This window comes from Benincasa hispida, chromosome 2, assembly GCF_009727055.1.
Source record: "Benincasa hispida cultivar B227 chromosome 2, ASM972705v1, whole genome shotgun sequence".
In the NCBI taxonomy this organism is placed as follows: Eukaryota; Viridiplantae; Streptophyta; class Magnoliopsida; order Cucurbitales; family Cucurbitaceae; genus Benincasa; species Benincasa hispida.
Window position 1 is genome coordinate 53,593,640 of NC_052350.1, and position 72,089 is coordinate 53,665,728.

At 32.2% G+C, this 72,089-nt stretch overlaps 2 protein-coding genes, 1 long non-coding RNA gene and 2 other non-coding genes across 9 annotated transcripts in view; all 5 read right to left on the minus strand.

The window, feature by feature from the left end:
* Positions 1-12,209: 12,209 nt before the first annotated feature.
* On the minus strand, positions 12,210-12,373 carry LOC120072400. The gene has a single exon (XR_005480460.1). It is a non-coding gene; the product is annotated as a U1 spliceosomal RNA (small nuclear RNA).
* Positions 12,374-23,422: 11,049 nt separating this feature from the next.
* Positions 23,423-24,489, minus strand: LOC120070622. The gene is made up of 2 exons (XR_005479998.1): positions 24,300-24,489; positions 23,423-23,735 (listed from the first exon to the last, which is right to left on the minus strand). It is a non-coding gene; the product is annotated as an uncharacterized LOC120070622 (long non-coding RNA).
* Positions 24,340-24,503, minus strand: LOC120072388. The gene has a single exon (XR_005480450.1). It is a non-coding gene; the product is annotated as a U1 spliceosomal RNA (small nuclear RNA).
* A 5,110-nt stretch (positions 24,504-29,613) lies between these two features.
* Positions 29,614-48,073, minus strand: LOC120070915 (cysteine synthase-like). Of its 3 annotated transcripts, none has more exons than XM_039022821.1 (10): positions 47,904-48,069; positions 47,682-47,791; positions 46,797-46,854; positions 45,754-46,017; positions 45,525-45,662; positions 43,687-43,738; positions 36,594-36,673; positions 31,280-31,373; positions 31,129-31,209; positions 29,614-29,954 (listed from the first exon to the last, which is right to left on the minus strand). In XM_039022821.1, the coding sequence occupies exons 1-9, from the start codon at positions 47,943-47,945 to the stop codon at positions 31,169-31,171; spliced, it is 879 nt and encodes a 292-aa protein (XP_038878749.1). In that variant the 5' UTR covers positions 47,946-48,069; the 3' UTR covers positions 29,614-29,954; positions 31,129-31,168. The 3 variants fall into 3 exon arrangements, with proteins under 3 accessions (XP_038878749.1, XP_038878748.1, XP_038878750.1); XM_039022820.1 differs by having other exon boundaries at positions 31,314-31,373; positions 47,904-48,068; XM_039022822.1 differs by lacking the exon at positions 45,525-45,662 and having other exon boundaries at positions 31,314-31,373; positions 47,904-48,073.
* A 17,120-nt stretch (positions 48,074-65,193) lies between these two features.
* The window catches only part of LOC120070916 (cysteine synthase-like), a 7,053-nt gene continuing 157 nt past the window's right edge, over positions 65,194-72,089 (minus strand). Inside the window, exons 1-12 of one of the 3 annotated variants that reach the window (XM_039022824.1) lie at positions 72,009-72,089; positions 71,328-71,504; positions 71,152-71,226; positions 70,930-71,039; positions 70,635-70,692; positions 70,186-70,449; positions 69,968-70,105; positions 69,417-69,468; positions 67,069-67,148; positions 66,144-66,203; positions 65,959-66,039; positions 65,194-65,417 (exon numbers count right to left, since the gene is read on the minus strand). The exon at positions 72,009-72,089 is cut by the window's right edge and continues 150 nt beyond it. In XM_039022824.1, coding sequence (XP_038878752.1) covers positions 65,328-65,417; positions 65,959-66,039; positions 66,144-66,203; positions 67,069-67,148; positions 69,417-69,468; positions 69,968-70,105; positions 70,186-70,449; positions 70,635-70,692; positions 70,930-71,039; positions 71,152-71,190 — 972 coding nt within the window. In that variant the 5' untranslated portion in view covers positions 71,191-71,226; positions 71,328-71,504; positions 72,009-72,089 and the 3' untranslated portion in view covers positions 65,194-65,327. The remainder of the gene's footprint in view (positions 65,418-65,958; positions 66,040-66,143; positions 66,204-67,068; positions 67,149-69,416; positions 69,469-69,967; positions 70,106-70,185; positions 70,450-70,634; positions 70,693-70,929; positions 71,040-71,151; positions 71,227-71,327; positions 71,505-72,008) is intronic. The other 2 variants (XM_039022825.1, XM_039022823.1) reach the window with 2 other exon arrangements.

Genomic DNA, 72,089 nt, shown 5'->3' on the forward strand with positions numbered 1-72,089 from the left:
TTGCCTAACCACTTTTAAACAAATTATACAACTTACTTAAAAATAACTTATTTTATTACAACACAACTCAAAATTATACAACTTAAAGTTCATACAATTTGTTTTACATACTCCAACACCAACTTCAAACTCCTCGAACTCCTAGAGATGAAACTTATGAAAAGAGAACTAATCCTATGGTGTGGTGTGGCAGACCTTGTCTTCTTGCGCAACCCGGAACTCAACTCTTTTCACTACCTGGGGGAAAACAAAATATTTGAAAAACTTAAGTAGGGAAGCCCACTGAGTTGTGATTTTAATATGAACATAGGTTTTCTTTGGAAACCTTTTATAAAATCATTTTAAACTTAAAACAGCAACCATGTATGGAAATAGCCATGTAAATTCCAAAACACGAGCATCAACATATAAGACATTACAAGTAGTGAAATTTCATTATCGTAACTTTACTCAAACATATTCGAGAATAAAATCCACATAAACCCCATATAGGTTATGGAATACCATAACAAACCTTGTACCCAAACCTTAGTTGGAGTAGAATGGATCTACTACACCAATGTCAACATCTTGATCTACATGCACAAAGTCCTGCCCTCAAAGGGTTATACACCCCTGCACCCAGCCCAAAACCTACGTGTGTGTCAAGGTGGGTCCCAAAGACTTGTACTATACTTCCCGGATACCTTCATCTCCAAGAATATCAGGAGTTCGGATTTCTCGTATACCTTCTATTTGTCCTTGAGTATAGGAAACCCTTATTTCAAGGTACACAGTTTGAAAACCATTTTTATATTTTAGTGGTTTAAAATCTATTTCCATCAAAACCACCATAAATATGAGTTTTCAAACTAAGTCCAGATATTTTAATTCAAATCATTATTTTCAAGAAATCAAGTGGAAACAATAGATAAATTCCGTTGTAAAACATGTTTTCTTGCATATTCAAGGATAGAACATATTTTCCAGCCAAAACATGTAAAATAGATCATGTCAAAGGTTTCCCTCAAACATACATACTATAATAGCGTATATATTGATTATAGGTTAAAACAATTTAAAATAAAACCACTTATTGTTCACTGGCAAGGATTCCTCTTTCTCTAAGCCTCCCCAGCTTCCTAATCTCTTATTGGATTCCCAGTTTCCTCCAAACATCAACTTTCCCTGAATTTGTCTAAGTTTAGCTTAGAATCCAAAATTAGGACTAAAAATAACCTTATTAACCTTCTTCGCCCTAAATTTAGCTTACAAACTCCAACTAGAGATGTCCACGAGGCGGGGCTGGGGATGTCATTCCCCATCCCCGTCCCGGCTCCCCATTTCATTCCTCATCCCTTTAAAATTCCCCGCAGGGATCGCCGCGGGGATTCCCTACAGGGAATTTGTGGGGATCGGGTTTCCTATAGAGAATTTTTTCCCGTTATCTTCTCTTTTTTTTTTTTTTTTTGTAAAAGTCAATTAATTTAAATCACTAATGTGAGCAAATTTTTAATTAAATAATTAACTTTATCACTAAATTATTGATTATGTTAGTTTTATATGAAAATTTGAATTTAAAGATAAATTACTCAAATTTTGGCCTAAAAAGATTAATTAATTTTTTTTAGTAGAAAGAAATAAATATAAATCAGATTATTCACAATATATAATCTAAATCTTAACATTCAATTTAAACATATTCATTATCTTTCCCAATAAATAATCAAATTTGAAATTTAAATGTAATATTTATATAATAATAATAATAATATAACATTAGATAACTATACTAAATAAATATGTAGAAGCTAATCGGGGCGAGGACGGAGAACGAGGTGGGATCAGGGCCGGGGGCGGGAACGGGAAATGCATTCCCCATCCCCGTCCCCGTTTAACTCACGGAGAATTTTTTTCCCCCACTCCCTTCCTCATTCCCTGCCTAATCGGGGAATCGGGACCCCGTGGAAAAATTGGACATCTCTAACTCCAACGATGTAAAACTAGGCTTTTGTCAACCAAGGACAATAGTGGGCGTAAAGATGAGCCTTTCTAGATCTATTGGGCACACAGTCAGCTTCCCCAGCTAGGTTCGACACATAGCTCTTTAAGTTGGACGTCCAAATGAACTTGATACTCAGCTTGTTGGACGCATACTAGACACCAATTGGGCACATAGCATGTCGGCGACGATCGATCTCCTCTTTCTCAACTAAACTTCTTAAGTTCTTCCTTCCCCTCCCCTCCTCCCCTCCTCCCCTCCCTTCTTTTGAGTTTTCTTTGAGAGTTTCACGAAATTATGAGTTGAAATGAACTCTCCTCATGGTATTTATAGGCTCCTTACTTCACCAATTTGTTTGACAGCTTTTCTTTCAAATTTTATCTAAGTGTCAGCTTCTAAAGTTGTCTTCACCTTAGAGTTGGCCACCTCTCATGCATGCACCAACTCACACTTTCACATGTCAATTCTAAGGTTTCCTCACCTTAGAATCAGTCACCTTCTCCTATACTTAGCCAACTTTTCTTCTCCTTTCTCCACATCCTGCTTCCTACTTACGTTTCTTCACCTTCACCACATATCCAACCTACTTGTTTTGGACACATGGTCCATACCATGTGCCTAACTTGTTCTTTTTCTTCCTTTCTTTGGTTTTTGTCTTCTTTTTATAGCATGATTTCTCCCCTTGCTTATTTTCCTAAGTGTTCAAGCTCATTCATCCTCCTTACTTTCTAAGTATGTGTCCAAGCATGGTTCTCCTATGCTTCCAAGATGTTCTCTTTGCATCCAAGGTGTATCATAGTTAACTCTTTAAAGTCATGCATCCAAGATGACCTTCCCTTCTCTTATTTAGTGTTGATATCTAGTGTCATGCTTCGAAGTATGCATCCAAGCTTCCATTCTTCTCCTAGAATGCGCCCAAATGTTCTCATTTTCCTCAAAGAAAGCATCCAAGAAGTCTTCCTAGAGTTGCTTAGTGCAACTCTTCTCAATGTAGTTGTTTCATGCTTTGTTTATGCTTCTCATGTGCCCAAGATAGTGTTCAAATAACCTTCTAGGCGTCCACATTTTCGTCCATGCATCCAACATAGTCCTTTTATGGATTTACTCATTTTGATGAGTTGAACCTACTTATGTGTTGTTCAACACTTAACCAAATTGCCACCTCTTATCGACCATGCGCCCAAAAGTACTCCTACTATGTGTCCAAATTGATGTCCAACACATCCTTCCTTCATTTATGTATCCAAGACCAATCTCTTAAGGTCATGTTCCCAAAGTGATCCACCATGTAGTCCAATATAGTGACCTATTGTAAACCTTAAACCCTATTTTACTATATATGTATGTTTAAGTAATGTATTTATGTATGGTTAATTCTATATTATGAATGTTTTTTGTAAAAAGGAGCTAAGAGTTTCGAAGGAAAATCATACTAAGTGTCGAAAGGAATTATGAAGCGTGAAGATTGACTACCATGTCATGCATTCAAAGTTACAAAGGAAAAAAATGGTTAAGTGTGAAACTTGCGTTGAGGAATATGAAGAGCTTAGTAAAGGCTAAAGCATGCATGAGGTGAGTAGCCAAACTTGTCTGAGAGAGCATAGGAGGGGTGTTGAGGCAAGGGTTAGGCCGGCGGCAAGGTGCAACCTATATATATGTTTCTTCACTTTAGGTCAGAGTTATTCACCCACCTTCAGCCCCAGCCAAATTTCCCCTCTCTTCTCTCTTCCACTTTGTGTTTTGAGTGTTTCTTTAGTAATTTATCGAGTAGATGTTAGATTGTAGCTTTTCCATCTCCATGGGAAAGGAAGATTTTGGTTTCTTAGCTTAGGGATTCGGAGGAACTCGATGCAATTTTGTGAGATTTTGATTTATTAATGTATAAGAATTTTCTATGGGTTTTAATCTAAATTTACATTTATGAATTGTATGATTTTAATTGTTGATTGACACCCAATGATTTGTTGTGTAATTCTAATGCTTTGTGATTAACTTGTAATATGTGACATATAATTATAAGTTAATCCCAATGGAAGCAATAGGTTAATTAGGCAAAAAGGACTAATCCCAATGGAAGCAATAGGTTAATTAGGCAAAAAGGACTACTCCTATCACCTAGAGAAAAATCATATTGATTGTTTAATTGGACGTTGGAAGTTAAACACTCATCTTAGCGTAATCCCTAGAACTTAATGCGATTTATTAATTTGTATGGAGCAGATTCATTTTCTATGCATTTTGATTAATTAGATAATTAAGACCATTGGTTTGTTGGGATTGGTGTCCTAATTCTCCCAGAGTCTCATTGTTTGTAATGATACACATTGTTTGATGAATAAAATAACTATTATTTCATTTTGGCATTTACTCCTATCCAATAAATAAAGTTCCATGGTTATCTTATGTGAACTTAAGCATGTATATGTGATATACAAGTAGATCATGCCTTAAGTGATAACCTAAATAGGTTTGTAGTATAAGGATTAAAATTGGATACATGATCTTGGTGACACTACAGATATAGCCTGCTTTGTAGAGGTTTGCAAGTATTGTAAACTACTCAGATGGTAGATCCTGACCATTCATTGAGGGGGGGGTGTCCTATACAAAAAAGTTTGTATAAGACCGGACCACTAGATGATTAGACTCTGTATATAACGTCGTTGATACTAGATACTTACATCTCACCTAAACGACCATAGGTGACACGACCTCAATCCTATGTGTTTTGAGAACTCTTGCCTTTGAGGGTGGTCATTTGATTAGTATAGGTGAGAGTGGCCAAATTTCCAACTCAACATGTCTACCTTTTTGGGGACTTGTCTGATCTGGGAGCTGGAAACTCAATCCACAAGATGGAATTCACTCCTTTCTCGAAGCAGGGATAAGTAGAGAGATTGCTCCTTTAAGGGCTGATTCTGGGGCTTGAACATAGTGGCCACAACTTCTCTTTGGAAGAGATGACTCAGTCATAGTAGAACTATGATTTATGTACATTAGAGAGATCAGTGGTACTTAAGGAGTTAGATGTAACTACAGAAGCATAATGATTATTGGTCGAGTTGTACTTACGAGCGATCTGTGAAGGGTTGTTCCACTGCTGATTGATTAAGATAGACACATAATATATCTGTGGTAAGGAGAATTCAGCTGTCGATCTTTAGTGTAGTGCCTGGCAATTAACGGATGGTGGATCCGGTGACTAAAGAGTTTAGTCAATTATTCATGTACCGTTGGAGCTTTGAGCTACAGGTCCATATGGTCCCCTTGGTAGCTCAATGGATTCAGTTGATGACCAGTTCTTGGTGTTGATTTGAAATTTTCAAATTGACAAGAGGCAATTCGATTATATATGATATGATCGGTATGATGTATGAGATACATCTAGTGGAGGATTAATGTAAATGAGATTTACATTTAGTACCATGGAATAGAAAAATAGCTATGGTTCATGAGATGAAATATTAAAACTATAGGTTATAAATATAGTATGATAAGTTGATTATCATTTATATTTATAATAATATTAATTATTAAATTATTAATTCTTTCTAATAACCAATTGAGTAGGAGGTTATTGGTGGTTTCATGGTAACCGTGAGATAAAAAGGAAATTTGTTTTCCTAATTTTGGTAATGTTTTGAAAGGTTGAAAATTGTTTTTGAGATTTTTCTCTCTTGGAAAATATCTCACGGAAGTTGTCAAGTAAATAGTATTACTAAGCGACAATTTGGAGCGAGCTAAACGATCGCTTAGATTTATTAGACGATCGCTTAGCTTTTGCTAAACGATTGGGCATCGACTTATACGATAGATTTAGTCTTCTCTCATTTGCTCAATCGTTTACACGATTTTTGTTTCCTCCGTTTTCTACCTCAAACCAAGTCCACACAAAATCCACTCTCTAGATTCTCACATCGAGAATACTAACTAGCCTTCTTGGTGGTGTCATACTCAACTCGACACCGTCGAGGTTCTGTGGAGGTTATTCGTGCTATTGGGGTATTCGTGACCGAGGCGATGGCTGAGTTCGAATGCGTGTTGTTTGTGTAGTGTAGCGTCGTGTTAGACGAGCGTTCGAGGTTGCTGTGTTTGAGTGTTCATGATCAAGGAGCTTGGCAATGAGTCTACAATGTTTGTAGAGTTTCTTCTTGATCATTTGTATTATCGTGTTGTAATTTCTGTATTGAATGCATAAGTGTATGTTTCCATTTATGACTGTAATTGTAAAGTTTATATATGAGTGTAATTTGGAATGATCTTTCCCCTACTCATGGAAATCCTCGTGCACGATTTCCTTCATGGTTGGGATTCCAATCATTTGGGCTAAGCATAAACAAGAAGTTTAACTCATAAATTGGTTCAATGATCTAAATTACATTGGGTGAATCCATTCCTCTAAGCTAAAACATCTCGATTAATTGTGTTTCTATCTTTTCTTTTCTTGCACTTTATTTTATACAATTTCATTTATTAATCCACACCAACCTCCCCTCCACCCCCCTCTATTTATCTCTTTAACTGAAAATGAGATTTGATGAACTAATCTTCCGTGCTTCCATGAGGTTCGACCCTGGACTTTTTGTTTGTACTACCAGTTAGTATAAGTAGTTAATTCGGTGATTTATAAATATTATTTGTGTAACAAGGGTTTACGGGCGACGGTAAACTCGACCTACCAATGCATTGGCCGAAAGAGGGGTTTATGCGATGCAAACCAACCTACGCAATGGTATCTCAACCTATGCATTGGTGTGAGATGGAGAAGTTCAGTTTAATCATCGAGCTTAGTGGGCCAGTGTCATTTTTAAATGCTTTAAGTACGCTTAGTGGCTGAGTTGTCACTGATTAGACCATCAGCTTAAGCTTGCCTTAATATAAAAAGAAAGTCAAGTAGGAGAACTTGGTTTGACATTCTCACTTGTGCTAAGAAAGGAAAGTTGTTGCAATTTGAAGATTTATCAATGTTGAGGATGATATGGGGCTGCCAAGAGAAATTTCTCACGAATTTGAACTGAAAGTTTGAAGATTTCTCTAAGTGTTCCAAGTTTTTGAATTGCTTGGGCAGGCGAAGAAGGCTGATTAATTTCAAGCTTTACAAAAGGAATCTGAGGCTCAAATTTTAAGGTAATGAAGCTAAGATATTTATGAACAAGTTCTTAGAAGGAAATTCTATGAAATAACATATGAAATTTAAGTTACTAAGGCTAGAAGTTGAATCTAGAAATTTGATGTTCAAATAAGTAGACAGCTGCATCTGAGGGATAAACACGCAACTGACATGTGAAACTGTGCATGATTGAGCACAAGCATTGGTTGAGAAGTGTTCGCGTAAGGTGAGCGCAAGGTTGGGAGGGAAGAGGACATCGACTAAGCACATTAAGGAGAGTGTTAACAAGCGCTTAACGCATAAGCATCGTGGGCGTGCCCTAGAGCATAAGGGAGCGTTGTGAGCGCATTACTACTCATGAGCTGAACACAATGTAAATTGTCTTTATATCGTGTGTGATAAAGTATGCTATGCGATAGAGCATGTTTTTGCAATGAAGTTTTGTATATGATGGAAATCATGAAGGTTTTGTAAGGGTGATGTTAAACTCAATAATGTAAGTTAAGCTCAAGAAGGAGCTAATAGTTTTAACCAAAGGTATTTACTGATGTTACAGGGGAAACGCAAATAGGTGAAGTCTATCATCCTTTGAGGAAGTAGCCTAAGACAGTGAGTGATAAGGTTTTTAATATCTTCTCTTAGGTGTTTTTAACACATGATTTACTACTGAGCTAATTTTCAAGATGTGTCCTTAATAATGTACCATACATGAGCTTTTAGCTTTGCTATGAGTTTTCTAAGTAAAGTATTAAATTTCTTTAGCATTTTTTCAATGCTTGCCTATTATGAAGGTCAATGAGTAGACGTATAGTTCAACTTTTTCTTGAAATTTTGAAGTTTGTGAAACATGTATTAATTAGCATTCCTTGACTTATGATAGTCTTTCATGATGAATGCGTTTAAGACTTATTGGAATGCTTGATGTTCAAAGATTAAGTTTTCTTTTCCAAAGAAGAGTTATGATGTTATATTGAGGAAACCCATACTAAATATATGAAGGTATCTGGGTCCCCTGATACTTAAGATATAACGGTATTCAGATTATTACCACGTGTATGTAGGAACAATTCTATCGATGCTAATTGTATTGAGATTACTCTACATCAACGAAGAATTGACGTTGAGGGATCGAGCAAAAGGGTTCTCTCTCAACTAAGATTGATTAAAGAGAATTTTAAATGAAATGTTGATGCTTGAGTTTCAAGGTTTAACTGTTTTACTTGTTTTCTTATACGTGAGTATAATTGTTTTAAACCCTGATGTTTAAAGGAAATTGATGTTTTAACGATGCTCAATAAGTATATTTTAAGTAGTCACTCACTAGGCTAGTAGCTCATTCTTTCCATTGTTTTCTCTTTTTTCAGGTAGCAATCAACATCCCAGAGGATAGTTGTTCTACGAGTCTACCACTCAGTATTCAAGATTTGAAGTGGAGTTAACTTAGGTTGTTAACATTTTTCCTTCATGTACATATTAGGTACCTAGACTAGTTTTGAGACGGGAACACAATCTGTAGGCGATCATGTTATGGTTTATATGTATTGAGTTTAGCATCTGTTTTATCTGCTTTGGTTGGTTTGTTTGAGAACTTAAATGTTATAACTTTTTATCAGGTGTTTAAGTTTTTGTTGTAAAGTTAGAGGGGTGAGGTTTGACAGTTGGTATAATAGGAGGGTTGCCATCAGTTGTCTTCACATCTTCTTCTAGGATAGAAAGGGTTTCTGGGAGGGGGTGTGACACCTATGCGTCCAGCTAGTCCCTACGCATCCAGATTAGTCCAACCATGCGTCCAAATGATCTTTTCCTTGAATCTCCTCAACTACGCTTCCAACCTTAGGATGAGAGTTGAACTTGTTCGATTATGCTATTAATGTTGAGTCATACTCCTTTCCTATTAATACTTAGTCAAATTCCTAACTTCCCACTACTCCATGCGTCTAACCCTTACTTCCAATGCTTAACAAATGGTGCTCCTCCTTTCCTTCTAGTCCAATGCATGCCCTTCTCCTATAAGCTTTCTTATGTTCAAAACATAGTTTGATCACTTAGCCAAACTTTTGACTTCAACCTATTACACTTCCAACTTTTTCATTACAACCTTTTTCTCCTAATACTTAACCAGATTTTCCTCCTTTTCTTATTCTAATCCAATGCATATTTTACTTCTAAGTTCAACCGCATGGTCCTAATATTTAGAAATTTTCCTAAGTATCACTGCTTCCTTCAAAGCATAGTTTGAACACTTAGTCAAATTCTTACCCTCCAAAATTCCAGCATGCATTCCAACTAATTATTCTTAACTTAATGATTGTTTAGTGATCTTTAAACCTAAGTGGAGGAAAAAGAAATCGAGGCTTACATAAACTATTATATTATATAAATTGAATTACAATATGTGAATCATTGTAAAAAATTCTTCGAAAGATTTCTTATCTTATTATGTTCTTCAATTTTATGAATGATTTTTTTTTAACATATATACACATTTTTCTTACTTTAAATTTTGATGAGACCGATGAAACAAATTATATATTAAGGTATGTTTGGATTGATTAGGGGAAAAAAAGTTTCTCAGAAAGCAATTTTTAGTGAATTTTAACATAAAAACACTCGTGTGCTTGATTACATTTCCTCAAAGTACTTTTATGCATAAGTTTTTTTGGTTTTCTATACACTCAAAATACTTCTATTAGTGTCAAATTATTATAAAAGAAGATTATTAAACACTATGAACTGATCACTGGAGGTGGTCGTTGAAACTATCACTGAAATTGAATGTTAAAGCCAATCTTCGTAGGAGTTGGTTGCAAAAGGTGGTTGTCAAAGTTTGTCATTGGCGGGTGGAGTCATCAGATAAAACGTTGGAAGGAGAGAGAGTTGGTTATTTTAAATATCGAGTGGTAGATAGTGTTGTTGTAGCGAGACAGGGGATTAAAATAACCTTTTTTCCTCATTTATTCTTAATGTACACCCAAATGTTGAGTGACTCTTATAACCCACTCAACTCATTTCAAGTTGAATCTCCAAACACTTATACGTTGGTGAAATAAGTGTTTATTAACTTACTTGTTTTAAAAAAAGAAAAAACAAACATAAAAAATAAGTTAGTTTTGATAACCATTTGGATTTGAAAATTATGCTCGTTTCTTGCAACTCCTTTAACTATATTTTTCATCTTGCTCTTATAAAAAGGATAAAAATAGAAATAAAAAAGTAGACAAAATTTTAAAACTTAGTTTTGGTTTTTAAAAACACTTCTAAAAAGTAGATAAAAAACTATTAAAAAAAGAGTGCTTATAAACTTATACTAGAAATAAAAATAAAATAAAATAATTGTAAAAAAAAAAAGCCTAAATAGTTATCATGCTCCGTTTGACATCCAAAAATGATTATATTTTTTTTAAAAGAAAAAAACCTTTTAAATTACCAAATGCAAGTGTATCTATGAAAAAAAATTGACAAGCTAGTAATGAGTAATAAATATATTGCAGAATGTTATTGACATTCTTAGTGTGTGTTTTCATTAAAGAGTAAGCTATTTCAGTTTGCCAATAAATATACAAGAAGTTCTCAATTCTCAAGAAGTTTTACTGCAAATCTTTCCCTGTATTCTTTTATTATTCTAAAGCTAGCCCCTCCCGAATGCAATTCCTTTGGAACTAAATCCGACCTTAAAAAAGCTTATACTAACTACTAAAACATACACCAATGAATCCATATTTGAAGGTTTGTTGCAGAAATCTTCTGGTAGACTATTTAATAATCATATTAAGAGGCAGATGTTGATATCTTGCATATTTCGTGAAAACTAAATGAGTTTGGAAATGCTTTTGATTTTTGCTTTTGTAACATTTCAACCTCCTTCCTAAAGAGAAGCGATTTTCTTTTTTTGTATCTATCATGTTTATGAACAAACTAGTGCATAATTTCTTTTGCAAACAACACTCTCAGAATAATCTCCCAAATGATTCAATAAAAAGGAAAATACATCAGTCAAAATGGAAGGCTGGAAGTGCCTTTTCCTCCCCTATTTGATCTTCTAGATTTAAGGAATTTGTTCTTAATGATCTTTTCACTAAAAATACGTCCAACCAATCTGCAAATCTAGCATGAACAGCTTCAATTATCAGTCCAAATTCTCAGGAACGAATGTATCAAGAAAGACCAGAATATAAAGTTTGCACCACTACTAATATAACTTCTACATTCTAACATGTTTTAACCTGGAATAAGATTTGGTGTCACAAAAGAAGTGTCTGGCATTAGTATCACCCAACTGGTTAAGCACCTCATAAGGTAAAAGGGGAAATGAAAATGAACTTGATAAACATTATTGAAGATATAAGAACTTGCTTGCCATTTGAGAATTGTGGATAACTTCTAGTGTCATCCATCACAATATGAAGAAACAATACAATAGACAGATATCCTGCAAATTACGAGAATTCTGAAGAGAACATTCAGAACCATCAATTATCTCAGCTTCCCATAAGGGATGCATGTTATGAAGATTTTGGCAGCTTACTCACGAGAGTATATATATGAAAAGGAGAACCGATTTCATTCTTGAAATTTTTGTTAGATGAACCAATTAGTGCAGAATGAGTCCAAAATGACAATCCGCATTAGTTATATTTCGTGCGAGCATTAGTTATATCTCACCCATCGCGAAATAGTCAAGCTGGCCCATAATTATTTTAAAACCAAAAAAAGAAAAAATCATTGAAATGGCTATGACATTAGACTCCAATTATTTTGTGATTGGAGGGATATTCCTAATGCATCGACGGTAAGTTGGCAATTAGTTTTCATAGGTCGTACAAAAATCTCTCAACTGCCCATTGTTGGATTACCATACACATATCCTCTTCAGTTAAAACTAACAAATCCCACGTTGGAAAAGCTTCGAGTCTCGAACAGATTATGAACAAAAAGGCTTCCTTCCCTTCTCCCTCCATTTACATCAAATAAGGGGTCATTTAGCAATTGCACACCTCCATGTTGTAAACAAATCTTCAGAAACCATTTATTGTTATAAAAGTTAAAGATGAAATTCAAACGAACAGCAAAAGAAAGAGAAGGAAAGGAGAGGAGGACATTGATAAACTGAGGAATTTGGAAGGGGCCGCGCGAACGCAGGCCCCCACTACCACAAATTATGACGTAGGCTCTACCACTTTGGGCAGACCTTAGGAGGGCACCCCTCCGTTATGTGCAATGGAGGTCACCAACCTAGGCCATGGACCTCCTTGATCGCCCATTGACCTCATCCAGGTAAGTATTTTCAAATGTTCCCACCGTCCTTTATTTATAGCGCTTTGTGAAGTACCTGCGGCCAGTTTCGCCGATGTGGGACTTCTCAGTTATATCCTCATCTCTGGCTCTTACTCCGTTGTTATTGTATGCTGCCGTTGACGCAAAACAAGATGAAAATTACTTAAAGCGCGATTGGTTTTTAGGTTTTAGCTATTGTGATATTTCTTTAATAAATGTTTGAATTTTTAATCAAATTTAAAAAATGAATGTAAGTTTTTTAAAAGGTTGTTTATAAGTTTAGTAATAAATGTTTGAATTTTTAATCAGTCAGTTGATGTTGCTTCTCTGCTTTGTGTGGATGGGATAGAGTCTTGGAATCATTTGTTTTTTGACCGTGTGTTTGGGAAGGAGATTTGGGAGGGTGTGGTACATCTGCTGGGTTCGTCTTATCAGGTTATTGGGTGGGATGTGGAGTTGAGTTGGGTGTGTCGAATGAGGGCTGGTAAGGGTGTGCAAAGTAAGTTATTTCGAGTCTTCTGATGTGTGTCAATTTACTTTATTTAGCAAGAGAGGAATCGTCGGCTGCTTCTTGGTGGATTGATTTTCATGGCTTTCTCTAGTTCTTTCTCTTCGTTGCTTTTAGTTTTTTCTTGGTTACTTTGGTTTTTGTGTTCTCCCCGGCTTGTGGGATTTCTCTTTTGGTTGGGATTGTAATATGTTGTGGTGTCTTGATCTCAGGCTGTGAGATACTTTTTGTTGTTATATAATAATATTACCTATTAAAAAAAATTAGCAAAATATTCTTAGACATATATGTTTATCAATGTCTATCATATATTTTACTATATTTTAAAAGAAAAATTCCTATAGTTTTGTCGTTTAAAAAAATTAATCTTCTTAGAAAATCATTTCTTAGAACTTATTTGATAATCGTTTATTTTTTAATTTCCATTTTTAAAGAAAATTAAGCACAATTTAAATTAATTGAAATTTTTGCTTGGATTTTGAAAACATGGGTAAAATTATATAACAAAACAAATAAATTCCATGGCTATTTATAGCATTGAATTTGTTACCTTATAATAGTTCGTGGTTATTATGATATGTTGGGTTATAATAGCCGTTAGAATTTAATAGTCTATGTTTGATGTGCAAACTATGTTAAACATCGATTCAAAAAGTCTGTGTTTAGGATGCAAGTCTCAATTTAGGGTTTATATATTTGGATTGTTAATTTGTTTAACCTAAAATTCTTAAGTATGAGTTTAAGGTTTAGGGTCACTTTTGATTTTTTTTTTTTTTTTTTTTTTTTTGTATTATACAAGTATTGATGTCTTAAATATCATCTTTTTGTAAATGTAAACAAAAAGATCTCTTCTACAACTTTTCAAAAATGTGTTAGATTTGAAGTTGCTTTACTCTCTACCTATTTGATTATTTTAGGGTTGCACAAATATTGTTGAACATTCCAAAAGTACATGGAATTTAAGTTAAAAATCCATATCATTAACTAAGGGAGAAAACTCCATATTTAGAAGTGTACAAAAGTAACGAATTCTCTAAACTTATTATATTGCACAAAAATGTAAATCTTAGAATGATAATTGTCAAGTATAGATCAGCGCCACGACTACATACAAAAAAATATTGTCAACTTAGTTACATGATTTTTTTTAAAAAAAAGAATAAATTATAATTCAAAAGTAATTCAAGAAGAAAGATTGATCAAGAGTGTTTTTTTTAGAAGGAATTCACAATACTAAAATAAACTATTATATTATATGAAATTGAATTAAAATATATAAATCGTTGGAAAAGATTCTTTAGAAAATTTCTTATCTTATTCTCTTATTCAAATTTATGAATGGCTTTCTTTTAACATATATATACACATTTTTCTTACTTATAAGTTTTGATGAGAACCATGAAACAAGTAATATATTATGGTATATTTGGATAGATTAGGAAGAAAAAGTTTTTCAGAAAGTAATTTTCATATGAACACTTTTTATAAAAATTGTCTAAAAGATTATCACATTTCCTCAAAAGTACTTTTATGCATAAGTTTTTTTTCTATATACTCAAAATATTTCTATTAATTTCAAATTATTATAAAAGAAGATTATTAAACACTATAAACTGATCATCAGAGGTGGTCGTTAAAGCTAGTCGCAAAAATTGGACGTTGAGATGGCTTCATCGGAGTTGGTTAAAAGAGGTGGTTGTTAACGTTAGTCGTCAGCGAATGGAGTCATCGAAGGAAACGTTGGAAGAAAAGACAATTGGTTATTTTGAATATCAAGTTGTAGATAGTGTTAATACAACAAAACGAGAATTAAAATTACCATTACCTGCATTTTCTTAACAAACACTCCGAACACTAAGTGGGTTATTGATTCCAAATTGGATCCTCAAACACCCCTACATAGGTCAAATGAGTGTGTATCAATTTATTTTTAAAGACACCAAAGAACTAGGTTTGTTTTGATGTGCTTGTTCCTTACCGCTCCTTTTTGTTGGGTTTTATGTCCTAAAACTCGTAGTTTGTAAACATTAGAACTTATTCTGAGAATTCGATAAAGTTGTTGAATATATTGTTTTTCCTAAGTCTCTTGACTATTATATGAGTACTGAACTTTATGTAGAGACATACAAGTGGATCAGGTTCAAATAGTCAAAATGATCTATAGTATATGAATAAGATTAGTTACCTTATTCTAGTAACACTATTGGATGCGGCCTACTCTGTAGTTGTTACAAAGTGTTGTAAAGTGCAACATACAATGAGACATGAGGAGTAAGGATGTCCTATGCAAATGAGTTTTGTGCAAGATTGGACCACGAAACATGTCACTCTTACTTTATAACGCTGTTTACTGTTTAAGACTGACTATTTCAAAGTGATGACCTAGGTAACTTAATCTTAATCCTGAGCTAACTATGAACTTCTGTTTGTTCGGGATTATCCTTTGATCTGCAAACGGTGAGAGTAGACCAATTGCCTCTGCTCAATAAGCTTACCATTTTGGGGATAAGACCGGATGAATAGTTGGGAACATAGGGTGCAAGAGAGAATTCACTCCTAACCGATTAGGGTTAGTAGAGAGGTTTTTCCCTTCAAGTACTGATTCTGGGTCTTGAACAAGAGGCCTCACCCTCTCATTAGCCTAAGAGGGATTCGATTTGTTGATTGGATCACAAATCAATTGTTCATTAGGGGATCAGTGGAACTTAAGGAACAAGAGGTAATTACGGGGGTAAAACAAAGATTCGACCCAGCCGTTATTACGAGCAACCTGTGAAGGGTTAACCTACTAATCATGGTTATATCGAATGGACATAATATATCTACAGTGAGAGGAGTTCAGTTATGGGCTTTAACGGAATCACCCATTAGTTAACGAATGGGGGTTAGAGTTTAGCCGATTAATCTCGGATTGGAGCCCATGATCTATAGGTCCATGAGGTCCCCTACTAGCTCGCAAATGGGTAAGCTTTAGGGTAGCTTGAGAAATTAATTTGAAACGTTCAAATTAAACGGAACAAGAGAATAAATATTTAAATATGATTTAAATATATGAAGATGATTATTGTGCAAAAATTAATTTAATATTTGATATTAAAATAATTAATTTTTTAAAATTAATTTAAGAAAATATTTTTTTTTTAATTAAAATGATTTACAAGTCATTTGTTGTTTTAAAAATAAAATGGAAATTCGTTTGCATGGATTGCACAAAGTGAAAAAAGAGTTTTCTCCATTATCATCATCTTTATACTCACACACAAAGCATTTTCTTCTCTACTTTGATTCTTCAAGCATGAGCTGCAAGCCATGCACTCCATCTCTTTGCATGTTCATCTTAATATATAAAGAAGATTAGAATTATTGGAGAGGTAAGAAGAATACAAAATTTTGAGAGAAATTTCGGTGAAATCTTCTTCAACTTGCTGCTGTGAGCTTTCCTTGTTTCTTCACATCTTCAAGTTGTTCTTGAGTCCCATAACTCTACCTAAAGCTCCAAGAGTATAGTAGGGAAGGATTTGAGGTAGTTCACGTTGATATCAAGTGAAGACAGCAGCTGAACAAACATTTTTTTGAAGAGTTCATCAAAGGTATGTTATGAAAACCCATTTTTATGAACAGCATGCTTTAGTTTTTGCCAAAAATTAGTAAATTAGAATGCTTATGGATTCTTGATACTTCCGCTACATGTTGTTTAACTCTAACACTTTTAACTATAGTTTTCATCTTTCCCCTATAAAAAAAATAGAGCAAATATTAATTTATACCCTTAAACTTTGGATGTTATATCAAATTAAACCTTAAATAGATGATTTGTATCTATTTGAACTCTAAACTTTGAGACTTGTATCAATTTAAACCGTGAACTATTATAAATATAGTAATAAATATGTTGAAGAATGTTATTTTCACGTTATAAGAGATCGTTTAGTTGAAACCTTTTTTGCATATAAATTAATATATGTTTGTTCCACAGTTTTCAATACTCTGTAAATCATAAACAAATCATAAACCAGGATTCTCTAGTTCCACTAAAATTGTAGGTTTTATCTTTTACTTTCTCCATCTATTTTTTATTTTATATATAATTTTATTTTGAATATAGTTAATCACTTAATTAATTAATGGTAATTTAACAAAATTAATAAAGATATTTATGTTAGTAAATCAATAACAATCTATTAAAATATTTACTTAACTTATTTTTACAATAAAAATTTATTAAATGAATACCATTACTTTTTATATAAACAATTGATAAATTAGTTAACATCTTAGATATATTTAATTAGTGAAGTAGAATTAATTAAATTTAGTTAGTAAAAGATTTATATTCAATAATAATAATTGATTTCTTGTCTCTCTTTTATAATCAATTTGATCTTTCAATGTAACGATATAAAACTTTCTATATTATTAATTAATTTTCTTTATCAATATATCATATTTTATAAGAAAATTTTTATAAATAGAAAAATCTAAAAAATATTAAAGGTTTCAAAAGTAGCTAAAGTGTAAATATTTTTAAATATTTTTTATATTTAAAAAAGTCCCTATTTTATATCATTTTTCATCTTATATAATATACTGTCTATTAAAATATAATTTTCTTATATTATTTAATTAAAAATAAAATTAGTAATATTGCCAATTATAATTAATGTAATGTTCATTTAATATATTAATAGATTTATTTTAATTAAAAATTACTCAATTCTCAAATATTTATAATTAAAAATTATTGTCGATCCTTAATTAAATAACTTTTATAACTATAATTTTTTTATTTTTATAAATATATTAAATGATATTTATTTTAGCATCTTCTTGGACATCTGTTGGAAACGGCAGGGCCCTCAGAACGACGAACAGTAAACCGTCAAGGCATGACGGTCAAGCAAAAAGCAAAACCTGCAAAACAGAAACTCGTTATAGGCTGAGTTGCAAAGCTCACTCTCTTTAAAACATTTCACGGCTCTGCCCAAGTGTGCAAGCAGGTCTGAAAATTGCCACATCGTCCCCAGATTAAAGTAGCCAAATGAAAACCGATCGGAAATGCACCGTTACCGACCGGAACGTACACCCTTTCTAAACTCATTGCTCGAAAAGCTAAGATGGAGGAGGAGAGGAAATGAAGTGGGGAATGAAGAAATGAATTCTGTGTGACGAACTGCTGAAGGCCTCACCTTTTATAGACCTTTAGCGTCGAACACTAGGGAGCGAAAAGAGCGCTCTGCCACAGAACGTGCGCGGACGATACGGATGGGTGGACGAAACAGAACAGGATGGGCGAACGAAATGCGCGGACGAACGGACCGTTTCCCCCTTTTTCCAGGTAAAAAATAATAATAATAAAATAATATTTTTTTATTAAAAATAATCATCACACACGCGCCTCGCCACGCCCGCCCGACCGAACGGCGATGTCCACCGAACCCACATTGGTCTATCTCCTCACTCCCTCCAAAACATGGGTACCCCTTGGAGCCCAAACCCAAAACACAAGTTAGAGTACATAAATGAGACTTCCAACACCAAATTTTCCAATGTGAGGTTCTCCAACCATGGTTTCCTCTAGTTTTGAAAATTAAATTTTCACCCAACAATCCCCCACTTGGAAATTTAAACAAAAAGAAAAGAGAGGAAAGATTTTCATCGAGCAGTTTCAATCTATACAACACTGTGCATAAGCAAAGGTGTCTTATGACTTGAACTTTTACATAGTGTAGATGATTCAGAATATACTAGAGTAACTCTTGGTTTTGAACTCTATCTCTAACAACATCTCATACAGAGTGTTATTAGGGTGTAGTACGAAAGCCCGTGCTTTTAAGGCCTAACACGTGAATCCTAGTTTAGTGAATGATTTAGAGAGTTTGCCTAAAAACTCCATCGAAAGCGGCCCTCACTTCCACATTCAAACAGGTGAGTCTATCAATAATCCTGTAGCTAGGTACCCCACTTGTCATCAAGTATAGATCTCATTAAGAACTGAATTCAACCTTTCTTACGTTTCAGAATATCATGCTCAGACTTTAAGTCATAGGAATGGAACTCTGTGTTTAGTTTAGCATGATTCACTATATATCACTCGTGATCAATTATTACCCGTTGAACCTGTTTCTTGGGATCTTTAGTCTACAGGTTGGGTTTTCCTCATTGTGATTCATTTTTCGATAAGCATGAGTCCCATCCTTTCTGAGGATTTGAAAACCTTTTCTCTGGCCAGTCCTTTCGTCAAAGGATCTGCCAAATTTTTATCAGTCCATATGTGATCCACTCTAACTGCACCAGTAATGAGAAACTCTCTAATGGTACTGTGCTTACGACGTATTTGACGTCTCTTTCCGTTGTAGTAACGATTCTGAACTTTTGCGATTGTTGCAGTACTATCGCAATGATCAATATGGTTGGTACCGACTTTTTCAAGGGAATCTCTGATAGCAGACTTCTAAGCCAGCCTGCTTCTTCACTAGTGCTATCATTTCTAACTCCATTGTAGATTGGGCTAAAATAGTCTATTTCTTGGACTTTCAAGAGACAGCTCCGCTAACTATATTAAAGTATAGCCACTTGTAGCCTTTGAATCATCCGAAAGAGAATTCCAATCAGCATCATTGAACCCTTCCAGGACAGCAGGAATCTTTTGATAACGTAATTAGGTTTTAGGTTTTCTTTGAGTATCTCATGACCCTTTCTATAGCATTCCAATGCTCTTTACTAGGTCTACTTGTAAACCTGTAAAGTAATCCTATAGCATAAACTATGTCAGGCCTAGTGCAGTCGGCAGCGTATCTAAGATTACCTATGATGCTTGCATACTCAGATTGATTAACACTGTCACCAGTGTTCTTGAACAACTTAACACTAGGGTCATAAGGAGTACATGCTGGTTTACACTCAAAGTAATTATATTTCTTTAGAATTTTTCTATACGGTGAGATTGATCCAAAGAAATTCCCTTTTCAGACCTATTTACTTTTATGCCTAAGATTACCCTAGCTTCTCCTAAGTCTTTCATGTTGAAGTTCGCACTCAATATTGATTTTACATCATTTATGACGTGCAAGTTCGACCCAAAGATCAATAAATCATCTACATATAGACACAAGATAGTGCAGAGATTATTATCAAACTTATAGTAGATGCATTTGTCACTTTCATTGACCTTGAAACCTTTAGATAGGATAAAGTTATCAAATTTTTCATGTCATTGCTTAGGAGCTTGTTTTAGTCCATAAAGAGATTTGTCTAATTTATACACCTTATTTTCTTGACCATGGACAACAAAACCCTCAGGTTGTTCCATGTAAATCTCTTATTCAAGTTCACCGTTTAGGAAAGCAGTTTTTACATCCATCTGATGTACTACAAGGTTATAAAGGGAAGCGAGAGAGAACAGGACACAAATAGAAGTAATTCTAGTGACAGGGGAGAATGTGTCAAAGAAATCTACGTTTTCTCTCTGTCTAAAGCCCTTCGCTACTAACCTGGCTTTAAATATGTCGACAGTCCCATCAGGTCTAAGTTTCCTCCGTGCACCCTATTGCCTTACATCCTGGGGGTAGATCTACTAAGTGCAAAGTCCTATTTGACTCAAGTGAGTCCATCTCATCATTTATGGCTTCTTGCCATAGGTTGGCATCTACTGAGGATAGGGCAGCTCTTAGATCTTTAGGGTCTTCTTCTACATTGTAGGTCAAGAAGTCATTTCCGAAATCTTTGGCGGTTCTAGCTCTTTTGCTTCTTCTAGGTTCTGGGTCAGTTTCCTCTCTAGGGTTAGGATTTCTAACTAGGGTCACTTGATCTAGAGCCCCCACTATTCCTTGATTTAAAAGGAAACCTATCTTCAAAGAAGCCGACATTATTTGACTCAATGATCACTTGGTTCACTAGATCATAGAACCTGTAAACTTTACTATTTAACGCATGACCTATAAAGACATACCCGTAAGCTCTACTAGCCAACTTTCTCCTTTTTGGGTCAGGAATCCTTACAAAGGCTAGACAACCCCATGTTCTAAAGTAGGACAAGTTTGGTTTCTTATTCTTGAGAATTTCATAAGGTGAAGTTTTATTTTTAGATTTCAGGATTCTATTTAGGACATTACACATGGTAAGGATGATTTCACCCCACCAATAAGACGCGACTCCTGAACTAAATAAAATAGCAACTACTAGCTCAGATAAGTTCTGTTTTTCCTTTCGACTTTTCCGTTCATTTCAGGAGAATAAGGTGCGGTCTTTTCGTATATTATTCCATGTGAGTTAAAGAATTCATTAAAACTGTCCGAGTCGTATTCGGTTCCCCTATCACTATGAAGGCATCAAAAGCATCACTTTTCTTTTTCAGCAAGTATACAAAAGTAAAATCAGAGCAGTCGTCAATAAAAGTAATGAAATATCTTTTACTGTTCCTAGTCAATATGCCATCAAATTCACAAACATCAGAATGAATCAAATCTAGAGGCTCAGAATTCCTAAGTACAGATTTATGCAGAGTTTTAGTAATTTTAGCCTGACTACAATACTCGCATTTATCAAAATCATTCGTGGATAACTTAGGTATCATTTCCACCTGATCATGTTACTAATTAAGTTCTTATTCACATGACAGAGTTTAGCATGCCAAATATTCATAGAACACAACATATACACAGAAGATTTCATTTTATTAAAGTCTAAATTTAATTTGAACATTCCCTCAGTTGCATACCCTTTCCCTACAAATACATTATTTTTTGTAAGGGTATATAGGCATGCCCCTATAGTTTGAGTAAACCCGAATTTGTTGAGGAGATAGCCCGAAACCAAATTCTTTCGTATCTCCGGAGTGTGCAGAACGTCCTTCAACGTGAGGGTCTTCCCAGAGGTAAACTTCAGTTCCACCTCACCGGTTCTAGCAACTTTCGTGGAGCGGTGATCTCCCAACAAAATATTCTTATCCTTAGTTTCAATATAAGATTTAAATAGACTAAGGTCATGACAGACATGGCACGTCGCACCAGTGTCTATCCACCACCCTTCACATCCACCGATCACATTTACTTTTGTGATCATGGCGACTAACGGTTCTTCTGTCAGGTTCACCTGACCAGCAGAACGACGCCTATTCCTACAATTCCTAGTCATGTGCCCAAATTTATTACAATTAAAGCAAGCTTTTGTTTTTTCTGTTGGTTCTGGTTGCTGGAGCCACAGTTCTGACCTTTCCTTTTTGTCCTCTTAGATTTTTTGTCATGTTTTACCACGGCAGAAGTGGGTTTCCCAGGTACTGCGTTCACCTCCTCCCTTTGGTCCTGCTTCTAGGCTTCTTCCTCGATCCTTAGCCGAGTAATAAGACTCTCCAAGGAGAACTTGGTCTTATGCCTCAAAGTGTTCTTAGAGTCCTTCCATAAAGGGGGCAGTTTATCAATAATAACAGCAATTTGGAATTGTTTGTATCTTCTAGAGTTCATGGGATTGGGCCTCCACGGATTTGTCATCCGTCATCTGAAACTTGAGATAATGGCTAACTGCATATTTCTTTGACCTGGCCTCCTCGGTGTCAATACTTCTTTTGCAGGGCATCCCAGACCTCCTTCGCTATCTTCATTGTAATGTAGCAGTCAAACAGATCATCAATCAAACCATTTAAAATTAAATTCTTATATAGAAAGTCTTCCTCCTCCCAGTCAGCAGCTTCTTTTATCTGTTGTTCAGTTGGTTCTTCTAAAGGAACGATCGGCTTAGCACTGGTACAAGCTTCGCCAACTTTCTTGACAGTGAAGAAAAACGGCATCATCTTTTGCTTCCACCGCTTGAAGTCCGCTCCTTCGAACCAGAATGGACAGTTGAGGTCAGATATCATAATGTCATTGTTGCTACTGAGGGCCATTGATGATGTGGCAACGTCTTAAAATTGTTAGAAATGGCAGGGCCCTCAAAACGATGAATAGTAAACCATCAAGGCACAGCGGTCAAGCGAAGAGCAAAACCTGCAAAACAGAACGGATGGGCGGACGAAACGGAACGGGATGATGACGGCGGCATGTGGGACGTCCACCGAACTACATTGGTCTATCTCCCCACTTCATCCAAAACATGGGTACCCGTTGAAGCCCAAACCCAAAACACAAAGTTGAAGTACATAAAGGAGACTTCCAACACCAAATTTTCCAATGTGAGATTCTCCGATAAAAAAAGTTGGTTCCCTCTAATTTTGAAAGTTAAATTTTCACCCATCTTATTCTCAACCAAACAACTAAGCTATTTCCATTTCCAGTTTTCCAATAAATATGCAAGAACTACTCAATTCTCAAGGATTTTTACTGCAAATCTTTCTCTGAATTCTTTATCCTAAAGCTAGCCCCTCCCCAAATGCAAATTCCTTCGGGACTGAATCCGACCTTAAGAAGGTTATACTAACTAATAACTACTAATACATACACCAATGGATCATTTGAAGGTTTGTTGCAGAAATCTTGTGGTAGGCAATTTAACAATCATAATATACCAAGAGGCACATGTTGATATCCTCCCGCATATCTCATGAAAAGTAAAATATGAGTTTGGAAATGCTTTTGATTTTTGCTTTTAAAAGATTTCAACAGAGTAGTACATGATTTCTTTCACAAACACCACTCTCAAAACATCCAATAAAGGCACTCTAGTCCAACGAACAAGAAAATACATCAGACAAAATGAAAGGCTAGAGAAAAACCATCTTTAAACGGAAGGCTGGAAGTAAACATGGGTAAGCACCTCATAAGGTCAGACAGGAAATAAACATGAACTTGAGACATAACATTATTGAAGATATAAGAACTTGCTTTCCATTTGAGGGTTCATTATGGAGAATTTCTTCTGTCATCCATCACAATCTGAAAATACAATACAATATACAGATATCCTTCAAATTACCAGAAATCTGAAAAGCACATTCAAAAAACATGACATCAATGCAGAATGACGATCCCAGAAAACAAATGAAAACTGAACTTACGTCACCACCGCCTGAATGCATTATCGTGTTGGGTCTCACCCATCACAAAATAACAAAAATCTCTTCACTCTTCATCTAAATTTCCAATTCCAATTTTTTGTTATTTTGTTGGATAAGTTCAAAAGTGACGTTCCTCTCCAGTCAAAACTAACAAAACCCCCCCACATTGGAAAGCATTGAGTCTTAATCTAAACCAGATGAACAAAAGGTAAGCTTAAATCTCAAACAGATGAACAAAAAGTAAGCTTCAATCTTCAAACAGATGGTGAACAAAAAGTACGGCAGCATTTAGATTTTTCGAAGGGTCGAGTCAACTAACTATCAAACATCGCTAAATTGGAAGTGAATAACCCATCTCCACAATTTCAAAGCTACGGAAGCGCTATAGTTTTAAAATGTAAAGATGAAATTCCTAGACTTACAGTAAAGGAAGAGTAAATACCTGGAAACAAGAGGAAGACATTTACAAACTAAGGAATTGGGAAGGGGCCGCGCGAACGCAGGCCCCCACTACCACAAATTATGACGTAGGCTCTGCCACTTTGGGCAGACCTTAGGCGGGCACCCCTCCGGTAAGTGCAATGGAGGTCACCAGCCTAGGCCATAGGCCTCGCTGATCGCCCATTGACCCCGTCCAGGTAAGTATGTTAAAAAGGGCCGCTGGCATTGTTTTTATAGCCCTTCCTTCCACCTGCCTTCTTAAAACTATCCGATGTGGGACAAATATCAATTGTGCCAAAGTGGCTAATGCTAATGGCTATTCACAAAATGTTTGTGCTTTCTCAAAAAAAGAAAAATAAAAAATAAAAAAGGCTGATTTTTGTGAGATTTTATAATTTTTAGCATGGCTGAGTTATTTGCCCTTATTATTTTTGTTAATGATTTTATCTCATTTAATATTTTCTCTTCTTATTATTTCTCCATCTTCGTTGGAAAAAAAATCTCCATCTTGAATTGGAGTTTTTTTTTTTTTTTCAAAGTAGTCTAAGTTTTAAATCTATTTAAAATATCAATTCACACCTTCAATTTTAGGTTGTATCAATTTAAACCTTAAACTTGGTGTATCAATTTAAATCCAAAATTAATAATTATATCGATTTAAACACCGAATTTTTATAAGCATATCAATTTAAACCCTAAATTTTCATAAGTTTATCAATTTATACATTCCATCAAATTTAGTTTAAAAAATATTACGGAAAACATTTAACTTTTTTCCAATTAAATTTATAAATAATTTAAGTGGATCGATTTAGAACCTTTATTAAGACTCCATTTGAAAATTAGCAATGCATAAATTCCTTTACATGTGTAGAATTCTAAAAATGTCGATTTCACAAATTTGACGTTTATAATTTAAATGAACCACAAATAAATCTTGATTGAGAGTCTAAATTGATTGCATGTAAGTTTAGAGATTTAATTGATAAAATTATAAGTCTCACATGATGTTTATCCATATAAAACATAATGGAGGGTTCAAATTAATACACTTACGAAAATTTAAGGTTGATACAATTATTAATTTGTAATTTAAATTGATACAACCCTAGAATTCAAGGATATAAATTGATATTTGCTCTAATTATATAGAAGTTTCAAAATTTGTTAGGATAATATTATAGTTTAAAAGAGGTTTCTTGGTTGAATTGATGAACTTCTTCAAATTTTATTTTCAAATAATTAAGATTTTAAACTTACAAGTTACAACTACAAAATACTAATTAAAATTTAAAGTTAAACAATTGAATAAATACTTTCTTCAAATAATGAAGCCTCTTCCAATTCATGTTGAACTCCAAGATCTATTGAATCATAATTTAGCCAACTTTGAGTACAGATGAGAGCCTTCACTATGTTCGGAGCCAATGAACAACGTGATGAATCAATAATATGTCCTCCTATACTAAAAGCCGACTCAGACACTACAGTAGATACTGGAATTGCCAAAATATCTCTAATCATACAATTAAGAACCTCAAACCGATGATTGTTTATCTTCCACCACTGGAGTATGTCAAAATCACCTTCATTCTTAACATTGACTTCCAACAAATAAATATCAATCTCTGGCCCCTGTTTGAAAGATGTAGTCTAATCACCTTCGAAATCAATATCAATTGTATCATAGACAAAGTCTTCACCCATCTTTTTATTTTGGATCACAATCAATAATGGTATCTGAAGCTGACTGAGACAATTAGTGTATTATTAGTAGTACTATTACCACTAGGCCCATTACCACTTCGAGTACTAATATACTCATGAAAGAGACGTCTACAACATTTCTCCACTATATTTCCCATAGATTTGGTGACCTCTGGTCCAAAAAAAAAATTAAGACAAAAAGATATAAACCTTAGCTTTTTTCAAGGATCCAACATAATAGCTACATACAACAATAGATTATTTTTTTCATTGTTCCTCCAATAATTCTCAAATTTGGCCTTCATGCTATTGGTCATTCCAACTAGCATTGCATTTGCACTACCAGCATTCAAATGTATACAATTCTGAACAACTGTAATCTGATGAAAAATCATATTCGAAATGGTGTACAAAAAGCCGTCACATCATAAAAGACCTTTAAAAACCTAATCAACATCTTAGCATTTGTCCAATCTTCTTTATTTGGTGACAAATTGTGTCTATAAGAAGCATGCTCATCTTTTAATCTATCAAAAGTATTTTTTATACTTAACAGTTGCCTCAAGTATCATATATGTGGAGTTCCATCAAGTGGGGACATTAAGACACACATAATTCTTACAATAAATTTTTTCGATTTCAATACACTTTTTAAATTTCGAAAAACGTGCAGGAGAAGATCTTATAAATCGTACAGCATATCGAATCCTATTAATGCAATCATTATGTTCCTTAAAAGCATCAGAGTACAACAATGAACATGCAGAAATTCCCCATCAAACAATAATCCTTTACTGAATCTCTTCATAAGATAAGCAATCGCAGTGCCATTTGAACTTGCATTATCAACCGTCAAAGTCATAACCATTTCAATGGCCCAATCATTCAAGTTATTTTCAATTGTTTTACCAATAGTATCACTTTTATGATTCTCAACCAGAAAAAAAAAACTAAATATCTTTTTATGTAATCTCCAACCAAAATCTATGAAATGGGCAGTTAGTACCATGTAATTTATATTCTGTCCCAAGGTCCAATAATCAGTAGTGAGAGAGACTTTATACTTTTTCTTCACAAACATGTCTTTCAAATGCTTTTTCTCATTAACATACAACTTAAGTACATTTCTAGCCACAGTAAATCGAGACGGAACAACAAATCTAGGTTGACTTGCACATGGCGCAATTCGTCTACAATTACCATTTCAGCCAAAACTTCCCGACAACTCTCTAAACTCTATGACTCACATATAAGTTGTGAAGTATTATCCCCAACATTGTCTTTGTCTTTAGGTTTGAAAGTTAATGTCTTTTGGGTTGAATATCTCTTTTTTCGATAAGAGTATTTTTTACAATTTTCCAAATGATTCTTCATAGTCCCAGTACCATTACGTTTAGAATGACATGCATTGATAATTTCACAATATTTACATTGAGCATGAGAGTCTTTAGGATCACCTTTTAGCCTCTCAAAATGATCCAAAACCATGGATTGTTTCACATTCTTCCTTCTTTTTGGTGGATTTGGGACATTGATGTCTCATCTAAATCAACATCGATGATTTGCATCTTGTACTTTTTTTGAAGAATCAGTTCCATCAAACTCCATATCTATTGAATTCATTTTAAGTCTATACAATCAAAACGCTAATAATCAAAATTAAAGTATCGGAATCTATATGCATCAAGCGCTAAAAGATGAAGACCCAACGATGTGGATTTGCCTCAACAGAGCACCAACAAGGCAGCAACAGAGATCATTTATAGAAATGATTGAGCACGTGAAAATGATTTTGTAGGGGAAAATTGCAAAGATGCCCTCATATTTTATGTAATATGATATGAGATTTTGTTAATAAGGACAAGCTGTAGGGACTAGGGAGGTTCAAATAAGAACATAAATATATAGAATAAGAAAATTCAAATAAAATTCCACAAGCCAAAACATCAAAATTCAAACCAAACATTTAAAAGAAAATAAGCACGCCAAAAAAAAATCTAAAGACTGGAATGGCAGCAGTAGGAACCCTAGATTGTAAAATAAGCAGTAAGGACCGGAGTAAAAGTAGGAGGTAGCACGAGCCACGAGTAGATGATTAACGGAATGAGAAAGCAAAGAGGGGAGGCTGAGTGCTAGAGTGGGAGCTGAAGGTGTCGGAGTAGGAGTTGAAGGTAGCACGAGCCACGAGTAGACGATTGACAGACTGATGAAGTAAGGAAGGGAGGCTAGTTAGAGCATCGGAGTGGGAGCTAGAGGTAGAACGAGCCACGAATATACGATTGATGAACTAAGGAAGCAAAGAGGGGAGGCTGCGATGTCGATGCGTGAAGACTGAAGAGTGAACCTTAAAGAAAAGAAGAAAATTATGCACGTTTCATAATATATATTTCGGTCGATTGATCGGTTCTTGACCAACCCACTCCAGCCGACCAACTATAATTGGTTTTGCGATTTTATTAAATTGACACTGGTCGTCTATCCATTATATTTCGACCAACCGACTTAGTTTCACTCGGCTCGGTTTTTCGATCTGCCATGCTTACCCCTACTAGAAGGGATGAGGAAAATCATTGTATACTTAACGAAAGTGATGAAAACATTGCAGTTGATTATTGAAATTAAATCGGTCACATACAAGGTCATAAAAAATCTCCACACATCATGCTTCTCACGGAAGTGAGTCTACAAGCACCTCTCATGGTCACAACCGGTGGATGACATGTCGTTCTACATTGAAAAATGTTGTTACAGGCTACAGGTCGCATCGAAGGTGGGAAAAGTCCTCATATAACATATCTAACACTGGAGAGCTTCATTTGTTTGAGTTCATTGTAGGCAGAGCCGAAGAAGATGCAAGAACTCACCGTTGCTTTACCTGTCATTGTGGATCTCGTAGTGTGCTAGAGGTTTGCGCAAGAGGAGAGTTTTCGCCATTGTCATTGCACGTTTTACCAAAGCATAGGTCATCAGAGTAGAAAAAATGGGAAGACTAAAATACGGTAATAGGGAGAGAGATGGAGATTTAGGACTTATGGTTGTTGTTATTAGAAAAAAAAATTATTTTTAAATATAGAAAATTGAACCAAAATATAGCAAAATTTTAGAACTATCAATTATAGACGTGATAGATATTGATAGACTTCAACAGTTTTAAATATTTTGTTATATCTTATAAATATTTTCAACAATTTTACCATTTGAAATAATTTTTCAAAAAAATATAAATTTATTATTTTAAATAAAAAAAAAAGTTAACATTTAAATTTAATGACAATTAATAATAGTCATGGATATGACTTAAAAACTATCATAAATATTCATAAATACGAAAAATTAGCGTGTTTTTGCCTTTTTAGTATTTATAACAAATTTTTTTCTCTCCCCTCTTAATTAATAATTTCACCATAGAAAGTCATTTTGTTGTAGGGTGCTTTCATTGGAAAGCTAATAGTCAAACATTGTTTGATTTGAAAACAAGTTAATTAACACTCAAATAAAAATTTATATTATATAGAAAGAAATTATTCCAACCATTCTAAGTATCAATATTTCAATAGTTCATGCTAATTAAAGTGAATACAGCTCAGTATTAATTGATATATATATATATATATAATTCATATCCGTTCTTGTTCTTTTAAATCTCAAAATTACTATATCAACTAAACTTGCTAGTATTTGAAATCCAAAACCACATAAACCCACATTATATTGCTCCATTCTTGTAACCAAATTTGCTAATAATTGTAGGATATCTTTCATATCATCACTTTTGATCAACCAAATACTATTGAAAGAGTGACTTCCAATTCTAAGATTGATTTGAGAAGAGAACTTGTGAAAATATTGAACCATCAATTCATAGATAAGTCATGTTTTCTGCTTCATGCCTGATGGAATCAAAAAGTTTCGTAGATAGATATCGGTCACCACAACTTGGAAAGATGACCTACAAATGAACCATCAAATCAAACATATTTCATCCTCAAGTATATGTTTTACATCTTGTACTTTACATTTTAGGTAACAAAACATTTTCAGTTTTTAAGTTTTCATAAAAATAACAATTTAGTTTTATTTTAGTTAGCAATGATTTCAATTTTGTACTAATTTAATTATTTTTTGTAATATAATATTTATAACAATTTGGCCCTTACAGTGAAAGATCTCATGGAGATGAAATATAACTTTTTGCATATTTGTAGATCAATAAAATGATTAAGGGTCAAACATGCTTATAAACTACAATCAAACTAAGTCATGACATAATAAAAAGTAGCAACTTAATATTGACAAGATTTTTATGGTAAAATTAAAATGTTACATATTAAAATTGTTATATTATTATGGAAATTTTGGAATTAATTAAAGGGTGTTTGGCCAACCAATTCAACTTAGTTGAGTTGGTTGAAATTACCAGTTCAGTTCACTGATCGACCCACACATTATTAATTAACTCCACTCCATCAACTTCAATAGTGTCAATTTTAAGTTGTTTGTTCATTATTAGTCTGTATATTTATGAGGAACTTCATCTTCTTATTTCTCACCCTTCCCCTCCCTCCTTCGTTTCTAATAACTCCACTGGAAAAAAGATTAATACTAAAAATAGAGTTATAAACAAACTTATAAATTTGAGAATCTTATCAAATTAAAATTTTTTATTCAAGTTATAATCTATAAGTTGGTCAAGTTTAAATCAAAAGATCTAACATTCACTTGAATTAATTTTGGATCTTTTTATTTTTTTGAAAAAAAAGAACTCAAATTTAATTCAAGCCATCTAGCTAGAATTGATCTCGTATTAAGAAAATTTTCTAAATGTACAACAAATAATGTAGGAAAGTTCGAAATCAAATTTGTTATTATTATTGAAAAATTGATTAAAATATAGCTCTAATGGTATAGTATACACAAAAAGGAAAAAAAAAAAAAAAAAAAAGTTAGAAAGATAAACGACACAAATTTTAGAATTCCAGATTAACAACTCTGCCTCTCATATGCAAATTAATTGTTTAACTGCTCATATTAAACAATTTCAAACTAAATAACTGGGCGTTGTCCAAAAACTGTTTCTAAACCTAGATTTATTTATTTGGCAATGAAAGTAAAATATGGCTTACCACTATGAGTTTGCCTTCACTCTCTGGCCTCTTTGCAACCTTAATTGCAGCAGCTGCTATTGCACCTGATGAAATTCCCACCTATAAAAGGAAAAAAGAGCCAATAAACTTCAAGCCACAAAGAAAAGAACCTATATTTTCACAAAAATACCTAAAATAATGTCCTCATAGATTGAGTAACATACAAGGAGGCCTTCTTTCAGTGCAACAAGCCTTGCAGTTTCAATTGCTTCCTCACTTGTGACCTGAAACACACCCAAACGCATTTCTATCAGATCATATAAAAGAAAGATCCATTATTATAAAAACTGTAAGTTGGGGGAGCCGCCCTCAAACCATGGAAACCACACCAAAAACCTTCCTTCGACGGCTCTTCTCAATGTCTCCACGTTGCTCTCGTCTAACTTCCTTGTCGGCATCTACAGATCAACGACTTTGAGAATCTACTATTTGTTTCTTCCAGCGGCTTTGAGAATCTTTTTGATCATATATCTCAGTTTTAGAATCATTTTGCTTTGAAGTTGTACCCCATTTTCTTCTACTGCTTGTCTTCTTCTTTTTTTTCAGAATAAACGCACACTGTTCTTCTTCTTCATCTTCTTAACTCCTCTTTTTGGGGTACAACAAAACCAAATCCAAAATGACCCATTTTTTGTTTTAAGTTTTTTAGGGGTACTGTTGAGGTTTTCTTTGTTTTGGGCAATGGAAATCTGTTGCAATCTTGAAGTGGATGTCAATGGTGAAGAGATTTTTTATGGAGGATAAGGTAAATTCGTTGCTCCTTTTTCATCCCTTTTGGTTTTTTTTTTCTCTGCATTTGTGAAATTTTGCATCATTTCTTACTTTACCCCATTGATTTTGTTCTTCACGATTATTTATTTATTATTATTATTTTTTTTTTTACTTTCTGTTACTATGTGTTTTACCTTTTTTCTAGAGTATGTAGTCGATAATGGAGATTTTTTTGGGTCAATTTTGTCATCCTTGTACTTCATTTTGCTTTAATTTTGTGTTGATTTCTTCTGTTTTTGTTTCTTTGGGCTACTTCTATAGAAAATTTTAGCTTCATATGGAGATGTTAATTTTGCCCAAATATGAAGCAGCTGGAGTAAGTTCTTCATGACTCCATGAAATCTATGTAATTCATTCATTGTTGATTGCAGGTTCAGCCGGTAATTGGAATTTTGACGAGGCAAGATTTGAGGCCATATAATATTCTAAGTGCATTTCCTCGTCTTGAAAAAATCAAAGGCAATGAAAAATAGAATTGAACTATGAATTTAAATTTTTCTCATCTCATTCATGATTCAACACAAAAATATACACTCTTCACATATTTCAAAAGCCTTTTTCTTCACTTGCTTTCTGTTGTATTTCGTATCATATCATCGTTTCTATTATTTCTTCACCAATTTTGGGTCTTCTATTGATTCAATTTTACAATAAACAAATGGATTCTCCATACAATTTTTATCCTTTTTTTTTTTGTGGAAATATAGTTGTGCTTAATAAAATTACCTACATTTACTTCTAGTTTGATTCTCTTAGCTTTTTTGAGCTTTTAGCAAATTTTGCATTGGGAAGTGATGAAATATGATTTATTTTAATGTCAATTCAAATATGCATACAACTTCATGAATTGTAATTTTTCCCCTTATGTTCTTCTTTAGGGATGATCATCGATTTTTAAGATGATATTGATGATGTTTTATTTACTGTTATATACTTGAAAACTTGCACGTTTTCTCTTATTTGATTCTATTGATGTGTTTCTAATCTGGTGATCTGGATTTTGTTGAAGAGTATGTGGTGAAGACACACTTAGTTGTAGATTTTAAACAAATATTTTGGAAGTGTAGTTTCCTTTTCTAGGTGTGGTTTATCAAATTTTTAGGGGAAACTTTGTCGAAATTTTTATATAATTTGATTTAAAAAATTCTATTTCTAATGATTTTTACTATGAAAAGTTGCTCGCCACTTAGTTTTGAAAAATGCTTTTAGAGTACTACATGAGAATTTATAGTTTAGTTGATTTGATTTTAAGTGTTTGAATTATATTCTCAACTCTTGGAAACTCATTTGTTATTATGATTTGGTAAAATTTCTATGTATTGAATTAAGTTTTAGCAAGATTAACATATTTCATATTATGTTGAATTTAGACTTGTTGTGCTACTACTTAATTGTGGGAATGAATGTTACATGCATAGAAATTTTTTATTACTTGTAGATAAGATTGGGCTTCCAATATTCTCTTACTCATTGATTCCTATTCTTTTTCTATTAAAGGTGCACTTTGATTACCTTTATAGAGGCATTACAACTGTGTCAAGTAAAGATGTCCACGGGGCGGGGTCATTCCCTATCCCGTCCCCGTTCCCTATTTCATTTTCCATCCCGTGAAATTCTCCACGGGAATTGTGGGGATCAGGTTCCGCGGGGAATTTTTCTTGTTACTTTTTTTTTTGTAAAAGCCAATTAATTTAAATCATTAATGTGAGCAAAATTTTAATTAAATAATTAACTTTATCACTAAATTGTTTATTATGGTTAGTTTTAGATCACAATTTAAATTTAAAGATAAATTACTCAAATTTTAGCCTAAAAAAGTTAATTAATTTTTTTTAGTAGAAAGAAATAAATATAAATCAAATTATTCACATATTTAATCTAAATTTAAACATTCAATTTAAACATATTCATTAATAATAACAACATAACATTAAATAACTATACTAAATAAATGTGTAAAAGCTAATCGGGGCAGAGACGAGGAACGGGGTCGGGGCTGGGGGATTCCCCGTCCCCGTCTCTGTTTAGCTCACAGAGAATTTTTTTACCCCATTCCCCGTCTAATCGGGGAATCCTTGCCCTCATGGGAAAATTGGACATCTCTAGTATCAAGTCGCTTTCGCTTGAAAGTTGTAAAAGTTAGAGGAAAGTTTTCTGCATTCTTCTATTTTAAATTTTAGCATATGCTTGATTTATTGATAATCTTCTTCCTCTTTATTATATTTTCTCAAATCTCTCCCATCTTCCTTCCTTTTATAGCGATAGGTAATTGTTCCTTCTTAGGTTGGACATAGTCAAAAGAGAATGAATGAAATCCCAGTAAGTCCCTAGCTTTAAGTTGCAAATATATTTTAAGTTTCGAGTATGATATTTTTTTATTGCATAAAATAAGTCAATCATGTACATTTTTCTTTCTGCGTGACTTTTTGTCATTGTTGTATCTTAACACTTCTTTCTATATTTTGAAATTTGATGTTATCGCCATTTATTCTATTTTGCAGGTTGACTTGACATGACTTGTCTAGCCCTTAGTTCTCTATCTTTAGATTTCAAAACTCAATGTATAGATTAAATAATGTACTTTGTTGAGAGGTTACTTATTAAACAATTTGTCACTTTTGTGTTTGTTGAAAGTTGAATTTTGTATACAAAAACAATAGTTGAAATTTTATTTTGTGCACGTACATGTGAAAGAGAAATATTGTTGTAATTTGAACATAAAGAATTTTTAGTGAATATATTGAGTTGATAGATCTTAAATGTATAATGTTTATTTAGTTGATGTAATTGTATTGTTGGAATACAAGACAGGAAATGAGAATACCAATTAGGTCATTTAATTTGAAAAAAAAAAAAGATATACAGTACAAATAAAAAAAAGGTCGAGTTATCATATATGATACGTAATCAATGTCAATAATCAATAAACTTGACATGCCACCAATATCAAGTGTATTATCTTTCTTGACATGAAATTTATATCAAGAAACATTTGTCTCGACTTTTTTTTCAGAATCAAGTTATCACATTATACTTGACAATCGAATACTCGACGCTTTTATAAGTGTCGGGTACACCCTTTACTTGACATTAGAAAAACATCACGTAATTCAATTTCTTTAGTAGTGATCTTGTTGCCTACTTGTGATGCTATATTAGATGTTGGTCATTATATTATACATCTCTTATCCTTGACTATGTCAAACATGTTGTCCCTTCTTTTGCAGAATTTGCCGTAAATCTTTTTCTTGTTTATGATTGTTCTGCCTTATGGTCTAGATTGTTTTCTTCCCGTGGGAGAAAATATTTTGGTCCATATTCGTTCTCTTGCCAAAAGAAGAAGGTTTTTTTAGTTGTTTGTTCCTTCTTAGTTAGGATTGTCGCTTTTGTTTATTCATTGAGATAGTATTGTGTTTGAGGCAGTTTTATTAGCGGAGTTGTATTTGCCAGATGTTATCATAGAAGCTTTGTGTGTTCCTCTCTGTATGAGGTTTCTTTGCAATAGTCAATTATTAGACTAAGTTGTTTCCAAATCTATAGTTTTGTATTAGTTTTGAGAACCTTACTGTACTCTTGTATTGGAGAGTTCTCTAGTTTATCTCAATGAGAAGCTTAAGTTGAAGAGAGGGATTCTAAGGGAGCTTGAGTTACATGTTTTAAATATTTTTCTTACAAAACAAGGAAAGATCGTGAGTATAAATGAGAGGGAGTTTCACACTTAGGAGGAGCTTAAGTCTTCGTTACACTAAAAGTTTGTGTACGAGAGTCTCTGTAGGAGTTATTCAACATATAAGTACTATGTTGTAATTGCTTAATTTGATATTAGTGAAGTCTTTTTCCTTCAGGCATACTTCGTTAATTTGATATTAGTGAAGTATTTTTCCTTCATCTTATTACAACATTGTGTTCTGGCTTATATGTTCTATGTTAGATACACCTATACTACCTATATATCTTAAATAATTAAGGCATAATGTGGAAGGCTAAGCCACACACACTTGACAATGATATTAAAAAGTAAACACTTTGACCACTAATCCTCTTAAATTTTTTATTTATTGTCCTCCATGCATATGTAAAGCGAATGAAAAGCAAAAGACAAAGACTTATCTGATGTTATTGCATTCCCTGGATATTAGTTATGGAAGGGGTTTCCAATCCTATTATAGGTTAGTGGATAAGATATTTATTACATTTCCAAAAGTTGATCGTTCGATCTCCTATCAAGCTATTAGTATATAAGTGTGAAGCTACGTACACTTTTACCTCTTAGAATTCACTTTTTCAAGCGATAATGAAAATAACCATTGGACATCAACAAATAAAATAATTTGTTGCAAGTTACTTTCCAACGATTCCAATAAATAATCGATGTGTGAGATTGAGTTGACGTTAAGAGTCAAAGGGAAGACGAAGAAGATCATTATTAGTTTATTCCACTTTAGATGTTGGCTTAGAATTTTTTTTTTTCTTAAAAAAAGAAGCATCTATCTCAATGTCAAGTTTTCAACTGATTAAGGCATTATAACTTCGACGGTAAAGAAAAAATAAAAAAAAATAATCATATGACCCCACACTAACTTTTGGATGGAAAGGCATATGACAACATAACAAGTAATCTTAAAATACTACATTATTATATAATGATTGAGGGATCTCGATCATAGACTGACCTGAATAACTTCATCATAGACATTCACATCAAGAACTCCAGGGATGGAGCCACCCCCAATTCCTTGAATGAGATGTTTGCCTGTAAATCACAAAAAATGGGTAACAACATGAATAACCAAATTTAAATGCACATTTTGAAAAATGAACAAACATCTTTTTATCAAATATTCCTTTTAAAAAATCTTTTTATCAAAATGGTCAGATAATATTTATAAATATTATTTAGCATTTAATAAATGACTAAAGTCGCGTTTGAGATAGCTTTTAAGAGGGTTAAATGTGATTGCATAAAAACTCTAACCCCTTTGAGTGTTCAGTGCTAATGAATCAGTTAAAGTTAATATCTTTTTTGAACTCCCGTTCGTTCTTACTATTTTTAAAATTTGTTTCTGTGTACATCATAAATGTGAATTACAAGGCTATATATATATACAAGAACACCTAAAAATAAATAGGTAAACCTAAACAAAATAACCAACCCAACATATTACAAGATCATATTGTAACCATATAACCATACAATTAAATATTCTCCCTCAAACTTAAGGTGGTAGAGTAGAGACCAACTTGAGTTTGCAAAGTATCTAACTGAAGCAGATTGGAGAGAGGGATTTGGTGAAGATGCTACTGGTTGCTCGATCCTAGATATGGCTTGAAGATGCAGGGTGGAACTCTAGAGATGGTGCCGAAAAAAATGACAGTCAGTCTCAATGTGCTTTGTCCGTTCATGAAAAATATCATTATATGCGATATGAATAGCACTGTGATTGTCACAATGAAGAATAGTGGCAGGGTTCTAGGGAGCCTCCATGTTAGCCAAAAGCCAACGAAGCCATAAGACCTCTGAAGTTGCATCAGCAAGCGCACAACATTCTGATTCGGTTTTGGAATGAGAAATAACAGTTTATTTCTTCTCCGCTAGGAGATGAGAGAATCACCCAAACAAAAACAGTAACTTGTGGTGGATCGTCTATCCATAGGTTTGCCTGCCTAGTCAGTGTTAGAATACCTAGAGAGAACCAATGGGGTTTGAGAGGAGAACTGAAGACCATGCCCCAGTGTACCTTTAATATAACGCAGAATACAAAACATAACAGTGAAATGGATAGTGCGAGGAGTAGACATGAACTGACTGACAACATGAACCACATAGGCAATGTTTGGACGTGTCACTCTTAAATAGATAAGGATGTCCAAGTTGTCTATACAGGGTTGCGTTCTCGAGAGAACAACCATCAAAAGAGGCTAGACAAACATTTGAATCCAATGGTGTTGGTGCTGTTGCAGAATCAGTGATATTAGAACGGGCCAAAAGATCATATGCATGTTTCACTTGAGACAAGTAGTATCTGTCAGGGCATGATGAGACCTGAAGGCCAAGAAAATAAGTGTCTGGTCTCAAATCTTTCATCTCAAAGAGTTCTCCTAAATAGCATCGTAGATTCGAAATAACCTAAGGATCATCACCAGTAATAATCATGTTATCCACATATAAAATAAGGAGAGCGACACTATGATAAGTCTTACGAGTAAAGAGAGCAGAGTCATGAGAGCTAGCAGTAAACACAAGCTAGGTGATGGAAGAACTGAAGGTTGTAAACCAGACATGAAAAGCTTGTTTTAGCCCGTACAATGCACAAAGAAGAAGACAAACCTTCCTAGGCAAGGGAGAGACACTAGGTGGTGGCTGCATATAGACTTTTCAGACAGTGTGCCATTGAGGAAAGCACTCTTAACATCCATTTGAAGAAGAGGCCACTATTTAGCAGCTACTACTGTTAACAGACTTCGAACGATGTCATTCGAGCAACTAGAGCGAAGGTTTCCTCATAATCAATGCCATACTCCTGAGAATATCCCTTGGCCATCAGACGAGCTTTATAACGTTCAATGGACCCATCAGAGCAAGTATTGATTTTATAAATCCACTTACATCCGATAAGTTTCTTTCTAGGAGGTAACTCAACATACTCCCAAATATGAATTTTCTCTAAAGCCTGAAGTTCCCCATCCATTGCTTGCTTCTAAAGAGGGTTAGTACAAGTCTCATGATAGGATGCAAGTTCAATTAAAGACATGATAGTGAAAAACAATGATAGTTATTGAGATGGTGAGGAGGTTATCTTACCCAGGTAGATCGGCGAACAGGTGCAAGTGAGAATCATAAAGGCGATATTATTGGTAAAACCATCGAAAAGAATTTGAAGAATTGGGGCATTGAAAGGGTAATGACTTTGACTGTTGATAATGCAAGCTTGAATGATACTACCATTGCTTATCTTTTGAAAAGATTCAATAAGGGATTATTGTTTGGTGGAGAATTTTTGCATGTTTGTTGTTGTACTCATATATTAAATCTCATAGTATGTGATGCTTTTAAGGAACATAATGATTGCATTGAAAGCATTCGATAGTTGTACGGTTTATAAGATCTTCTCCTGCACGTTTTTTTGAAATTTAAAAAGTGCATTGAAATTGAAAAAATTTCTTGTAAGAGTTATGTGTGTCTTGATGTTCCCACTAGATGGAACTCTACATATTTGATGCTTGACGCAGCTGTGAAGTTTGAAAAGGCTTTTGATAGATTAGGAGATGAAGATGCTTCTTATAGACACGATTTGTCACCAAATAAGGAAGATTGGACAAATACTAAAATGTTGATTAGGTTTTTAAAGGTCTTTTATGATGTGACATTGAAAATTTCAAGGTCTTTGTACACCACTTCGAATATGGTTTTTCATCAGATTATAGTAGTTCAGAATTGTATACATTTGAATGCTGGTAGTGCAAATGCAATGCTAGTTGGAATGGCCAATAGCATGAAGGCCAAATTTGAGAAGTATTGGGGGAACAATGAAAAAAATAATCTGTTGTTGTATGTTTCTATTGTGCTAGATCCTCGAAAAAAGTTAAGGTTTGTATCTTTTTGTCTTAAAAATTTTTTTGGGCCAGAGGTTGCCAAATCTATGGGAAATGTAGTGGAACAATGTTGTAGACGTCTCTTTCATGAGTACAGTATTACTCATACTCAGAGTGGGAGTGGGAGTGGTAGTACTTCTACTAATACACCAATTATTCCAACCTCGGAGACGGACACCATGAGTGATTGTGATCCAACAGAAAAGGTGGGTGAAGACTTTGTCTATGATACAATTAATCTTGATTTTGAAGGCGATGAGACTACACCTTTCGAACAGGGGTCAGCGATTGATATTTATTTGTTAGAAGCGAATGTTAAGAATGGAGGTGATTTTGACATACTTTGATGGTGGAAGAGGAACAATCATCGGTTTGAGGTTCTTAGTCGTATGGCTAGAGATATTTTGGCAATTCCAGTATCTACTGTACCGTATGAGTCGGCTTTTAGTATAGGAGGACGTGTTGTTGATTCATCACATTGTTCATTGGCTCCAAAAACAATGGAGGCTCACATTTGTACTCAAAATTGTAACTTGTTAGATTAAAATCTTAATGAGGTTGTCTTTCTCTTCTTGATCTTAATTATATAGGATTTAGAGCAATTATGGTCAATGAAAAAGACATTCAAGACCTTCCAGATTTTGCAAAGTTGTCCGTTAACGATTAAGCATTTATTATTTGATTTTATTGTAATTGGGTTGTATTGGACAATTGACTTTTATGTTTTATTGGACTTTATGTTGTAATTTCTATTTTCTAGTTTGATTGTATTGTATGTATCATGTGAGTGTGACTATGTGTCATGTGATATTTCTATTTGTGACGTATGTATTAAAAGTTTGTTTTCAATTATATTTGTTTTGTTTTGTTTTGTTTTCAATTATATTAGTTTTGTTTTGTTTTGTTTTCAATTATATTGTATGTGAGTGTGACTACATGTCATGTGACTCTCGACTCTCATATTAGATTTGTTTTCAAATATATATGAAATATGTATTAAAGATTCTATAAGCAATTAAGCGAAGCGAGCAGTAATACAATCTCAAACAATGTACATGTTAATGGTTAAATATTAAAAGTTGTCAAATCAAATCATTCGCTCATTTCTTATTTTTAATACCTCTAGACTAGCTCTATTCCATAAGTATTTAAAAAAAATAAAATGTGAAATAGTATATTGAATTTTGACTCACAACCACCATTTAAAAGAGAAAACTAAACATGATTGATAAGGAAGAAAACTAAACATGATTGATAAGGAAGAAAACTAAACATTATGAACGATTTATAATTTATAATTGTAATTTTCATGTCTATTTTAATAAATAAATATAATTTCTTTTAAAGGAAGAAAAAAGGCAAAACCAAAAAAAGAGAAGAAAAGAAAAAAAACTGACCCGACAAAAATCGATCGACCATTCGGCCAGTCATTTTTTAGCTCATTCGACGGTCGGGACCGGTTTGGATATATTCTAAACCGATCCTGGTCGGTTCGGGGTTTGTCTAGTCGGAAAACCGACTCCGACCGGCCGATGATCATCCCTAACTATAAGGCTATATATATATACTAGAACACTTAAAAATAAATAGGTAAACCTAAACAAAATAATCAACCCAACAAATTACAAGAGCGTATCGTAATCATATAACCATACAATTTAACACTTCGTAAATTAAAAGTGATGTGGTATTTATTGTATTTCTCACATCCTAAATTCTCAAATTTATTTGTTCCATGCCATTCAATTTTTCTTTAATTAATATTATATATATTTTTTAAAAAATGCACCTATTTCTTTTATAACAAATAATCTATAGCAGACAAAATATAAATTTAACTCGAAGACATATATAATATAATAATTTAATAATTATTTCTCTCAACGTGAGAATCACTTTCATTTTCTTATATAATTGTATAATATTGTATATAGAGCTCTTGCAATCTTTATTTTCTTGTCCATACTCCAATAGAAATTCATGAATCGTACAAAATCACAAAAATAATTAAAAGAATGAAAAAAATTTGTAGATCGAAAAAAATGTTAAACTATTTATAGAAATAGTAAAAAAAATACTGATAGATCTTGATAGACCTCTATCAATCTCTGTAAATGATAGACTTGTATCAGTTTCTATCACTGATAGTATGATAGATTTTTATCAGTTTCTATCACCGAAAGACATTGATAGACTTGTATTAGTTTTTATCACTGATAGACGTTGATAGAAGATAGACATTGAAAACAATATCTATCACAACTATAATTAAATTTTGTTATTTGTATAAATATTTTTCCTTATTTTTCTATTTTTAAAAATTTCCCTAAAAGAATTGTACTTATTGAAGAAAATTCTAATATTTCTTTCCTTCCAAAGAAACTATAAAATAGCATTCGCGTACTTGACTACGACATTCTTACTTTATATTTCAAGCTCCAAACGCTCAAAGACTTATTGAGTATATTATAATAATATGATAATTAAAAGAATAATTGTAATGGATTGCAAAAATGATTTTTTAAAAATTGGATCTATCACTGGTATATCATTTTTATAGTCTATCCAAGATAAACTTTTGTCACCCTATTGACCGTTTCTATGTTTATTACAAAAACTAATTACTTTTATGTTTATTGTTGATATATCATTAATATGTTCATCAATGATTACTTTTTAATAATGATATATTATTTTTATTATGTTAGCAACCATTGTTATGTGTGTTAAACTATTTTTAGGTTTATTATAGATAGAATATTTTCATGTTTATTATTGATATATATAGGCCATTTCTATGTCTATCAATAATAAATATCTATTATTGATACACATTTATTGCTAATAAACAAATAAAGGGTGATACGTTATCAACTTCTTGTTGTTAATATTAAATTATCGTTTATATACTATTTTTTATGATAGACAAAATGAATCACACTAAAAGAAAAAGAGTCAAATATCACTAATATACAATTTTAAATCACATATACATATACATACATATATATATCAGAAATAAGATTAATAGTAAATAAGCATGTCAATTATTATTTAAAATGAAAGTTCAATGTCATTTATATACCTTTACCCTCCCTTTGATAAGATATATAAGCAATATTCTTAATAGCAAATAGGCATACAAACAACAATATGGTAAGAAAATTAAGTTAAGTATTATTTTTACAATATTTTTTCTATTGATATAGTAATTAACAATATACCTAATAGTAAAAGAACATGCAAATAATGATTGATACATAACAAATCCAAAGATTACTAATATACTTTTTCTTTTATGTAATCAATAATAGACAACAAATGAGTATGCCAACAATCTAGATAAAAATAAAAGTTAAATACCATTTGATGTAGTATTTTAATTGTATTGATAATGTATATCTATAATAAACCTAAAAGAAAATGTACATGCAAGCAATCGTCTAATAGTAAATAAAGGAAAATATCAATATTATAAACTATATTATTTTATTGATATGATATACGAGTAATTATTGATAGACCTCAAGTAGTGATATCACTAATTGAAACAACTCAATATTATGGTATATTTATAAATATTTTAGATGATGCTAGATTTACTGTTATTTTGTGTTAGATTGTCATACATACAATTTTTTCATAGTTAAATCTTAACAAATACTACACTTGCATACGTCAAATGACATCCAAACAATTTTTTTATCCAATAATTAATTAGTATTATATTTTAGTTTGTCTTCATTAATTCAACGAACAAATGTGGACGAGGATCAAATTATCAACCTTAGAGATGATACATACAAGGTTTAAGCATAAGCTATGTTGAACAAAAATCTCATGTTTAATATTTAGAATCAACCATTATAATGCCAACTCCCAACTTATTATTTGGGTTGAATTCTATCATTTTTTGTCACAAAGTCACGGGATATTTGGGCATTAAGTTGAGTTATTAAAGTCTAGTGTTAATATGGTTGACTTAGGAAATTTGAGTCTAGAGTACGAAGAGTTGTAAGATAGAGTTCTCGATAAATATATAAAAAAAATATAGAATTCTCGATCAATATGTAAATTTCAATAATATTAACGTGATATTTAAGTTCAATCAAAAGGTGAAATGTGAATGTTTTGGAGCACCCAAAAGAAAAGAAGTTTAAAATGGGAACTCACCAGGTTGTCCTCCACTTAGCACTGCACTCTCTGCTGGTTCCACTGCATAAACCTACGAATTTACAAATGTTACTTGATCTCGAGCTAGGATTATCAATCAGATGTTCTTCATATTATTCTTGTTTTTTAATATAGGAATAAGGAAGGAGAACATTATCAAATGACCTCCTCTAAGCCTAGTCTCATATAATTTGGTTTTGAAAATCGTACTTATTTTTCACCCTTATTTACAATGATTTTCGAAACATTAGAATTTATAACCAAATTTTCAAAAACAATTTTTTGAAAACACTCTTAAAAAGTGGGAACAAAAAAAAGAAATTTTTAAGCAGAAATAGTATTTATAAACTTGATTTTTAGAAATCATAAAAAAAGACCACTTTGGCAACTAGGGTTGGCAACGGAGTGGGACAAGATCGGGGATGCACTCCTCATCTCCGTCCCCGTGAAGATTTTTAATCCCTTCCCCACCCATTCCTCGTTTTGGAGAGTCGGGATCAAGGTTGGAGAATCCCCATCCGGGGATCAAGTCCCATGGGGAGAATTCTGTTTTTTAATTTAAAATTAATTAATTATCTTTTTATTTATTTTGAAATTGTAAATATTTAAGATAACAAGCTAGATTATTGTTTGATTTATTTAGATTAATAATAAAGAAACATTTTAGCATTTCTTAATTTAAAATTTAATAAGAAATTAAAGTTAATTAAATTACAAAGTTAAAAAAAATAAAAGAAATAAGTAGCGTCTATTTGAAAAAAAAAACATATATATAAAAATTATGAAATAAAATTAAAAGAAAGTAAAAAAAAAAAAAAGAAAAAAAAAAAAAAAGAAACAACATCTTTAGCTACTGTTTGGAAAAAAAACATATATATAAAAATTATGAAATAAAATTACAAAAAGTAAAAAAATAAATAAAATAAAAGATACTACTGTTTGGAATATATATATGTACATAAATATACACAATATATATGTGTATACATACATACATATATATATATATATTAAAAATAATAAAAAAAAAAATTGGGGTGGATCGGGGATACCCTCCCGTTTCAGCCCTATCCCCAATTCGGGAACCCGTTTTGTGCCCCAATTTGATCTATCTCTAGTTAATTTTTTATTTTTGTTTTTATTTTTTATTTTTTTTTATTATTTATTTATTTATTTTGTTAATTATGCTTGCATTCTCCCCACTTATTTACTAAGGTTTTCATCTTTTAACTAAATACTTAACTCTCAGTCAAAGTAGAAAAATGGAAACAAGTATTTAAAATCTATTTTCAGGCCCTATTTGGGACCATTTAGTACTTTGTTTAATTTTTTATAATGGTTTGCATATTTTTTAACTACAAGAGTTGAATTCTTAACCAAATTCCAAAAACAAAAACAAGTTTCTAAAAATTACTTCTTTTTTTTTTTTTTAAACTAAACTTAATTTTTTAAAATATTAATAAAAAGTAGATAACAATGCAAGAAATTTAGAGGTGGACGAAGTATTTATAGATTTAATTCTAAAAAACTAAAAGGGAGATTTTCAAAAATAGAAAAATAAGGAAAACTATTCACACAAAATAGCAAAATTCTAATATTCTTTGATAAAAGTTGATAGAAGTCTATCAATGTCTACTAGTGATAGAAACTAATAGAAGTCTATCACTGATAGATGTTGATAGAAGTCTATCGGTGTTTGCTATTTCGGTAAATAATTTGACATTTTTCCTATATATAAAAATTTCTCAAACTAAAAACTAAAAAACAAATAGTTATCAAATAGGTTAATATGATTATCAAACGAGGTCAAATAGTTATCCGTGCTCTGTTTCGGAGACCTTAATGTTAGGGTTCTGTTCCTTGAGAAAACTCCCCACACCAGTAATGGTTCCTCCAGTTCCAATCCCCATAACCAAAGCATCAATTTTTCCTCCTGAATCTTTCCATATCTCTGGCCCAGTAGTTTCATAATGAATCTAAAAAACACAAAATAATGAAAAAATAACTAAAAAACAGAGTTACATATCATCTTTCTAAGATCAAAACCCAAAACAAAAATAAACAAACCTTTGAGTTTGCTGGATTTTCAGATTGCTTAAGAAAATAGCTATTGGGTGTTACTTTCATTATGTCCTCAACTTTCTTTTGAAGTCTTCCAAGGTCTGTTGTAGGGCCTGTAATGTGCAGCTCAGCTCCTAAAGCTAGAAGCAGAATTCTTCTTTCAAGACTATATGAAGCTGGCATTACTACAATCAATTTATAGCCCTTCACTGCTGCTATGCTTGCCAACGCGATGCCCAAGTTACCGCTCGTAATATCGATTAACACACTCTTTTTCCACCACAAAAAGTATATATGTGTCAAATATATGAAATCGACTCTATCCATTTAAGTTGCTAAATTAAAACGAGCATAGATCAACTAGCATATAATATATGTTAGTTATTAAAGATCCAAGAATTTAGTTTACACCGGTCAAATTGTAAAAATTTCCATAATGATACATTCAAACTCTAAAAAGTTTCATTTTTAGGGTAATTGCAGTGAGTAGCACTTTCGGGATAATAAATGAGTGTATAGCAACACTTTTATAGAATTGTAAATATAGCAAAATCTATTGGTAATAGAATAGACTCCTAGAAACAATATGTTCGATCAGTTATCACTGATAGATTCCAAGGGCTAGATCTAAATTTTGCTAAATCTATAATTATTTTTGCAGTGTATTGTATTTGCTAATACTTTGAGTCTAATTGCTCTGTTTGCAATTGTTGATTCATTTATCCTTTGGAGTTTGAAATTTTTTTTCCCCAAAACAACCCATGTGGTTTGTGTTTGTTTGTGTAATGGAATCTAAAAACATACCGAAATATAGAGTTAACAGATAAATCATAAGTAAAAAAACAAAAAGTTGGAGGCGGGGGTTGAAAAAAGGAAAATAACAATAAAAATGGTTTACAAATGTGTTGTACGTCTAATTTTTCTGTGTATATTCAGATTTGTTTATATATGTTTATGTATGAATTTAAGGACAAAGCTTACAAAGTTGTCTAAACAAACTTGGAGCTTTTCAAATGATAAAGAAAGAAATGAAGCATTTTTTTTACTACCTTTCCTGGTGTAATCAGGCCCTTATCCTCTGCATCTTGAATCAAACCATGCGCTGTCCTACACCGAAAACTCATACAATTCATATCTCAAAAACCCCTCGCATACACTAATGGAAAATCACATAAGTTTAATATTAGGTTCTATTCCATAACGAATTTGTTCTTTATTCTCTGTTTTCTCAAAAAAAATAATCTTAAAACTTTTAATAATACTTATATTTTGGGGATTTGTGTACAAAGGATCCAAATTTGGTCGTGCTAACGTCGAATGATCTGAATTCTAAAAACAATGAAAACTAATATTTTGATTACGTCACAAAATAACTTAGATCGCGCTAGCTACTTTCTCCATCCTCTCACTTGTGCTACCCCGACCTTCCTTCAAACACTGGAAGCATAAAGCAAATTCTCGCATTCCTCCTCTAGATCCTCACACTCGCAATAAATAGTTGGAATTAAAGGTGGCCAAAAGCACGAGCATGAAGGTTTCATCGGAGGTTGGTGGCTTGAAGTGCAAGCATGAGCGATCAATATCAAAGCAGATGATGAACGGTCAAGGGCCGGTGACTACAAGCGCGAGCTAGAGAGGCAGGGAAAGAAAGCAAGCGCAAGTGCAAGGGGAGAAAGGAGCACGAGCGAGAGAGACGAAGAAAAACTAGCGAGCGAGATCTAAGTGATATGTAACGTGAGTAGAAAGTTAATATTAATTCATTGTATTCAAATTCCAGGTCATTCAATATTAACGGAACGTACAATGAATGATCCATACAAAAAAAAAACTCTCTGATTTGTTTGTTGAAGTTTTTTCTTTTTGAAAACGAAAACCACAAACGTGTTACCATACGAGGACTTAATTTTTTATAACAAAAGGACTCTAATATAAACCTGTCTTTAACGCTAGAACATGGCTCCATTGTCTCTAATTTAGCAGCAATACGAGCAAAACAACCATCAGCCACTTTATTTAGATACACCATTGGAGTATTACCTATTAACTGCAAAAGAATCCCAATCATACTCAGAAGAACAAAAGAGGGGGAAAAAAACATTATTGTCCAAGTCAGCAAAAGAAAATTCAAGAACAAGAATAATATTGAAAATAATTACTTCAGTGATATCTTTCTTGATGTCATCACCCTTCTCTTCCATGCTGATTTAGTCTGAACATCCAACTTTTTCTGCAAATCAATAAGTAAAAAAGGGTATAAAAATAAAGAAGAAAGATATGGGGGACCATTATTTCAGGCATCAGCCATTAATACATGGATACTTTTTTCTTCATTTTGAAATAATTATATCTCTAATTAGAGCAAGTTCAGTAGCAATTAATAATCCAAATGTATAAATTAGCAGAAATAATGGTCATTTAGTTACAACTTACAACTAATTAAGAAAGCTATTAAATAAGGTTAACAAACAAACTTCGTTCAAAATTTCAATTATGTCCCTAAATATTGAACCGTGGCATTGTCAAGAACAAGACGACTCAATAGATTAATAAACGCACACGTATCAATATAATATTCTGTAATGACATTAACAAGAAAAACTATGATATATAATTGAATATTTTTTTTTTTCTAAAGTCAATCCAACCAAGTAAAACATTGGAAATTAGTAGAGAAACAACAAAATTTTGATTAAAGTTAGGGGGAGTGTTAATATTTGTGTAAATTAATGTATTTGGTGGGTTGTATTTAGATTGGAGTGTTGCATTATATGCTGCTCATGGATCATCAAATTCTCTTCACCAACCATTACACACCCCATCATTGTTGGGATTTATGTTTTAAATTTTGTAGTATGTAAATTTATAAACAAGTATTGAATAAATAAAATATTTTTATTTTCAAATAAATAAAGTGTTATCTATTATTTGCATAACTCAAATCCAATAAACTAAAATCCAATATTATTTAATGTAAGTTGAACAGTATGTGGTTGACATACAAGTGGATTATGTTCAAATAGTAACTTAAAAAGTCTATGATACTGGAGTTAATGTCCTAAATCGAGTGTATCTTGTAGTTTGTAAAGACAAATTATATATCTAATAAAATAAGAGGTTTTTTTATTAATGTTTAGGTTGCATTGAATCAATCCAATGAACTAAGATCCAATGTTATTTTATGAAACTTAAACATGTATGTAGTGACATACATGTGGATCATGTTTAAGTGATAACCTAAATGGTCTGTAGTAGATGGATGGAGACACTTTGAATACAACCTGCTTTGTAGATGTTACAATTATTGTAAAGTGCTACAAATGATCTGATCTTGATCGCTCATGTGGAGACATGCGAGCGGGGTATTCTTCACAAAGAATTTGTATAAGATCGGACCGCGAAATGAATAGTTGCTCTATATAACACCGTTGCTAAAAGAGACTTACATTTCACTAGGATGACCATAGGTGATTTGACCTTAATCCTGAGTGAGTTGTGAACTCCTGTCTGTGAGGGAAATCCTTTGATTTGTATGGGTAAGGGTGGCCTTGTTAGCCGACTCAACAAACCTACCATTTGGGGGGCTTATCTGAGTAGAGAGTAGGGAACACAACTACACAAGATCGAATTCACTCCTTTACTGACCCTAGGAAAATTAGATTAATTGCTCCCTTAATAACTGGTTCCGGATCTTGAACATTGAGGCATCAACCTCTCACTGGCCCGAGAGGTGTTATTTTATAGTTGGACTATAAAATTTTTGTTTATTAAAGGGATCAATGGTATTTAAGGAGTTAGATGTAACTACAAGGGTAAAACGGTATTTTGACCCAGCTATAGTTATGAGCAATTTGTGAAGGGTTGACTCACTGTCGTTTGGTTATATCCATGGACGCATAAATAAATCTATAGTGCGAAGTGTGCAGCTATCGATCTTTAGTGGAATGACCGATAGTTAATGAAAATTGATTAATTTAATTAAAATTTTTAATTAATTAATCTTATATCATTGGAGCTTCTAATCTTATCGTCCTAGATATGGACATTTTGAGTTCCTAGTAATGCCGTTTGGATTAACAAATGCTCCTACAGTATTTATGGACTTGATGAATAGGATATTCCATTCTTATCTGGATCAATTTATGATAGTATTCATAGATGACATACTAGTGTATTCCAGTAGTACGGAAAAACACAAAGAATATCTAAGGATGGTATTACAAACTTTAAGAGAAAAGAAGTTATATGCCAAATTTAGTAAGTGTGATTTTTGGTTAAATCAAGTCATATTTCTTGGGCATATAGTTTCAGCTGATGGAGTTAGTGTTGATTCCCAAAAGATAGAAGGAATAGTTAATTGGGAACGACCCTTGAATGTAACCGAAGTACGCAGTTTTCTAGGTTTAACAGGTTATTATAGGAGATTCATGGAGGGTTTCTCTAAGATAGCCCTTCCATTGACAAACCTGACCAGAAAAGATGTGAAGTTTGAATGGTCGCCAGAATGCGAGCATAGTTTCCAAGTGCTGAAACAAAGATTAATATCAGCACCAATATTAACTCTACCTACACCAAGTAAGGGGTTTGAAGTTTATTGTGATGCATCCCGATAAGGATTAGGATGTGTGCTGATGTAGGAGGGAAAAGTAGTAGCCTATGCTTCGCGACAGTTAAAGAAGTATGAATGTAATTACCCTACACACGACTTAAAATTAGCAGCAATTGTGTTAGCTCTAAAGTTGTGGAGACATTACCTGTTTGGTGAGCGATGTCATATATTTACAGACCATAAGAGTCTAAAACATATCTTTGATCAAAAGGAACTAAACTTAAGACAGAGAAGATGGCTTGAATTGATTAAAGATTATGATTGTACAATTGACTATCACCTAGGTAAAGTAAATGTGGTAGCTGATGCTTTAAGTCGAAAAACTAGATCAGTTGGAGCTAGTATTAATTCAGTGAAGGGTAGATTGATCCATGAGTTGTATAATGCTAGGGCAGCATTATCAATAGGTCGAAAAGGAGAATTACTAGCCTTATTTCAAGTACGTCCTACTCTTGTAGAAAATATTCTACGTGAGCAATTAAAGGATTCTGATCTTCAGAAGTTAGCTGAAGAAGTGGATAAAGGATTGAGGACGGACTATCAACTAGAAACAGACAAAGTGCTACTAAAGGAGGGTAGGATTTGCGTACCTAAGGACTTAGCTCTTAGACAAGCTATCCTAGAAAGAAGCACATAGTTTGGCATATGCTATGCACCCAGGCAGTACGAAGATGTACAGAACATTAAAGAAATCATACTGGTGGCCGGGTATGAAAAAAGAAATAGCGGAGTATGTTGACAAGTGTCTAATAAGTCAACAAGTTAAACCAGAGAGACAGAAACCAGCAGGATTACTTAATCCACTCCCAGTACCAGAATGGAAGTGGGAACATATTACGATGGATTTCTTGTATGGATTACCTAAGACACCAGCAAGCTATGATGGTATATGGGTAATTGTGGATAGATTGACAAAAACAGCTAGTTTTTACCTATTAAAGCCACTTATACACGGGACCAACTAGCTAAGCTATATGTTGATCGAGTCGTAAGTCAGTTGGAGCTCTAGTTTCAATTGTATCAGATAGAGACCCCAAATTTACATCAAAGTTTTGGCCTAGTTTGCAAAAAGCTATGGGGACCAAGTTATATTTCAGTACCGCTTTTCATCCACAGACGAATGGTCAGTCTGAGCTAAAGGATATATAAGAGGAATGGTTTGAATTGTTCAAATCAATTACATATTAATGAGATTAATATAATATGGTTAATTATAGATGTGATGTATAATTAAGAGAGAAAAATATTTGAATAAAATTCAAATATTAAAGAGATGTATACATATAAATATTTGATAATTAGATGTTGATTAATTATATATTAAATATGATTAATATAGTCGTTTAATTGATTAATTAATTAATTATATTAAATTAGATTTAATGTATATGATTATTTAATTATTTGACTAATTAATTAAATAAAAGTTATTTAATTAAATTAGAACTAGAGTAGGAATATAAAAGACTAGGAGAAGGGGGTCACCCCTCCTCTCTATAAATAAGTCTTCATGGCCTATGTTGGTAACATAGTTGAATTGGGAATTTTGAATCCTAATCTTCTACTACTTCTCTCAAAATCTCTTTTCTTTTCTCTACTACTTCTTCTTCCTCTTCCAAGTCTTGGAGACCACACATCCAATTCTTAGGATCTTAGAGAATAACAAGGTTTCACTTGCAAGGCGATCACACGCTTCCTCTTGGGATTTGATCTTGATTGTTTTAGAGAAGTTCCTTAATCATTGTAGAGAAGTTCCAGAGAAGACACAGAGGAATTGCGGAGAATTTGGGAATCTACAAAGGTAAGGTTTAGCTCTTCCCTCTTTTCTTCTCTTAAATGCATGCTAATCTTGATTATTTATCCATTATGTTATTACTTTTATACTGTATTTTTTTTAATGTAAAATCGAAAACAAAATTGCAAGGCGATCATACGCTTCCTCTTGGGATTTGATCCCTTCGTATAATATATGGATAAGGTTGGGTGTTTTATCCTGGTAACATTATAGATAGGATCCACTTTGTAAGTGTTACAAACGATTTGATCCAAATCGCTCATGTGTAGACATATGAGTGGGGTATCCTACAATGAGATTATATAAGATTAGACCATAAAATATATAATCTCTCTTTGCAACACTGTTAATTGAAGAGATTAATATTTCAAATAATGACCATATAACTCAATTTGAATCCTGGATAAGTTATGGACTCATAATCATGAAGGTTGTTCTTTGATTTTTATGGGTGAAAATGGTCATAGTTGCCGACTCAATATGTCTACCCTTTTAGGGACAATATAGAATGAGGAGCTAAGAACATAGCTGCATAAGATAGAAATCTCTCCTTCCCGACTTTTAGGGTAAGCAGATAGGTTGTTCCCTTAAGTGCTGACCCCTGGACTTGACAATGAGGCCTCATCCTCTTGCTGACTTAAGAAGGACTTTATTTATTATTTATTAGAGGATCGGTAGTACTTAAGGAATAAGAGGTAACTATGAGAGTAAAATGGTAATTTGACCCAATTAGCGTTACAAACAACTTGTGAAAGATTAACTTATGTGAAATGGTTAAATCAATGGACATAAAACTATTCCAATCTGTAGGTCTTTAGTAGAGTGACTCACAGTTAATGAAAGTTAATTTATGTAACTAAAGAATTTAATTAATTAATCTTTGACCATTGGAGCTTCTAATCGGTAGGTACATTAGGTCTCCCTACTAGCTCACTAAGGGTAATACAAGGATCACATTATTTTTTTTGAAGAACTTGAATTGTTCAAATGAAATTAAGAAATATAAATTAATTGTGTAAGAAACAATTAATATAATACATTATATTATAAAGTTAATTTTGAATAGAATTATAATTAAACTACATAATATGAGAGATTTAATTTATTTGAATAATATTCAAATAATAAATAATATTAATTAGATTCATATTAAAACTATAGGTTAAAATTATTGATGAACCTTGTATCTATAAGAAAATCATCAACAGTTCAGTAGCTTTTTTAGGGTGTGTTTGTGATGGAACACGAGACATACGCAGCGGAAAAGTGACCTAATTACACTTTAATTGCTTTTAATTTAAAAGAAAAAATGCATACAATTGAAGGAAAAACAGTAATTAAAATTACCTTTGAAGCTCCCGAAACTCGCTTTTCCTCGTTGAATCTCGACCCGAACACGAACGAACCACCACTAGAGTTGACCTACTATCCTCTGGACTTAGAACTGGGTTATAGGACCCGGTGGATGAAGAACCCGAGAGAGAGAAAGAGATTGAAAAGAAGATGGAATTTGGATATGGTTTGGGTTTGTTTTTCCAGTCCAAATTTGAAAACAAAAATTGGCAAATTGTCAAAACTTTTTCATCCAAATTCAAAAGCCTATATTTATAGAAAAGGGTCATGCAACAATTACATGAAATCAAATCCATAAAAATCCAGCACCTATAATCCACTATCTTAGTGAGCGTAATGTCTCCACTATAAGCCAACACCTAGCCCACTATTTTATTAGTGGAATTATCCAACAAAAGTTTAGATTTTCCCACTAACTTTAGTCAAGGGGCAAAATAGTCATTTGGTCAAAGTCAAACTTTGACCAAAAAATTAACATTTTGACTTTTTATGATTTTTTTCGTGTTGACTAATTTTGACCTCTCGAGCATGAATCCGCATTCATTTTCTTGAAATTCAAATCATATTTGAATATAAGGTCGGTCAAAGTTTGACTTTTCAAAGCCAAAAGTCAACTCTTTGACTTTTTACATCTTTGACCATTTCCATTATTTTCGAGCTTCCGAATATGAACGTATTCATATTCTAGATATTTAAATCACATTTAAATATAAAGCTGTATCTCTAAACTGAAAACCCGACCACTATATCACATATACTTACGGTTTTTCTCTCTTCACCTAATTCGAACAATTCGAATTATTCTATCATATTGTTCTAATTTTATTCCATATGAGCTAGTAGGGGAACCTAATGGACCTATAGATCATGGGCTCCAACGATCCGAGATTAGTTGGCTAAACTCTTTAGACGGAGCTAATCAACATTCGTTAACTAATGGGTCATTCCATTATAGTCCCGTAGTTGCACTCCCCTCATTATAGATATATTTGTGTCCATTTGATATAACCATGATTAGTAAGCTAATCCTTCACAAGTTGTTCGTAATATCGGTTGGGTCATAAAAACCGTTTTACCCCCAATATTACATCTTGTTCCTTAAGTTCCATTAATCCTCTAATGAACAATTGGTTTAAGGTCCAACCTATAACCAAATCCCTCTCGGGCCAAGGAGAGTGTGGGGCCCCTTGTTCAAGACCTAGATTCAATACTAAAAGGAACAACCTATCTACTAACCCTATAATAGGTAGGAGTGAATTCCGTCTTGCACCCTATGTTCCCAGCTATCCACTTGATCTTACCCCTAAAATGGGAGGCTTATTGGGCCAACAATGATGAGCTGCCCTCACCTATGCAGATCTAAGGATAATTCTAAGTAAATAGGAGTTCATGTTAGCTCAGGATTAAGATTAAGTTATCTAGGTCATCAATTAACGAAATAGTCAGTTTTATATATAAAACGACATTTAGAACGTAAAAAGTGACTATTTCATGGTTCAGTCTTATGCAAACTCATTGCATAGGATGCCCCCACTCACATATCTCTATATGAACGATTCAGGATCACATCATTTATACTAACCACAAAGTGGGTCGCATCCATAGTGTCCCCAGAATAAGGTGCCCAATCTTATTCATATACTATAGACCATTTTGGCTATATATTTTTACTTGATCCACATTTATGTCACTACATAAAGTTCAAACTACATTAAATAGCCTCAGGACCTTAGTTTATTGGATTCAAGATTACAATTTCAATAACAACTTTATTGAAAAACAAAACAGAATATGTTTATTAATTTACAAACTACGAGTTTTCGGACATAAAATCCAACAGTTTGAGGGCCCAATATGATTTTTAAACTCAGTGAGATCCTATATCATATAAATGTTTGGGGGCTCATTTTTGTATATCACCAATTTGAAAAATCCAGCCTAATGGTTTGCAAATAGTAATGGGAATTTTGAGGGGTTTTCATATGTACCCCTTTCCCTCACTCACACGCCTCTCCCTCTCCCCTTTCCCTCACGCGTCTCTCGCTCTCCTCTTTCTCAGATGTCTCCCTCTCCATCTCCCTTTTCCCTCTCACATTTCCCTCAGATGAATCCCTCCTCCGTTTTCCTTGGATCTTCTTCTCCCCTTTCCCTTTCACGTCTCTCTCAAGCATCATCTGAAACCCTAGCCGCTTCAATCTTCTTCTCAATCTCGTCCTCAATCCCATCCTCAACCCGCTTTCGTATGTCATTGTTTTATCTTCCCGCTTTCGTATGTCATTGTTTTATCTTCCCGCTTTCGTATGTCATCGTTTTATCTTCTCGCTTTCATATGTCACAAATTTGTTCGTCTCCCTTTTTCACGCATGCGAATCCATCTCAGAACTCATCCTTCTGATCTTGAATCTGCCTTTTCCCTCCTCTGTTTCCCTCAGATCTCCTTCTCTTCTTTCCCTCTCACGTCTCTCTTAACCATCGTCTGAATCCCTAGCCGCTTCAATCTTCTCCTCAATCTGCTTTCGTATGTCACCGTTTCATCTTCCCGCTTTTGTATGTCACAAATCTGTTGTTTTCTTCAAAAATCTGTTGTTTTCTCATAGATATAGTGTTTTCCCTTTTTTTCCCTCGTCGTTTCAATCTCAACCTCAACCATGTCCTTGCCGCTTTGACGGTCCTCCATATGTCACCGTTGTACAACTCGTTTTTGGTCCTCAGTGTTGCTTCCATCGTCGATTGTTGAATGCATGGGAGGGACCGGTTGAAGGAATTACAGCTTGGTGGAGGAGAACATTGTCCACTTCATGTTCGTTTTCTAAACCATAGATCGGCCAATGATGAGTCTTTGTTTTGTTTCTCCTAAAATTTTCAGTTTCATGCCTCAATCCTCTATTCTGTGTATTTGATTTTCATGTCATGATTAATTTTTCTAAACACTTTCGGTATATTTCATGTTCTGTGTATTTCATTTTCTAAACATGTTCTGTGTATTTCATGTTCTAAACATGTTATGTGTATTTGATTTTCATGCCATGATTAATTTTTCTAAACATGTTCTGTGTATTTCATGTTTTGTGTATTTTATTTTCTAAATAATTTATGTATTTCATGTTCTAAACATGTTCTGTATATTTCATTTTCTAAACATGTTTTGTGTATTTCATGTATTTCATATTCTAAACATGTTCTGTGTATTTCATGTTCTATGTATATGATCCTCGATCCTCTATTCTGTGTATTCTCTATTATGTGTTTTTTTTTTTTGTTTTTAATATTGTGTCTTATTCTCTGTCTTTCCCTTCAAATTTTTATGTTCATGCCTTCATTCTTTGTTGTTCTGTGTATTTGATTTTCCAGCCATGTTTAATTTACCTACTAATTCTCTGCCATGTATCTTGTTGTTCCAATCCTAATGCCCTGAATTGTGTTAGTTCTAGTTATTAATTTTTTTTGCATGTTGTCAATATTATGCATTATTAATTACTTCATTTATTAAACTGCCCACCAACTTCATTTTTTAAACTGCCACCATTATTTATTAATTTTTTTTTGCATATTTCCACTACCCATTCAACCACTTCATTAATGACTCAACCAAGTTATTAATTGGATTTGAGTTCATTTACATGATGTGAATTTAATTCTGAGGCCAGTCACAGTATTTTTTATTATTATTTGTTGGGCTGTTATTAATTTTCAACAACCACCCCTCTTCAACCACCCTCTTCTATATAACAACATTGGTCATTCTCTATTTGCTGAGAGCCTCCATTGTCCGAGATTTAGTTTGTCAATCTGGTGAGTTGTTTAATTTGGTTTCTCCTTCTCTACTTTCTATTCTTTGGTTATGTTATTTTCATATTATTAACTTTCTAACTTTTGGTTCTTTGATGGGTGGTAAGGTGCCTCATTGTATTTTGATCCGGCAACCCGTGGACTCTCCATCCAAATACTACTTCATAAAAGTTCCATAGGTACTTCTTCATTCCAAGTAGTTCTCTTCCTACATTTTAAGTATTTGTAGATGTTTTCTAACTTCTGCTTTTTGTTTTGTTATGTAGGCTAAACTAATATGGAACATTCAATTAGTTTGCAATTAGTGTGTTACTTTTTCTTTTTTTTTTTTTTTTTTGTATTCCTCTATATTCCATTTTAGTTGTATGCCTCATTGAGGTTGGTGTGCCTCATTGTGTATATAAACTATTTGATATTTTTTGGTGTTATTGACTGTTTATTAATTTTTCACTGTTTGACATTTTTTTGTGTCATCAATTTTGGTGTAATAGACTGTTTATTAATTTTTAAATTTTAGATGCTTTCAATTCTGCCCGTAATTGTAATACCCAAATTGACCTTCGATGATTTGATTTTATAAATTCAAATTAACCATATGGTTTTTTTTTTTATGGAAGTTATCCAATCGTTAAAATCACATTAATTATTATTATTATTAATCTAAATTGAATTATATCTTTGATATAGTAATTGTTTATACTCTTTAATATGATTTTTATATTATTTAACCATTTTTACTTATTTTAGTATAAATTATCAATATAAAAATTAATTAGTCATTTTTAATTATTTTAGTATAAACTATCAATATACAAATTATCGTTAATTATCATTATTCTAATCAATTTATTCAATTTTAGTAATTAACATAATCATGTTTAATTAAAAAAATTGAAATATTTTTTAAACTATCCTTTATAATATAATCATGTCTTCAATTAATTAACTATTCATATAATGATGTCTTTAATTAATTTATTCATTTGTAGTAATCAATATAACTTTGAAATATTTAATTAATATAAGTCATGTCTTTAATTAAGTAACTATTCATTTTAGTTGCACCATGTAATTATTGAATTAAAAACAGTCTTTAAAACATTTCCTTCCCAGTAAAGATTTGAAACTAATACGGACTTTTGACCAACTACGGCTAATGCAACAACTTTCACATACCTTTGACCAACGTATGAAAAGAATAATAAAAATGTAAATTATAGATTTTTTTAATATAATTCATATGTAAATTCTTATCTTTTTTATGTGGATTTAAAGATGAGATTATTAATTTACCAATCTACTAGTTAAACTATCGAATAACTCATGAAGTTGTAGTAATGTATTTCAATTCAGACCCATCCCTGATAAAACTATTTTTCCTTTTGTATCATAGGGATTTAGGTTTCTATCCCAAAACATGGAAAATGAAAAAGTCTTTACTCTCCTTTCAATCATCACCATGTCCCAATGACAACTATTCCTAACGTTGGCCCTATTACTAAATAACCATCGTAGAATAGAGAACCAACCTTCCTACATTAGACATCGAATTAGACAGCTAAACTTCTTTCAGCTTATTTATGAGAATGACGTCTACAGTCGTGAGAGCACGCGAATGGATGACGAACTTTCATCATCCTCTGCAACATGCTTAGGATGACCGATAGTCTAGCACCTACTTAATGCATTGACATCCAAGAGATGGTGGCAATTTTTCTCCACATTTTTGCACACGACGTTAAGAACTGAGTAGTTGGATGACAATTCGCACAGTCTAGTGAAATTATTTTGAGGCATTTTAGGTCCGTTTTGACCGCAGTACTACAACTTTATGAGTTACTGCTGAAAAAACCAGAGCCTATCACGAGCGAGTGCACTGATAGTAGATGGAAATGGTTTGAGGTATTACAACAATTTTAATTCCACTCCCAGTTAAATATTAGGTTTAGATTTTTAGGAAACTAGAAAATGTTTATCCCTTTGTCAATGTATGAGTTACTGCTAGAAAAACCAGCGCCTATCACGAGCGAGTGCACTAATAGTAGGTGGAAATGGTTTGAAGTATTACAACAATTTTAATTCCACTCCCAGTTAAATATTAGGTTTAGATTTTTAGGAAACTAGGAAATGTTTATCCCTTTGTCAATGTATGTAGGGGTGTTAAAAAAAACTCGATAAAACCCGACCAACCCAGACTAAGGTTGGGTTGGGTTAGATTTTATTTTGGGTTAGGTTGGGTTGTGTGAAACAAGAAAAAATTCAGTGTAAAGCTCTTGTTTGTTTAGATGTGGCAATTAGGTGAAATTTTACTTATTTAATGCTTGAACATGCAATTAAATTTGAGAAAGCTTTTAGAACTTTAGAGGAGGAGAAAGATGACTCATATTTTGTTGATTACTTCGAGGAAGATGATCGTGGTAATAAAAGATTGGGGCCCCCAAGTACATCTAATTGGTTGATTGTATGTGTGTTTATTAAGTTTTTAAAAAGGTTTTATGATACCACCACAACGATAAGTGGATCTTCTTATGTGACTTTTAATGTTGGTTATAAGGAAATTAATAAAATTTAATTTGCTTTAAACAAATGGAGTAACAATACCAACTCTGTTCTAAGTATGATGGCTATGAATATGAAGACAAAGTTTGATAAGTACTAGGGTTCGCTTGAAAAATGAATAAATTGATGTTTGTGGTTATGGTGATTGATCCTCGGTACAAGTGAAAGTATTTGAATTATTCTCTTTCCAATGTTTATAACAATAATATGGTTAAGGATATGGTGAGGGTATGAAATTATATTTGTATTGTCTATATGACTTTTACATATCACATAACACTTCGTTTGGAAGTAGTCATAGTACCAATGATTCTCAACAATAAAAAACTGTCACTATAAATGAAGATGATCATGGGGTGGATGAAGATATAGATGATCCGTGGATAACTTTTAAGAGGTTGAGAGAAGAAGAAAGTTCATTGGAAGTGTAGAATGATTTGACTTCTTATTTGTCTGACAAGGTTATAGAAGATAAAGATTTTGAGATATTGTACTGGTGGAGAATGAATGGCTTCAAATATCCCATTTTATTAAAAATTGTTCAAGATATTTTGATAGTTCCGATATCTACAATCGCTTCGAAATCTGTGTTTAGTATGAGGATTTTTATTCCTTTCGAAGTTCTTTGATTCAAAAAACAATGAAGGCCTTCATATGTACACAAAATTGGATTCGTGGCGGCTCAATATTATTAAATCTCCATCCACAACTTAAGAATTAGAGACTTATGAAAATATTGAGTCAGGTAATTAAATGAATTTTTTATTGTACATATCTAACATGTTTAATGTTCAAATAATTAATATATTTACTTTTGCATGATTTGTTTTGTAGAGGGTCCATCATCCTCGGTTTGAAATAAGGAATTGGATTTGGAGCATAATGATGATTTTTGTGGTAAGTACTACCATAAGATCAAATATTATTATTACTTATAAGTGATCATTTTGGTTTAATGTATTTGTAATTTTTTCATGCATTGAGAAGTGAAGAGACCAAAGATGAAGAAGAAAACTCACTAGTCATTCGTCATGCTCATAGTGCTTTTGAGTGATTATTATTGAACTTGGAATTATATATAATAGGCCAATAGTTATTATTAAACTTGACTTTTTATTGAATTTAGAATGATTATTATTGAACTTTGAACTTGAACATTTGAATTGAATTATTTGAGGAAGTTTCTTTTGAAGTTTATATTGAATTTATGGTGGTTGTATTTTAATGCAAATACTAAAATTTCACATAGATTACATGTTTTTTTATTATTAAATTTTTATTAATTGATATTATATTTAAAATTAGTTTACTTTTGTAAATATGAAGGTTTATTGACCCACAAAAATCAAATGTCAAAATTTAAATTAAAAAAAAATTGGTGACCCAACCCGAAAATTTTGAGTTAGGTTGGGGTTGACCCTTCAAAAATAAAGGGATAGGGTTAATTATTAGTTAACCCAAATTTTTTGGTTGGTTCACAAAATTCTTCTAATCCGAACTATGTACACACCTAAATGTATGATAAGAATAGAAGAACACTCCAATTCATTTTACATTTTGCCTAACTTGATATTAGTAATAAAAAAAAAAAAAAAAAAAAAAAAAAAAAAAAATCCCTTTATAAGGGTTCAGCCTTTACCTTCGTTTCAAGCTTCAAACTTCTCATTATCCCCCTTTAAAATTACTAGCAAAGAATGTGTGTTTAACACGTAGAATGTTGAAGTTTGAATTCAAAGTTTAAAAATAGTATTTTAATTTTTATATAAAATTTTATACATGTAATAAATAAATAATATCTAAACTTAGTTTTTATCATCATAAACCTCTTTTAAGTTAAAGTCACTTGGAAAAAATCTAAATGTTCTTTTGTATTTGTAAAAAGATTTAAATTAAATCTATTAAGATCACTTTTAAAATCACCTTTATTTTACATCTAGTTTTAAAACATTATCCTACTAGCTTTTAGATTCTTCTAAAATTAGGTAGAATTTTTAATTAATATTTATCTTTCAATTTTATACTTTAAAAAATAAAATTTATTTTATATATTTATCTATTTCTCACATAATCAAATCTATTTTCTATTTTTCATGAATTAAATACATCAATTTTTTTTTAAAAAAAAAGTGCACCATATTATTATTTTTTAAAATAAAACTATTGCTCTCAATATTTAAAAATTAATCTATAACAAATAAAATTTATCATACTAAACAATTATTTAAAACTTTAAATTATTAAAAAAAATAAAAATTGATTATAAATCTATTTTAGTTATTATATCTAAAATAAGATGTTTTTAGATTCATTTATCAAACACTCTAACCTATTTTTTTTCAAGTTTAACTCGAAATTTACTAAACACTATTTTTACTTCTTTTCACAATTAATTTTTTTAAAAAGGTACATCTACCAGCAATTATTTTAAAAGTTGCAGCAATCCCAAACGAAACTTTAAATTAGTAAAATAAATTATTTTTAACTATAAAGAAGATAGACACCAATGCAATTTTATTATAAAAGATCACTTTAAAATGAAAATTGATCCTATATGTCTATATATACTTTTTGTCTATAAAAAAAATTTGGGTCTCATGTCATTAACTTTTCTCTATAAAATTTTCTCGTAAATTTTTTTATCATTTAAAATTTTTCCATAGGCTATATAACAATATTAAGTTAAAGACATTGATGAACATAAAATTTTGGAAAGAAGTGAAAAGAACATACATGTGAAGTACTTTTTGAATTTTCTTGGATTCCAATAAACTTCAAGAGAACCTAAAAATTATTTTAAAGAATGTAACAATAATTAATGCTTATATAAGATCACTACATAAATTTGATACTCCATAAAAAAGCAAACGTGCTATAACTCTTAGGTTACAAACAATTAAACAAAAATGAAGTCGAACATAAAAAAGAATGGGTCTTTGAAAACAAAATGCAAAATGCATCAAAGAATCAGTCCCTCTAAGTAATTTAGTTTGTATTTTTTATATACATTTTTGGTAGTTTTTAAATTTTATGGTTTTTCAAATTTTCATAAAATTTGTATATGAATCGTATTCATATAGAATGGATGCACCGATTGATGCATAATCATCTCCACCCGAACAAGCACATTCTATCAACCGCAACATTCACTCGCTAGCTTGAGTTCTATAGACTATATACATTCAAACACAAGTTGTAAGAGAATGTAAATTAAGTGCTCATATTAGACTTAAAAGATACTTACATTCGAACAATTGTGTCCTATCAGTGATATATATGCAAACTATCTTAAAAGATTCGTAGATTCAAACAATCAAGTCTCATAAACAAATATCTAAATAATGTAAGGACAAAAAAGGGAAAGAAATTTTTTTAAAACTCCTTATATAATATAGATACAGATTTACATAGAATTTATGGGGTCAAAGAAAAAAAATGTTTGGAATTATAGATTTTCCAAATCTATTGGGGTCACAATCATGTAAGAAAAAAAGTTTGGAATCATCAATTTTCCAAAGCCGCTCTAGATTTCATAGCCAAAGAAAGATTAAAAAGAATTGAGAAGAAATTAAAATAAAAAAGCAAGTTCTAGAAAAACATGATTTTCAAATTTTTATTTTTCTTGATCTTTCTTTTTTCATACATTTATCAATATGATTTTTTAATTTTTTTTATCGAACCAAAGAAATATTATCTCTGACATAATCTTCTCTTTTTCTTTTTCTTTTTCTTTTTTTTTTTTTGGTTAAAAAAATCCTGTCAATTTTTTTCTTTCTAATTCGTATCAATTTCTAAGAAAATCTAATAAAAAATGGTATCAACCAAAAACGTGGACAAAAGTTTTTTTAGATCTTATTCAATTTTGATATAACTAGATTAAAAAAAATCATTTTTTTTTTTTTTTTGTTAAAAAGGTTGGTGAAAACATTGAAGAGAGTTGGTAAGAAAGTAAACAAGCCCAAAAACAAGTTTTTTTTTTTTTATTTCTACCTAAAAAGCCTAAATAATAGATATGTATTACGTTAATGTTTAAACATTTCATTTTTTCCCAAAAAAAAAAATTATTGACCTCCCTATTTTCACTAATACCCATGATATTTACAATTTATTCCTCACCTACGATATATATTTTTTTATTTATTTCTCTCTCCCCATGCATATATTCCAACGAGGTGGGTCTAGATGACACGAACTGATGGTGTGGACGGTGACAGGTTGAGCAAATTCGGTCGACGACACGACAGGGCGAGCAGATCCGATCGATGATGATAGAGAGATATCCATGGTGACCATGGCTAAAGAAGAAGAGATGAAGATGGAGGGTTATGTATTATAAACCCTCATATGAAGACGGACTTTATTTTATTTATTTATTTATTATATATATACTGTGATACATATGCACTTTCCTTTTAGCTTTTATAGGAAATTTGATATATACGGTGGTGGTATGTATTCGTTTATTTGATATAAACAAGTTTTTTTATTTATTTATTTAGACTTATTGTATTATGATATATACATTGTGGTGTAAATAAAATTTATGAAGATTTATATACCGTGGTATATTTCATATATTAGTTTATACTATGATTTATGTTGAGTATTGAATCAATCTCTAATTTATAAATTGTTATATATTTCATATATTGGTTAAAACATTTTCAAGTACCTAACAAAATGTTTTAAGGTATATTTAAAATAATCATGAATACATCAAAATGTTCTAAGCTATATTTAAAATAACCATTAATTCGTAAAAAAAAAAAAAAAAAAAAAAAAAAAAAAAAATTGATATGTAAAAACTAACGTAAATAGAAAATAAAATTTCATTAAATGCATTTTTTTCGAATTGAAAAATATAAAAAAATTTAAAATAAATACATTTTCTCTCTCCAATTGACAAATGAGAAAAACTATATTAAATTTATTTAGGGTAAAATTGTCAAAAAAATAACACTAAAAGATCTTTTCGAGAAAATTAAATTTAAAGATATTTATAAAATATATGGTCAAAGATAGGCTTACGTAAAAATCTTTTTTCTTTTTAAATGACCCATTGTAATCAAATTTTATGTGTGCCTTGCGTTGCACAAAATTTAAGTGTTATGAAGACTTGTAAGATAATCAAAGAGTAATTGCAATGAGGAGCACTTTTAGAGTTAATAATTAAGTATATAACAATATTTTAATTGTAGCAAAATCTAGACTATTGTTGATAAATTTTATGATTGATACACTCCTATTAACTAGCAATAAGACTCTAAGAGCTAGATTTAGGATTTTCTATTAATGCAATTTTTTTTACATTGTGTTATATCTGCAAATACTTTAGGTTTAATTGATATATTTGCAATGGTCCCTAATGGTGGGTATTATTAAAATTACCACTTTTCTTCAACCAAACGTTATTGAAACTGCAAATTCAAAATCCCAAGAATGATTCGATATAAGAACGTGTGAAAATTTCAAATGGATCAACTATACATAAGTCATGTTTTCTACTTCATGCCTGATTGAATCAAAAAGCATCGTCGACAGATATCGCTCGCCAGAGCTTGGGAAGATGACCTAAAAATGGAGGATGAAAAAGAAAATCACCTCAAATATATGCTAGGATAGGTTTTCGATTTAAAAAACGCTTATTGTTTCTTAACTTACACAAAAGTAACAACTTAGTTTTGAACTTTAGTTGGTAACTATTTAGTTCTATAGTTAGAATTTTATAACAATTCAATTCCTTAGCTTTAAAATTTAATAATTTAGTTCATGTACTTTCACATTTATAATGATAAAAATTTTGTTAATATTTAATAGAATTTCTTACATATATTTCTATATGTAATAAACTAACTATGGACCAACTGTATTTATAAACTACAAAGACTAAAGTCGTTAGATGATAAAAATTACCGATTAATGTTAATAGAAATTTTTAAAGTAGGGATTAAATTGTTACAAATTTAAAAGTATAGAGACTAAGATGTTAAATCCTAAAGTTTAAGAACTATATTGCTACTTTTACGAAAGTTTAGGGACTATAAGTATTTTTTTTTTTTTTTTTAACCTATTCTCAAATCTTATTTGCAAATGAAGGTAAAATATGACTTACAACGATAAGTTTTCCTTCACTCTCTGGTCTCTTTGCAACCTTTAATGCAGCAGCTGCTGCTGCACCTGATGAAATTCCCACCTACAAAAGGAAAAAAAGAGTAAAAGCCAAAATTTAAAACGAAAAAAATGTCTGTATTTTCACAAAAATACATAAAATAAAGTCCTCATAGATTGAGTACATACAAGGAGGCCTTCCTTTAGTGCAAGAAGCTTTGCAGTTTCAATTGCTTCCTCACTTGAGACCTGAAAACAGCCAAATGCATTTCTATCTCAAAGAAATAAGGATCTTGTTGCCTACTTGTGATGCTATATTAGAAGAGCAAGTAGAAAAACAAAACCGTTTAAGACGTTTGAACTATTTTCTTACGAGAATACTTAAAATTGTAAATATACTTGGTACGACTATACTATCTATACATTTAAATCATTATATAATCTGCCCCACACGCGATATTAAATAAACACTTTGACAATAATTTTTTCCCCATATTGTCCTCCATGCCAATCTAAAGCGAATGGAAGGATATTCTACCAATCACAATTTCAGGGCAGACAAAACATGTCAAGTGTTACATTATTTGATATCAGTTGTGAAAGGGGTTGGAATCCGAGAATAGGTTAGTGGATAAGACATTTATTATCCCTCTAAAAGTCGATGGTTTAATTTCATATCTGACAATATGTTGAACTAACAAAAAAAAAGTTATTGTCGAGTGTTAACTTTATAAGTATTAAGAGTTAGTGAGAACGGCCATTGGGCACCAATGAATAGTATTAAAGTGGAAGTTACTTGCAACAACTTCACTCAGCGTGATCGGATTGACGTTGTGAGCAACTGAGGGCCAAACATATGGGGGGAGATGGAGAGACTGTTGATATATTCTGCTTCGAACAGTTGGTTTATAAATTTGAGAGAGTAACATCTCTTGAAAATTTTTCAATTGGTTAAGACATTATAGTCTTGATTGCGAATTAAAAAGAAAGCCCCATGTCATGAGCGAACTTTTGAATAGAAAGGAATATGGCAACACACAAAGAGTAATCTTAAAAGTACTGCATCATATCATTATTGAAAGAACTTCTTTGGACAAGCATGTTCAAGGCTGACCTGAATAACTTCATCATAGACTTTGACATCAAGAACAGGAGGGATGAAGCCAGCTCCAATTCCTTGAATGAGATGCTTACCTATAATCATAAAAATGATGGACTATAAACTTTTGTCACAAATCATGTGGTACCATAAATTAAAGTAGCAATTGCATATATGGCAATATAAAAAAAATTATAGCAAATCTAGCCCTACGTAAAACAATTTAGCAAGTGTGTCACAATTCAAACTTTTATCGATGTCTATCACTAATTAAAGCCTATCACTCATAAACATAGCGATGGTTGAGGTCTATTACTGATGAACTCTATCTCATAAACTTATCACTTACTAATGTTCATCAGTGATCTATATACATTTATTGAAGTATTCAATGATAAGTTTCTATCATAAATTGTTTGCATGCTTTTTTATTTTTTTTGTTATGGATATACATTATTAATAAAATAGAAAAACTCTATCAACTTCTGTTCTCTTCTATCTTTGATTATTTGTATGTTCATCTACTATTAAATCTATCATTCATATACCATACATTATAATTAAAAATGGCATTTCAATGACATATAAATTACTTTCTATTCATGTTTGTTTGCATGCCTACGTATTATAAGGTTTATCATTGATTTATCATATCAATAAATTAGAAAATATATAAATTTTGTTTTCAATAATTTTACTATTAATTATATAGTCAATAACTATCAATATTAACATTATTTAGAATTTATATTTTAATAACTATTTGCACGTTACGTTACTATTAAAATATATTGCTAATAACTATCAATAGAATAAAAAAATGTGTATATTCAACCTAATTTTCTACTAATGGTTGTTTGTATGCTTATTTGCTATTAATTCTACTGCCCACATACCATATCAATAGGATTAAAAATAGTACATCTATGATATTTGATCTTTTTTCTTTCTTTTAGTGGTTGTTTGCATGCTCAAATAACAATAAATTACTTATAGTAATGTGTCATTAATATACCATATATATATGTGTGTGGGGGTAGATATAGAAGTATCATTGTATCAATCATAGATGTCTATCAATAATAACATGAAATCGTTCTATCAGAAATAGACATAAAATAATATACCAAATATGAAAAAATGGTTGCCAAAAGACATAAAAAATAGTCTTATCATTATTAAAAAAACGATCATTTTAGCGGTCTATTGAAAATATACATAAAAATTATTCAACAAAATAGACATAAAAATGGTCAATAAGTGGTGGACATACGCTCTATCTGATTGACATAAATTTGTGTGACATGTGCAAATATGGCTACTAATTTTGTCATTGCCACCCATTACAATCATCCTAAAGAAAACTTACTAAGTAGATTATAAATAAAAGAAATAAGGGGAAAATACTAAGTCCATAGATTTTGAGAATTGTTTCTATTTGATCCCTCAGTTTCAAAATGTTACACTTTACCCACAAGTTTTGAGTTTAGCTTTTATTTGATCCATAGGTTTTAAGAAATTGTACTTTTATCCCTATGTTTTGCGTTTGGTTTCCATCTCGTCCCGAAGTTTTAAATTTTACACTTTTACCTTTGAGTTTTCACTAATACTCACTTTGGGTCCTTGTCGTGTCTTGCCATATCAGACACAGAAAAATTTTATAATAAAATAGTGGACATGACGGCTGGATTGGAGGGGCATTCAAGGTAAAAGCAATATTTTAAACTCTAATTTCTCAATCATCCAACATTGCCGGCAACTTTGGCTTCTTTTTCTTCCCCATTTCTGTTTTTTTTCCCCTGTTTAGCACACCTTCCGTTTTATCCTTCTTTTTTTTTCATTTATGTTATGTTCTTCTTCCCTTTTTATCTTCTTTTTTCCATTTCTGTTTTTCTTCCTTTTATTAAATCTTTTTTTTTTATACTTTTGTTTTTGTCTAACAATAGTTACATTTTTTTTATTTAAAATTAGGATGACGAAGTCTCTTCTAGACATACTGAAATTAATTAAAAAATTACTGCAGAAGATGAAATGAAAGTCTTGTGGCAATAAAACTGGGAGTGTAAGTTCTTGGGGAAGTTTCTTCTCTTGTGTTAATTTTCTATCACAAGTCCACAGTACTGTGATATTTTTTTTGAAAGGTATTGTAATTAAAGTGTGGGATGGGGGAATCGAACCTCAAACCTTGAGGTCAATAATATGAACACTATGCCAATTGAGCTATGCTCTAGAGCGTTGACCCACAGTACCGTGATATTTTAGTTCAATCAAACAATAAAATGTGAATCTGCAGAACATTTTCACAATCATTTCCAAAAAAAAATGGAACACCCAAAGAAAAGTAGTTTGGAATAAGAACTGACCAGGTTGTCCTCCACTTAGCACAGCACTCTCTGCTGGTTCCACTGCATAAACCTACAAATTTACAAAGGTTAATTGATGTCCAGGATTATCCATCAATGGCCCATTTGTTAATGTTCTTAGTTCTTGTTTCCAAATCAAGAAATAAGGAGAACAATATCAATGACCACCCTTAAGCCTTGTTTGATATCATTTACTTTCCAAAAAATGTGTTTGTTTTCTCACAATTCTTTACAATGATTTTCTTCTTTCAAGCATCAAATGACCTCCTCTAGGCTTAATTTGATAATTATTTGATTTTTGAAATTTGTGTTGGCTTTCCTACCAGTGTTTGTCAAGAAATATTAGCCAAATTTGAAACACTTACAACTTTTTAAAAATCAATTTTTTTTTTCAAAACTTGACTTGGATTTTAAAAGATAAAGTAGATAACAATATAAAGGAATTCTTAGGTAGTAGTATTTATAAGCTTAATTTTCAAAAATCAAAGGGCTATCAAACAAGGTCTTAGTGTCTCGTTTCTGTTTCTGAGGAGAAAAACTAACAAGGGGACCTTAATGTCTGGGTTCTGTTCCTTGAGAAAATTCCCCGCACCAGTTATCGTCCCCCCAGTTCCAATCCCCACAACCAAAGCATCGACTTTTCCTCCTGAGTCTTTCCATATCTCTGGCCCAGTGGTTTCATAATGAATCTAAAGAACAAAAATGGATGCAAAATGACTCAAAACAGAATTATATATCTTTTTGAGATCACAAACTAAACAAAACAAACCTTTGGATTAGATGGATTTTCAAATTGCTTCAGAAAATAGCTATTGGGTGTGACTTTCATTATCTCCTCAACCTTCTTTAGAAGCCCTTCAAGCCCTGCTGCAGGGTCTGTGATGTACAGCTCAGCTCCGAAAGCTCGAAGAAGAATTCGTCTTTCAAGACTATATGAAGCTGGCATAACTACAATAAGTTTGTAGCCCTTTAGTGCTGCAATGCTCGCTAGTGCAATGCCCGTGTTACCACTCGTAATCTCGATTAAGACAGTCTTTTTCCACAAAAGAAATATATGTACAAGACAGATCAGGTAGTAGATCAAATATATGACTTCAAGTTCAGCAATTTGGTTTACAAGGCATTCTAATTGCATCAAGCACAAAAATCAATTGCCAATTCAAGTGGTGGCCTAATTTCTTCAAAGAATAAAGAAAGAAATGAAGCATTTCTTACTACCTTTCCTGGTGTAATCAGGCCCTTATCCTCTGCATCTTGAATCATACTCTGCCCGATCCTACATTGAAAACTTGCACACTTCATATCTCAAAAACCCCTCATACTCTAATGCAAAATCACATTGATATTATTAGATTTCATTTGATAATGTTTTTGTTTTTGGTTCGCTGTGTTCTCAAAAATTAACCTTATGTTTTCTTTGTTTAAGCTTCTTGCCTATTCAAAAGCAGCAACGAAAATGGAAACTACAAACATTACGATATGTGAAAATTTTTATAACAAAAGGACTCTAAACCTGTCTTTAACGCTAGAACACGGCTCCATCATCTCTAGTTTAGCAGCGATATGAGCAAAACAACCATCAGCCACTTTACTTAGATATACCATTGGAGTATTACCTATTAACTGCAAGAATCCCAACCATACTCAAGATAAAGAGCATTGTCCAAGTGAGAAAAATTCAAGAACAAGAATGAAATTCGAAAATGAGTTAACCAACTCGTAGAAAGAGAATTACTTCAGTGATATCTTTCTTGATTCCTCCTTTCTCTTCCATGCTTTTAGTTTGCACTCCAAACGTTCAGCAAATCAACTAGTAAAAAGGGTTCAAAAAACAAAGAAGAAAGATATGTGGGACCATTCAAGCATCAACATTAATACATGGATACTTCTTTCTTCATATATAAATAGTACCTCAAATAACAAGGTCCAGCATTTAATAATCCAGATGTCAAGAACTAAATATTCCCTATGATCTGTAAAATAGCAGAACAAATAGCCACTGGGATGGGAGGATTTGAACTTCTGACCTCTTGGTTGACATATCAGGCCATAACTAGTAGAGTCATGCTCAGGTTGACATATTCATTTCTATTATCATGACATAGCCCATTAGTTTAGCTACATTCTCATGCATAATCTAACGAACAAGACAAGACAACTAAATACACTAATGAACAGACCAGGTCAACATACCATAATATCATTAACAAGAAAAACTAAACAGAAGCATAATCTGAAGTCCAGAAATGGGATTAAATTTTCTTTTTAAGTTGAAAGTGCAGAATAGATGAAACCCTCAAAATGCAGGGAGTAAAGTAATAAGCCAACCGAAAAAACATTGGCAGAATTAGTACAAAACAAAAAAAAATTTGACTAGAATCAGAGGAAGGAATGGATGAGATGATTTAAAAAAGAGATCCAATATCAAAGAGGTAAGAATTACCAGTGATTTTAAGCAGAAATTAACATAGAAAATGGAAAAAAAACAAAAAAAAACAAAACAATCCAACTTCAACTAAAAAACAACCACACAGTCATGAACATACAAAAAAGGGAAAGAATAACTTTCAAGAACTTCTGAAAGAAACAAACCTTTGTAAGCAACAAAACCCCACAAAAGTTTAGCTCAAAAAACCCTTCAGAAAGCTGATTTAAGGAGCTTTAGGGTTCCAA

What these genes read in the sequence shown, in the direction of transcription:
- LOC120070915 (XM_039022820.1), bottom strand. Translation starts at nt 47,945, where the DNA reads ATGGAAGAGAAGGGTGATGACATCAAGAAAGATATCACTGAA. An exon ending in AACAGAACCCTAACATTAAG is followed by an intron (nt 43,739 to 45,524) that starts GTCTCCGAAACA and finishes GTAAATTCGTAG; the next exon opens with GTTTATGCAGTGGAACCAGC. An exon ending in GTGAAGGCAAACTCATAGTG is followed by an intron (nt 29,955 to 31,128) that starts GTAAGCCATATT and finishes GTTCATTTGTAG; the next exon opens with GTCATCTTTCCAAGTTGTGG.